The 72,089-nt window shown below is 34.0% G+C and overlaps 4 protein-coding genes across 4 annotated transcripts; 2 read left to right on the top strand and 2 right to left on the bottom strand.

Annotated features, from left to right (window-relative positions):
• The first annotated feature begins 8,442 nt into the window (after nt 1–8,442).
• LOC145611248 (9-cis-epoxycarotenoid dioxygenase NCED2, chloroplastic-like) lies at nt 8,443–10,898 on the top strand. Its single transcript, XM_081666558.1, has one exon. It carries the CDS (start codon nt 8,554–8,556, stop codon nt 10,348–10,350), a length of 1,797 nt encoding a protein of 598 aa, XP_081522684.1. The 5' UTR covers nt 8,443–8,553; the 3' UTR covers nt 10,351–10,898.
• Nucleotides 10,899–42,676: 31,778 nt separating this feature from the next.
• Nucleotides 42,677–44,372, top strand: LOC145610700 (protein FAR1-RELATED SEQUENCE 5-like). Its single transcript, XM_081665999.1, has 5 exons — nt 42,677–42,876; nt 43,027–43,387; nt 43,498–44,102; nt 44,191–44,221; nt 44,283–44,372. The coding sequence occupies exons 1-5, from the start codon at nt 42,677–42,679 to the stop codon at nt 44,370–44,372; spliced, it is 1,287 nt and encodes a 428-aa protein (XP_081522125.1).
• A 7,301-nt stretch (nt 44,373–51,673) lies between these two features.
• On the bottom strand, nt 51,674–55,854 carry LOC145612040 (gamma-glutamylcyclotransferase 2-3-like). Its single transcript, XM_081667418.1, has 8 exons — nt 55,595–55,854; nt 55,365–55,441; nt 53,320–53,373; nt 53,156–53,212; nt 52,994–53,034; nt 52,792–52,863; nt 52,211–52,290; nt 51,674–52,098 (listed from the first exon to the last, which is right to left on the bottom strand). Exons 1-8 carry the CDS (start codon nt 55,701–55,703, stop codon nt 51,995–51,997), a joined length of 594 nt encoding a protein of 197 aa, XP_081523544.1. The 5' UTR covers nt 55,704–55,854; the 3' UTR covers nt 51,674–51,994.
• Nucleotides 55,855–59,456: 3,602 nt separating this feature from the next.
• LOC145611274 (pyruvate dehydrogenase E1 component subunit beta-like) lies at nt 59,457–69,409 on the bottom strand. Its single transcript, XM_081666588.1, has 4 exons — nt 69,177–69,409; nt 68,827–68,929; nt 68,640–68,675; nt 59,457–60,661 (listed from the first exon to the last, which is right to left on the bottom strand). Exons 1-4 carry the CDS (start codon nt 69,253–69,255, stop codon nt 59,689–59,691), a joined length of 1,191 nt encoding a protein of 396 aa, XP_081522714.1. The 5' UTR covers nt 69,256–69,409; the 3' UTR covers nt 59,457–59,688.
• Nucleotides 69,410–72,089: the final 2,680 nt, after the last annotated feature.

Below are 72,089 nucleotides of genomic sequence, written 5' to 3'. Positions count from 1 at the left end.
AAACATATTTTTTTAGCTAACATAAATATATAACAAAATATATTTCCAAAAGATATCCAATATATCTCAATAACAGTTAATCACTACGATGCGACATGTGATCTTTTGCTACATTGTAAGATTTTTAACATCGAGATTAATTGATTAAATTTATTTTTGGTTATTTTCACAATAATAATAACACATATTATACTTCCTAATAATATTCTAGGAAATATTCAGTAATATATAAAAGTCAAAATAAGGCCCTGTTCTCTTCACCTTAATTTTGTTGAACTGAAATTATTTTTGTTGAACTTAAATTATTTTTAAAGAACTTAAATTAATTTTAGTGAACTGAAATTATTTTTGCTGAACTGAAATTATTTTTTATTGATTTTCTATTATAATTCTTCTTTAAGAAAACTAAATTTTACTGAACTGAAATTAATTTTACTAAGCTAAACTTATTTTTACTAAACTGAAATTATTTTTATTAATATTATTTTTTTAAGGTGAATAGAACAGGGCCTAACTAAGAAAAACCTCCCTTGGTTAAAAACTAAACTCAACATGTATTTATAGCAACAATATGAAAAGTAAAAGCAAGTTAGTCATTGGCCGGGCAATCGTTTTTTGCATGCTTACAATTTTTGTTTTTTGAAGATTGAACTTCTAAGAAAGTAATCCTACAATTTAAACTAAACTACCCGTAGCTTCCAATCATCTTGTGATAAAAAAACAAAGTAGTATGCGCAATAATGACTTTTATGTGCGAGAGATGATGAGTACCACATATTTGCTAGTGCAAGTTAAACATGCATGGTATCAACTTGATTATGTGGAAACTTCTATTACGTATTGTAGTAATCAGCTAGTCAATTGTATTACTACTTGACAATTAATATAACGTCCTTCCTTCAAATCGATATGACAAATCTCTCTTAAAAGATAATTAGAAACTCATCAACATGGACCACAGTCACCGCACTACTAGATAGGATCTTAATTATCGTATTAGATATCAATCAACGCTTAGAAATATTAATAATGAAATAGAATAAACTAGCCAACTTAATTTTTTGAGTTTTGCGCAAGAATGAGAGTTTCGTGTGATATTATCGAGAGTAAAACTTTGATACATGATTTTTCGATCAACTAACATGTGAGGGATTGAAATATGTATGTATGGTTTGTTAGGGCTAGAGCCAAGGTGGTTGGCTTGGTCCCACGACCTAATTGTTAAGCCCGCCCATTTGTTTTATTAATTCGTTAGCTCCTACAAAAAGTTTTGTCATAATATGTTTTCTAAATACTTACTAGTAATTAGTAGGCTTCAATTACACAACTAACTAATAATCAAGCTTGAGCGATGTCTCGAGTTAATGCAGTAATACATGATTCAAATCCTTATTTTGTTTTAATTTTGATAGAATGACATGTAATATGGTAATAGTTTAGTGGTTATTGAAACTTAATAAGATTGTGAATTCAAGTCTTGCATAATCCAAATTTCTTAAGTATATGAAATAAAATACTCAATTCAATGAGTAAACCGTCATGTGGCACACAAACTTTTTTATGAACGTCTTTTGATTAATAAACTTCCTCCGTTTTCTTTTACTTGCAACACACCTTTTAGGCACGCAGTTTTAGGAGATGATTAGTGAGGGTAAACAAGCGATTTTATCAATATAAATTTTACACGAAGATTAGAATAGGGTTGAGTATCATTTGTAAAAATTATAATGAATAATTTATCCGTTTACATACATTACGTAAACCCGACCTCAAAACACGTGCAACAAGATTGTGTTGCAAGTAAAAAGAAACGGAGAAAGTAATAAAATATAGATTTTGAGTTTAAGACTTGCACTATTGAAACTAAATAGCTTCTTTTTCTCATTATCTTGCCGTTACTTTCAATGATTATTAGCTTTTTTTTTTCTTTATTTACAATATCACTTATGAATTTTTTTGTCCTTTTTCATATCGTCATGCGGTTTAAGAATAATATTGCTTGTACAAATTGGAAAAATTTAATTAATTAATTAATTGAATTAGCAACACAACTAATACATTCTTGAGGTAATTTCGAAATCACTAAAATATTTCTACAGTTTTTAAATTAACCGTAGCAAATATAGCGTGGTAAAAGACAATTTTTCTACTAGTGTAATATATCTATATAAATAGCAAATACAAATTTTAAAAACATCATAATGTTTAATTTTAGTTTTTATTAGGATTTTTTAGATTTTAACACCACAAAAAGTCATAAAATGGATTTTAACACTACAAAAAAAAAACCCTTTTATTTTAATATTTTTTGACTTTTACCACCAAAAAAAATCAAGAAATTGTATTTTACCACCAAAACTTTTAAAAGTTATATTTTACCACCAAATAAAAAAATAAAAATTGTTTTTTACCACCTACCGTCAAAAATCTAACGGAATTTTTAAAATTTTTTTATTTTCGTGTCAAACAGAGGTTTTGGGAGGCATTTTGGGTCTTTAGGACCAATTTGAGGTTAGACTTGACAAAAAATGATCGTAAATGCCTCGTTTTGTGTGTTTAAATATACCTCGATTGCGGGAAATACGCAAAACAAGGCATTTTCGATCATCTTTTGTCAATTTTGACCTCAAATTAGACCCGAAGAACCAAAATGCCCCCCTAAACCTATGACGAACATGTTTTGCGCACGAAAATCGAAGATTTTTTTTTTAAACCGTTAGGTTTAACGATTTTCTTAACGGTAGGTGGTAAAAAAACCATTTTTAGAAATTTATTTGGTGATATAATAAAACTTTTAAAAGTTTTGGTGGTAAAAAACAATTTCTAGGTTTTTTTGGTGGTAAAAGTAAAAAATCCTTTATTTTAACACCACGAAATTTCTAAAAAACAAATGGCTTTTACCACCACCACTTAATTAAAGCCCTATTCTTTAGAGTAGCTCTGCTCTACTCGGCTCTGCTATTTCCTACTCTGCTGAAATCTACTCTGCTCTACTCTACTCTGCCCTGCTCTGCTCCGCAGTGTGTGGAAGCCTAGCTCTGATTTGCTCTGCATTGCACTGCTCTCCTGTGATGTGCTGAAATCTGCTCTGCTCTGCCCAGAAGCTCAAAAAATTGTAATGTTTATGGATGAAATATGTTAGTAGGATCCACATTGCTTACGTGTCATCATATTATTTAAAGAAAAAAATAAAAATAATAAAAACAAAAAACAAAAACCCTAAACTAACTAGCCACCCCATCTCCACCGCCGGCTAGGCGGCGCTAGCCACGGCCCCACCCAAACACCCCTGTTCCCAGCCAAATCCGCCAAATTGTATGCTCCCTCCCATTCCCCCTCATTAAAATCAACAACCTTGCCCCAACAGCCACAAAAAAAGGGTGGCCGTTTTTCAAAACCACCCAAAACCGCCACAAAAAACGGGTTCCAAGGGTCGAAAACGACCAGTTTATGGTCAAGATCAACCACTTAGGCCCTAAATTGGTCGTTTTCGACCGTTATATTAGTGGCTGTTGATGGTGGTCGATTTTGGGTGGTTTGAAAAACGGCCGCCCATTTTTAGCGGCAATTGGGAGGTTTTGTTAGTTTTGGGGAGGGCGAAAGGGAGGGGATGGAGTTTGCGGCGGCTAGGGTTGGGAACGGGAGTGTTTGTGTGGGGTAGTGGCCGGCGCTGTCGTGCCGGCGATGGGGATGGGGTTGACTTGGTTAGTTTAGGGTTTTGGTTTTTTTCGTTTTTTTTAATCTAATAATATGATGTCACATGGCACAATGAACCCTACTTAACGGATTTTTGGACAGCAACCATTTAGTGGTGGTTAAATCAATTGGTGTTAAAATAAAAGCTTTATTTTTTTCCCTTAGTGTTAAAAACCATTTTTTTCATTTTTATTTGTGGTGTTAAATCTAAAAAATCCTTTTTATTACTCGTAAAATCTTGACTTCACCCTTGCTCCTCATCCCTCCTCACATGCAATGACTTTAAATGAACAAGTTTGAAACTAACTAGTGTTAGGCCCGGGTGATGCCCCGAATTACTACTTTATTTCCATGATAAAAATCTTTATTAATATTTAAGTTTTATTGAATGACATGTAATATGGTAATAATTTAGTGGCTATCATGTTGAAGTTTAAACTTGAGGTCATGGGTTCAAATCTTGTAAGAACCATATTTTTAGACATGGAGTGAAAATCGGATCAAATGATACATTAAAAGAAATTAAAAAAATTAGCAAAAAATTAATTAAATAAATAAATGTTCAAAATCCGTTGGGTTGACCCGAATCCAAAACTTTAGACAAAGGTTGAACATTTTTTGTCTTGTAACCTAAAGTGATGCAATCCGAGATGACTCATAACCCGACCTTAATTGATAGGTCTACGTAGTAATAAAATTCTATTAGATTGTGAAGTATATATATTATTATTTTAACCGATTAATATATATTATAAATGGATGTTTACGCTTTGAACTAATTCCTTCGCTCTAAAAAATATTATGATATAAAAAATAAATTTATGTAATAATTTTCGAAATTAATAATTTAATAGTTTTTTTTAATAAAATCATAATACAATTTGTAAATCTAAAAATTACTATTTTATCGAAAATAAAATTCTAAACTAACAACTTTATCCATAAATTCTATCCAAATATAATCCTAAACTAACTTTTTTTATCTTATGAAGTCTATTTAAAATCTATCCAACGTGGCGCGACACCTGGCGAAAAGTTGGAACACCAAGTGCCGCTGCCTCGTGACCTGGCTAAAAGTTTAACTTTATACATTAACTAGTTTTGTGCCCGTGCAATGCCCGGGTTGTTTAATGAACTTAAAGATAAATTTTTAATCTATATGTCAAATTTTAAAATATGTATTATTGATACAAATTTAGTTATGAATTGATGTGCTTTTGTGACGATTTGCTATCTAATAGGCATGTAATGACTAATAATAATGTTGGTGGAAATGTTCGATTTAATACATTAAAAAAATAAGCAAAAAAGAAATTAAATATTCAAAGCCCGTTGGGTTGACCCAAACCTAAAACTTTGGGCAAAGGTTGAACATTTCTTGACTCGTAACCTTAAAGTGACTCAATTTGAAATGACTCATGACCCGACCCTAAGCTAATTGATAGGTCTGCGTAGTAATAAAATTTTATTAGAGTGTGAAGTATATTATTTTAACCGATCAGTATATACTTAAATTATAAATGAATGTTTTACGCTTAAACTACTTCCTTCGCACCAAAAATTGTTATGATATAAAAAATAAATTTATATGATAATTTTTGAGAATTATATTAATTTGTACATCTGAAATATTGGTATTTTATCGAAAATAAAACTCCACACTAACAATTTTATCCTAAAATTCTATCCAAATAGAATTTTAAATTAACTCTTTTTATCTTATGAAGTCTATTTAAATCTATCCAACGTGGTGCAACACTTGGTAAAAAGTTGGAACGCCAAGTGTCGCTGCCTCGTGACATGGCTAAAAGTTTAGCTTTATATATTAGTTATATGATTATATATGATATGATATGATGGGTGCATTGTGAGAGCCAAAATAAAAGTTATAGGACTTCCACGCTCCACAATTGTTTTTATTTAGATGTCAATCTCACTACCAATCTTGGCGGTTTGTCACTACTCACTACGGCTTCCAACCACAAAAATCAAAGTCACAATCAAACCCAATGTCTCACTTTCATTAGCTCTTTCGTCCCAATTACAATCATGCAACTTCATCCTGCTTAAAAGTTCAAATTGGGTAGCATGAAACATAAGGTTATTAGAAGGTCAAAAGATATTCTTAGACCCTAATTAGCTTTACTTTTTGCCAAACTTCACTAAACGTAGTTAGGCTCTATTTTTGGTACACGTGTGCGAAGCAGATAGATGGAGGAACGATTTATTCTCCATCTTGAAATTTCATTTCTTGTAGACTTTTTTTGTTAATCAACGATTGGTGGGGTTTATTATTTCATGACAAGAACCGCCAAAGCAGGGATTGGAAAAAAAAAATCAAAATCAATTGTTTTCAATTCAATCCGCGTGTCTGGGTCGGATTTAGGGCCTATTCTTATACTATTATTTTTATTTCAGTTCAGTTTAGTTCAGTTAAGTTAAGTTCGTTTCAATTTAGTTCAATTCAGCTCCTAATTTCCTTCTTTTATAAAATGTTCATTTCAGTTCAGCTCTAATAAGTTCAGTTCAATTCAGCTCTAATAAGTTAGTTGAGTTTAGTCAATGAGAACAGGCCTTTATTGCAATCAGATCAAATCGGGTCTATTTTAAATTGGAGTATTAGTCATGTTAAATTATTGTGTTTATATAAGTCGAAATCTAAATTTGAATTTTTTCTTTTTTCACGCAAGTCGGTTTCCGATCGGATTGGCCAGTCAATTTTTAACACCCCGATCTAAGGTTTTATTATTACCCAAAAATATATTTGTAGTCACACCCTAATTCGTTCTAATCCAAGATGATTAATTTTCATCGTTGCATCCAACTCAATTGGCACTTTGTCCTTCTCTTACATTAAATTACCCCAACATCATCTTTTCTTCTAAAAACACAATCACTAAATAAAATCCCATAAGAATATATGGTGTTTACCGCATTTATATGTCAAACTCCTAATATAGACAATATTCCTATGCTCATAAATAAGGCATCAGTGACTGCCAGTCTAGCTTTTCCCCAAAATTGATCTACATTATTTAACACTCGAGCATCCAAAATTACGCCTGGCCCATCTTATTTTTGCTTAACTTTAGTTATTTTTATTGAAATACATTTATTTTTTTTAGGGCTGTTCACATTTACTAAACTGAACTGAACTGGACTGATTGGAGCTAAATTGAACTGAATTGAACTGAGCTGAAATGAATATTTTATGAGAGAAGAAAATTAAGAGTTGAACTCATCTGTGGAACTGAACTAAACTGAACTGAAATTAAGCTGAAGTGAACAGGCCCTAACGTTCTATCATATCTATTCAATTACTAATGTTTACTCATTTAAAATTACTTTTACTTAGATGAACTTTTTATTGTACTAAACTTTTTATTACTGAATGTTATTTTTAAATAAATAACAATAATGTTAAAGGGTAAATAAAAACTAAAAATAAAAACACACACCTTGTGTAGTTGTGTCTAGTGACTAATGAGGCCAAAATCAATAAAACAATGAACAAGTGAATACTTAAATTAGGACCTGTTCTCATTGATTAAAGTGAGCTGAACTGAACTGAACTTATTAGAGCTGAACTAAACTAAACTGAATATTTTATAAGAGAAGGAAATTAAAAGCTGAACTGAACTGAAAATAATCGTATGAGAACAAGTCCTTAGATCATGTAATTCACACAGCGAAATTCCTTTTATACTCTTTACGTCAGTTACACACGTATAGCAAAAGGTTTTAAAAATGTTGTTTTCGCTAATTAATTACACATAGGGCATGTTCACATTTACTGAACTAAGCTGAACTGAACTGAACTGAATTGATTGGAGCTGAACTGAATTGATTGGAGATGAACTGATTGAAGCTGAACTGAACTGAACTGAATTGAGCTGAAATGAATATTTTATGTGAGAGAGAAATTAAGAGCTGAGCTGAACTGAACTGAACTGAACTGATTGGAGCTAAACTGAACTGAACTGAAATTAAGTAAATGTGAACAGGCCCATAGTTTCTAGAAGGGATTCAACAAGGTTAAGAATCGGGTTAAGACTACGCAATTAATTACCGAAAACAACATTTTTATGACATGCGGTAAACATGTATTGTCATTGTACCAATAAACAATTTTTTTTTTTACCTTGCAAAAATAATTGATTATACCCATATGCTTTTTGCAGCAAGCAATGCAATCGCAAAGTTAAAAAAACACACTTCAAAGAAAATCCAATTATTTGGAAACTTAACCGGCGGTTGATTTGGTATTAAAGAAACAACAAATGTGTGCATGTGCATGTATGCCTGTGCGCGTGTATTTCCCCCTCCGAATATTTTTTTTTATTGGTAAAGAGAAATGTCTTATTAAATCAGAATACAGATTTTTTTCAATTTAAATTAGTGAAATAGATACTTTAAGTGGGAGGAAGGGTAAGGAAATTCTCACCTTAAAATATCTCTAATAAAATTTGATCTCACCCGAAATTAACATTGATAACATTAGTTTTTGAATACATATTGAGAGTATGTATGTATACATCAATCGCTGCAAAATGTAAATGATTTTGTAATACATAAACATTTAATACCCCTTTATATGCGCTATCTCCCGCGTATCCCACCACGTGGTCTTCTACTCACTATCTGAGTTGGACCTTTTTTTCCATCACCTTCCCCTTCTTTTTTTATTTATACCCTTCATTACTCTTTCTCTCTCCTCAAATCTCTCTCTTTTTTCTTTCTCTCTCTAAAAACATAAACCCCATTTTCTCCCTCCTCTTTGCTTCCTTATAAAATTCAAAAGAATTCATAATTCACAATTTTATAAACTTGTAAAGATAGGCAAACAACAGAAATAACATGATGAATCCTACAGGAACAACTCCTTCTACTTCTAACTCTTGTTGGGCCTCTCAGGCCCAATTAGCCTTCAATTCCGGCCCATCAAGAAAACGGAGTAATAATGGTAAAATTCAGTGTGCTCTACAATCCACTGTTTCTCCTTCAATTCTTCATTTTCCAAACACAATACATGACAACAACAAAAGCAGCAAAAATAACACCATTTCTATTACTACTAAGCCTGAGCCTGCTCAGAAGTGGAATATCTTTCAGAAGGCGGCTGCGGCCGCCTTAGACATGGTTGAGACTGCTCTCGTATCCCGAGAGCGGTCCCAACCACTCCCGAAGACATCCGACCCTCAGGTGCAAATTGCCGGGAACTTCGCCCCTGTACCGGAGATGCCTGTTAAACAAGCTCTCCCTATACGCGGCGAAATCCCGGCTTGCATTGACGGTGTTTACGTACGAAACGGTGCTAACCCGTTGTTTGAACCAACCGCGGGTCATCACTTCTTTGATGGTGATGGGATGGTCCATGCAGTAACAATCCATGACGGTGTCGCTAGCTACGCCTGTCGGTTTACGGAAACCAGCAGGCTAGCGCAAGAGCGAGACCTCGGACGATCCGTGTTTCCGAAAGCCATTGGTGAGCTCCACGGACATTCGGGGATTGCTAGGCTTATGTTGTTTTACTCTCGAGGGCTTTTCGGTTTGTTGGATAATGAACATGGGATGGGAGTTGCGAACGCTGGTTTAGTCTATTTTAATGACCGGTTATTAGCCATGTCTGAGGATGATATTCCCTACCAAGTTAGGGTCACCCCGTCGGGTGACCTTAAGACGGTAGGGCGGTTCGATTTTGAGGGTCAGCTAACATCGACGATGATAGCTCACCCTAAACTCGACCCCGAGACAAAAGAGTTGTTTGCACTTAGCTACGACGTTTTAAAAGCGCCGTATCTTAAGTACTTCAAGTTCACGCAAGACGGCGAAAAATCACCCGATGTTGATATCCCATTAAATGAGCCTACAATGATGCATGACTTCGCTATTACGAAGAACTTTGTGGTTATTCCTGACCAACAAGTTGTGTTTAAGATGAAGGAGATGATAACGGGAGGATCACCCGTTGTGTACGACAAGAACAAAACGTCGCGTTTTGGTGTTATGCGTAAGGATGCTACTGATGCATCGGATATTACATGGGTTACTTCAGAAGATACATTTTGTTTTCACCTTTGGAATGCTTGGGAAGAGCCGGAAACGGAGGAGATTGTTGTGATTGGATCATGTATGACACCGCCCGACTCGATTTTCAACGAGTGTGACGAGTGTCTTAAGAGTGTGCTCTCCGAAATCCGGCTTAATCTACGGACGGGTGAGTCGACTCGCCGACCTATTATTGATTTAACACAGCATAGTCATATAAATCTTGAGGCTGGTATGGTGAACCGGAACTTACTAGGGCGAAAAACCCGGTTCGCTTACTTGGCGATCGCGGAGCCTTGGCCTAAGGTCTCCGGGTTCGCCAAGGTTGATTTGGTCACGGGTGAGGTAAAAAAGTTTATGTACGGTGGTGAAAAGTACGGGGGTGAACCCTTCTTTTTACCACGCGACAATACTATTTTGGAAGATACGGAAGATGATGGTTACGTCATGGGATTTGTTCATGACGAGGAGAAATGCACTTCAGAATTATTGATCGTGAATGCACAAAGTTTAGAGCTTGAAGCGTCCGTTAAATTGCCATCAAGAGTTCCTTATGGATTTCACGGTACCTTCGTAAGATCCGAGGATTTGAGTCATCAAGCTTAACGGATTTCATTTTTCCGTCAAAGCTAAGTCCGAATATCATTATGTTCTACCTCCATTCGGAACTATTTGTCACATACACTACATAATTCAATTATGTGACAATCATTTTCGAATAGGAAGAGTAGTTTTCACTCTTTTTTATTTTCTCCTTTTTTTTGGGTACGAAAAGACGAGTAAAAATTATACATGATGAGATGACGGATGAAATGAGGCGTCCCCGCCTCCCCGGTCCCGGTAATTTCCTAGACATCTACTTCAGCCAAATATGTTTTTACTTTGAGGAGTACATTTTTGGCTTAGATGGTATTTTTTGTTTTTTTTGTTAGAGGACCAACCACTTTAATTAGATCGATATTTGGACATTAGTAGAGGACTAGTTAGGAATTAGTGTTTTCCTTTTTTCTTTTTTTTTTTTTTTTTTTTTTTTTTTTTTTTTTTTTTTTTTTGATTGGTAGTGAAGTGTGAAATATCGCTTAATCACTAGTGTAGATGATTATTTGTGTTGCAATTTTTGCAGCTGAAATTTATGCTGCCTTGCTCATTTTATTGTTTAGGCATGCGATTGATCAATTATAACACCACTTTTCTATATCTCTCAATTCTTAGCAAATTTAATTAGCAGTTTAAGTTCCTCGAATAATTGGTTGTTTTTATTTGTAAGAGTTTTTTTTTTTTTTTTTTTTTAATTTTTTTTTGGTTAAATGATTATATCTTTGATAATAATGGACAATTTCTCGGATTTATTGATATTGACTAATATTGCATTAAATATCATTAAAATTCAAATTGTTTGTAATATCAACGTATTAGTATTTAAGATTTTGATTTGTTGGGATTTTACAATGACAAAAGTTGGAAACTTATATGATCGACTTCGTGAAGAAATATAAAGTGTGATAGTCTGATTTATAGAATAATACTCACTCCGTTTTATACTTCTATTATAAATTATTATGTACTTTTTTCACAACAATTTAATTAGCAAAAATAATTGGAAATTAATCGAGAAACGAATAATCAAAACATAAGTTGAGCTGAGTGGAGTGTTATAAGAAAATAAAATTAAAAAATAAGTTGGATAATGTAATATTTTAAGAACAAGAGTATTAGGTTAAGTAAAATGGGTGCTATTCAAAAAAAAAAAAAAAAGTTAAGTAAAATGGGTAAAGATGATGTAAGAATGAATTTATACATTTTAAGTAAAAAAAGGAAAAACGTACTGTATTTAATAATAAATACATCATTACATCAAACATCAAACACGTTCACGTGGGTTTTACACTGGAGGCATATGGAGCATGAGATGCTACTCGCCTACTCGGTTGAATTTTAGATAAGGGCCGGGGTACTTTGATTTGAATGAGGGAAAATAAATGATTCAAGAAAATGAAAGAATTGAAATTGAAATAAAATGCAGACACAAATTTTTCAAAAAGGTGGGTGTAAGTTAATTTATTATAATACGGGTTAACGTTATCTTAAAATTATTTAAAATAACCATTTATGCTACAAGAGTTATTATTTTTCTAATAATAAATTTTATCTTATAAAACTTATAATATATTAGGTTATTTATATTAGCCTTCATAGTATTAAATCATGAATATATAAGAAATTACACAATAAAATGAAATTCGAACCGATGACAAATTAAAAGTTAAATAAAAGTTAAAAATTAAAAAAAAAAAGTTAAAAGTTAACCTTTAAGGGGTTAAAGTTACTATAAAAATAGTTAAAGTTAGCCTCCTCAAACTGACCTATTACAATAAAATTGACTTACATCCGCCTTACACAAGACAAATTGAAATGCAAATATAATTAGTGAGATATGATTTGACTAACACTATATTGTAGTAGAATTTATGAAAAGAGTTATGTACTTATGTTATGTGTAGCTTTATAATATAATTTTTTTTTAAATGATACTACCTCCGTTAACATTTACTTGCAACTTTGGAATCTTTATGTCTCTCGAATAATGCCCCAAAGTTGCAAGTAAATGTTAACAGAGGTATTATAATTTTTTATTCTTAAAATAAAAAAAATGTATAGATTTGTGTAATGTTAATATTTAAGGTCTGTTTTTCTTATTTTTGCTTATAAATCATTATTCCTTTTTACCTTCTTATATTTGTAGTATGGCCTTAGTGCACATCAAACATCCTACATGATCATGTAATCAAGTGGGCTTTTATACTATACTAGGTTAGATCCTATTGAAGCTACTCAAAGGAAACGTGCTCAGTCAGCTCAATTAAGCCCTGCCAGCTCAGCTTAGAGTTGTAACAGATTTTCCTTGATTTCAGGAATTCTGTTATAGATGCTATTAAGTTAGTTATTGTTGATTGTAAGGCTTCTTGCAGAAGTCTCTAGATTATGTAATGATATATATCCTAAGCCTGCTGTAATATCATTATTCACTCAATAATAAACTTTTTCTTCCCAGATTTTCTCTCGTTTTTCCAGAATTAACATGGTATCAGAGCAGCGAAATTCTCTGATTCTGTGATTGATTCCTTCTTCCTTCTTCCAATATTCTTTGATTTCTGCTGAATCTATTTGTTTTCTGCTGAATTTTTGCTGAAATTCTTGCTGATTTCTACTGAATCTCTTTGATTTCTGCTGAATTTGCTCAGTTTTTAGTTGAATTTCTTTCTCTGAAACTTCTTCCTGAAATCATCAATGGCTTCTGAATCAAACACTTTGACTTTGCCTTTGAACCAGAATCCTGCAAGTATATACTACATACATCCTTCAGATGCTAATTCTGCTCAACTTGTTTCCTTCAAGTTCAATGGAGATGGCTTTACTAGCTAGAAACGCTCAATGTTGCTGACATTATCTGCTAAGAATAAGGCTGGCTTTGTCAATGGTACTTACACCAGACCAGCAGATGAGATGAGTGCTGAGTTTTTGGCTTGGCAAAGGTGCAATGATTTGGTATGTTCTTGGCTTCTTTTTAACCTTGATGAAAGCATTGCTAGTAGTGTTATGTTTTTGAGATCTGCTAGAGATATTTGGTTAGATTTGGAAGAGAGATTTGGTTTTACTTCTCTTGCTCAAATTTTTGCTCTAGAACAGAAATTATCTGAAGCTACTCAAGGATCTCAATCTGTTTCTGATTTTTTTACTTCAATCAAGTCTATTTGGGATTCGATTGATGAATCAGATCCATTGCCTTATTGTACTTGCAATAAGTGTACCTGTAATCTGACCAAAAGAGTTTTTGAAAGGCATCAGCAGAAAATGGTGATCCAATTCATGATGAAACTTACTGATCAGTTTTCTACAATCAGAGGAAACATTCTTATGATGCAGTCATTACCTAAAGCGACTGAGGTTTATAGAATGTTTGCTCAAGAAGAGAAGCACAAGGAGATTTCTCACATGAATTCTGGTGGAGAATCTCTAGCTTTTGCTGCAGACAGGAAGAGATTTCCACCTCCACATAACAAATTTGTCAAATCTCAGCATCCTAATCATTTCTCAAATAATTTCTCAAGTCAGCAGAACACACAGAACTCTCAGTTTTTCAAGCCTGGTGCTAATGTCTATTCTAGACAAAATTCTGGTGATCAGAAATTCTTTAGGCCTGGTTCTAAGTTCTATTGTACTCACTGTGAGAAACCTGGACACAGCATTGATAGATGCTTCAAGATCAATGGTTATCCACCTAATTTTCAAGGTTTCAAGGACAAGAGAATAGCAGTTGTAAGTATTACTGATAATTCTGATATGGAGATTGATGATTCTATCAAGACTGTTTCTGCAGCAGAATATGATCAGTTCATGGCTTATATGAACAATCAGCAGACCATTGATCATTCCAGTTCTTCTACTGCTCACAGCCATGCTATGATGGCATGTAATTTCTGCTTTCTGTCTTGTTCAAATACTAAGTGGTTGCTTGACAGTGGTGCTTCAGATCATATTTGTTCTGATATAAATTGTTTCTCTGAGTATAAATCTGCTATTGGTGATAAGTACATCACTATTCCTGATGGTAGTAGAGTCTTGATAACTCATATTGGAACAGTTCAGCTTGATAGTGGTCTAGAACTGCAGAATGTTCTTTATGTTCTAGCTTTCAAGTACAACCTCATTTCTGTGCATAAATTGTGCAAGGACATACAGTGTGAACTATTGTTTACTCATGACAAGTGTTTTGTTCACACACAGACAGGACAGTCGATTCTTCTTGGTAAAATGACCTCAAGATTGTATAAGGTACCAGAACAGCAGAACTGTGATGTCAAATCTCTGTCTAATTCTAGCAAGATTGTTTGTGTAGCAGTTTCTGAAGTAACAAACCTATGGCACTTGAGGATGGGGCATTTGCCTTTCAACAAATTGAAAATGGTCATGCCTGTTAGTGATCTGGATTCTTGTACAGACTGTGTAGTAGACACTATTTGTTTAGTCTGTCCTAAAGCTAAACTTAGTAAGCTTCCTTTTCCTAGTAGTAGTATCAAGTCTACAAGACCTTTTGATCTTTTACACATAGATGTTTGGGGCCCACATTCTGTGAAAACTCCAACTGGATGTAACCAGTTTCTCACCATTGTAGATGATTACAACAGGTTCACTTGGGTTCATTTGATGAAAAAATAAAACTGAGGCAGTTAGTATCATGTCTGATTTCATTTCTATGGTTTTTACTCAATTTGATACTAAAGTAAGAGCTATTAGATCTGATAATTCTCAAGAGCTTTGTGAAGGGAGCATGAAATCTTTGCTGGTTAGACATGGCATTTTACATCAGACTAGTTGCAGTGATACACCTGAGCAAAATGGTGTTGTTGAAAGGAAACACAGGCATATCTTGGAGACTGCTAGATCTCTTTATATACAAGCTAGGGTTCCTGATAAATTTTGAGGTGATAGTGTTTTGTGTGCTGTGTATCTGATAAACAGGATGCCCTTTCAGTCATTAATAATGACATTCCTTTTCAGAGGTTATATGGTTTTGTTCCCAATATTGATCATCTGAGAACATTTGGCTGTTTGTGTTTTGTTTACACATCTAAAGTTCATAGAACAAAGCTAGATGTCAGGGGTGATCCTTGCATTTTCTTGGGATATTCTGTCAGTCAAAAAGGATACAAGTTGTATGACCTTGCCACTCACAAAATTAAGGTTTCTAGAAATGTTCAATTCCATGAAAGACATTTCCCTTACCATCTTTTCTATAAAAAACACCATCTCAATTCCATTTTGTCTACTGCCATATATCTTCCTGCTGTAACAACTGCTCCTCAAATAGATGACCCTCTTCCTGATTTTTCTTCTACTTCTATTTTTCCCATTCATGACATTCATCTTCATCCTTCTTCTGATTCTTCTCAGCATGATTCTTTTTCTAGCCTTGATTCTTCTCAAAGTAACTCATATTCAGTTTCTTCTTCTAATTCTTCCCAACTACCTTATCCTATTCCTCCTGAGTCTTCTTCTACTTCTTCTTCTCCTATTCAACTTCCTGAGCTAAGAAGAACTGATAGACCACACAAATTTCCTTCAAAATATGACATATATCAATGTCATTCTGCTAGTACTGCTGTTTCACAGGATTTATGCAGTCTTATTGCATTCCATGATTATCCTGCTGATCACAAGTGTTTCTTAGCTAACTCTTGTGAAATACATGAGCCTTACAACTTTGCTGAAGCTTCCTTGGATCCCTTATGGGTTGAAGCCATGGATAAAGAAATAAATGCTTTGCTTAGCAATGACACTTGGGAACTAGTTAATCTACCTAAGGGTAAGAAACCCATAGGCTGTAAATGGGTGTATAAGGTCAAGCTCAAAGCAAATGGTGAATTGGAAAGGTGTAAAGCAAGGCTTATGGCTAAAGGGTTCACACAAAAATATGGTATAGATTATGAAGAAACCTTTAGCCCTGTTTCAAGATGAACACAGTCAGAAGTCTAATTGTTGTTGCTGCTTGTAAAAACTGGTCTCTTTATCAGTTGGATGTGAACAATGCCTTCTTACATGGTGATTTGAAGGAAGAGGTGTATATGAAGGTTCCTGAGGGTTTTCCTAACCCAGATAATAAAGTCTGTAAGCTGAAAAGGTCCATTTATGGCCTGAAACAGGCTTCCAGACAGTGGTTTGAAAAGTTGGTTCATACTCTTCTTCAACTGGGGTTTGAACAGTCTAAAAATGATTATAGTCTGTTCATAAAAGGTTCTGGCACTCAGATTTGTGTTGCTGCAGTCTATGTGGATGATATCATCTTGACTGGTACTGATGAATCTTCCATGACACTTCTCAAGACTACTCTTCATCAACAGTTCAGCATTAAAGACTTGGGGAAATTGAGTTATTTTTTGGGGATTGAGGTTGGTTATTCTGTAGAAGGAGTGATTCTAAGCCAGAAAAAGTTCACCAAGGAACTTTTACATGATTGTTCCTTTCCTCTCAGTTCTAGGACTGTCACTCCATTGCCTTTACATCTCAAACTTCAACTTTTGGATGGAGATTTGCTGCCTAATCCAGAGGTCTATAGATGTTTTGTTGGCAGGCTGAATTTTTTGACTCACACTAGACCTGACTTGTCTTTTGCAGTTCAGTGTCTCAGTCAATTTATACAGAAACCCAGGACAAGTCATTTTCAAGCTCTTATACATACCATTAGCTATGTTGCTAATACTGAGGGTCAGGGCATTCTTTTAAGGGCTGCTGATCAGCTTATTTTACAGGCTTTTACTGATTCTAATTGGGCTAGTTGTGCTGATACTAGAAGATCAGTGACTGGTTATGTGCTTTTGCTAGGCACTTCTCCTATTTCCTGGAAGTCTAAGAAGCAAAGTTTGGTTTCTAAATCCTCTGCTGAAGCTGAGTATCGTGCAATGGCATCTGCTGCTTCAGAAGTAACTTGGTTAGTAAGACTGTTAGAAGAACTGGGGGTGGTTAATCTGAAGCCTGTCACTTTGTTCTGTGACAATCAGTCTGCAATCCATATTGCCAAAAACCCTGTTTTTCATGAGAGGACTAAGCATATCGAAATTGACTGTCACTTCACTAGGGATAAAGTGCTGGAAGGATTGATTAAGCTTGCTTATTTGCCTACTGGTGAGCAGCATGCTGATTTGTTCACCAAGACTGTTCCTTCTTCTCATTTGCAGACTCTTTTATCCAAGCTGGGTGTGATTTCATCAGCTCCCACCTTGAGGGGGGGGGGGGGGTATTGAAGCTACTCAAAGGAAACGTGCTCAGTCAGCTCAATTAAGCCCTGCCAGCTCAGCTTAGAGTTGTAACAGATTTTCCTTGATTTCAGGAATTCTGTTATAGATGCTATTAAGTTAGTTATTGTTGATTGTAAGGCTTCTTGCAGAAGTCTCTAGATTATGTAATGATATATATCCTAAGCCTGCTGTAATATCATTATTCACTCAATAATAAACTTTTTCTTCCCAGATTTTCTCTCGTTTTTCCAGAATTAACAGATCCCGTGCCATACATGAAAATTTTTTAATAATTATTTTCAATTTGACACTATATAAGTAAATTTACATAAATATCATAATGAATTTATTATAAAATAGCTTATTTTTCAAACAGATATTTTTAAATACGCATTTACTATATAGTAATATGGAAGGACACATTAAATCTTTTATTTATGTTAATAAATTTTTTTTTCATACTTTAGTTTTTAGTTGGCAGTAAATTTATATAAGGCATATCAAATTTTTTATTTATGTTACAATTAATTTTACTGAACTGAACTTATTTTTAGTGAACTGAAATTATTTTTACTTAATATTTTTTTTTTTAAGGTGAAGTGAACATGGCCTAAGATTAAGCCAACCATGTCAAGTCATGTAATCATGACAACATTCAATTTAGTTAACTTCTATATTATTTGAAAAATAGAACTTCTATATACATATATAACATACATACATATATATATATATATATATATATATATATATATATATATATATATATATATATATATATATATATATATATATATATATATATATATATATATATATATATATATATATATATATATATGTATGTATACATATATGTGTATATAAAGAGAAGCTGAGGATTTAAAACTCTTAGCTTTCACAACGTAACTACCCCTTACATAACCCCAAATTAGGGGGAATCCTAATATGCAGTAATACAATACTTCAATTCTTTGATGATGCTGATCAATTTTAAAGCTAGTAATCATCTTTTAATAATGCTCCCCTTCTAATTAAGATGGATCTAAACCATCTATTATTCAACACAAAAAAAACTAAGAATTCAAAACAATTTTGATTTAAAAAAAAAGAAACATTTAAATTACTTGATTAGCATTGATTAAATGATTTTTGATTAGTTAATTAATATTTCACAATTTAAAATTGATTCCATTGATCGAAACTGATTCTTACTTATTAAAATTGATTTTAATTCATTTACATTGATTGGATATATTATTTTGTTGTTTAAATCAATAAGTGTTACTAATTACTCCATATACTTAATTTTATTAAATTTGACTAATATTTTACATGACAGATATGTGGTTATGTGATACTCATTCAATTTGATATCAACTTAGGGCCTGTTCACATTTACATAATTAATTTCAGCTCAGTTCAGTTCAGTTCAGCTCCAATTAGTTCAGTTCAGCTCCAATCAGTTCAGTTCAGTTCAGCACAGCTCCTAATTTCCCTCTCTCATTTAATATTCAGTTCAGCTCCAATCAGTTCAGTTCAGTTCCGCTCCAATCAGTTCAGTTCAGCTACATCAGTTCAGTTGAGTTCAGTTCAGCTCATTTCAGTAAATGTGAACAGGCCCTTAGTACCATCTCAGTTCACTCGAATTACCAAATATCCAAAGGTGTGAGTGTAGAGCAAATTTGACCTTCACAATAAACGTACTCTACAAATGACCCAACCCGAACCAAATTCAAATAAAATATCTTGCCGCTACTAATACATTGAAGGTTTCAACCAATTCATACCACACTTTATGGCACAAATAATGTACTAACGTTAGTTACAACTTACAACATACTGCTGGAAATGACTATACTGCTATACATAGAGTGAGCTCTATTTTTATGAACCAAGCCTTTTCTTATATTCTATCTCTTATTCCTAAGTTTCGGTATAAAATAAGGCTTATGTTTTTTATGTATGGCTTAGAACACATGCTCATAATTATAGGTACCTTGTCGAACCACATAATTTTTGTGCATTCATTTCATTCTCGTCGACTTATGTTGTTGTTATTTATATGTGAGTCTCAATGCAAACATGAATTGTTATATTCAAGATTTTAAAAAGAGCAGTACTTTCTATGACAACTCGTTAGAAACACACATTTTCAAAAATAGAGAAAATGATATTTAGCGTGGATTTTTTTATATACTCCGTTTTTTATTTTTATTTTTATTTATTTATTTTTTATTGTAGCTAGACATTTCTTAGCCATAATTACCATTTTTGTAAATGATACCCCCATTCGACCCAAATTTCCAAAATTTTATGTATGTACAAAAGTAAAGAAAGAAAAATGTGTGGGTGAGTGTGGGACTCAAATGAAAAGAAATTACATGAAAAAATTTCATAAAAAAAAACTACTCCTTCCGTGTTTTTTTTTAAGTGTTACAGTTTGAGCGGCATATAGTTTTAGATAATTTAATTGACTTAAATAAAATAAGAGGTAAGTGGGTTAGTTGAAGTATTAAAAAATTGTAAAAGAAAGATAGTAGGGATAATTGTTTATTGTAAAGTAATGAATGTGAGAGAAAAGATATAATAAAAAAAGTAGTAGTGGGTTTGGATGGAAATCATGAGAGGAGAGAGATATAATATTTTAATGTAGCTTTGTGCCAAAAAACGAAGTGTAACACTTATTAAAACACGGTCGGATTTGGTAAGTGTAAACCTTATTAAAACACAAAGGGAGTAGTATATTTGAATTGGACCCCAAATAACTAAAATAAGAAAATTGTGCGAATTTTAGGTCCCGTTCACTTTACCTTATTTATGTTGAATTGAAATTATTTTTACTGAACTGAATTATATTTGCTGAACTACTTAAATTATTTTTACTGAATTGAAATTTGTTTTACTGTACTAACATTAATTTTGCTGAACTGAAATTAATTTTACTGATACTCTATTATATTTTTTCTGTAGAGTTACTGATTTTTACTAAACTAAAATTACTTTTACTGAACTGAAATAATTTTACTAAACTGAACTTATTTTTACTAAATATTTTTTATTTAAGGTGAACTAAACATGGCCTAAATTGAGATAGAGGTAGACCGGTAATGTTTTTAAATGGGATTGTGTTTGGAGGAGTTGCATTATTAATTTATCATGTAGAATCACTGAGGATATATGTAATTTGTTTTGGATGTAAAACTTTTATCGGTTAAATTTTTAGAAGTTAATACTCACAATTTGATTGTGAATCTAATCTTAATTACATCATTGCTCTCCATAGCTCTGTATCAAGGGTTACAACGTAAGAAAAAAAAAAAGGGCATAGGAGCTTAAATGGGAGACTGGGAGAGGGTATCTACTTTGTAAACTACAAACCAAACCAGAGATATTTTAGCCATTTATTTGGTTTTACAACTTTTTATTATTTCTTTAAGGAATTTATAAGTTATGATTTTATACTATTCATTGCAACAATGACATACTCCTGATTTTTTCTTAATTCTAGCTAGTTTGTACACTTTCCTTTTTCATTACCTACTCAAAGTTCAATTTGAACTTGCATTTCAATATCTTAGAATGTTGACGGCTAATATCATGCCTACCACTCTTAAGCTAGGATAGATGTTTATGAAACAATTCTTTAACTTTGTCCAAAATAATATCCCTCTATAAGATATCAATTTTTACTTTTTTAGTATGTGACATAATATGTTAAAATTACAACACATGCAGTCAAAACGCGGATGAAATACTTAACGTATATTTAAAACAATATAATCAAATGTGGTTTAGATGCAAACACGATATGGCATAATATGATATGGTATGATTTCAACAGACGGAAAGACATACATTTGCAAAGTCGAAACATAATGATGAACATGAACATCACTATAGTCGTAAAACAAAACAAAATAAAACAAAGCTAGGCGGCCCTGTTGCTTGCCGGATGAAACACGGTGAAAGGGACATTCATATGGAACATATGTCACTGTTAATACTCTTTAATTTGCCGGAGACTCAATGCCGACCATAACTTTGCTAAGGCACTTGTGTACCCAACTGACAGTTACTTGTATAAGTGGTCACTCTTACATGTCGTATATTTTTTTTCACTATTCTGTGATTTTATTCATCTTCAAAAGTTGCTTTTGACTTTTTCATACATCCAAAAGTCATACTTATACCCCAAGTTACTCAATAGGCAATACATAAACTTTTGTCAATAAGGGCTTGAATTAGAGATATTAAGGTCATGTTCGATTGATCAATTCAATTCTAATCATGTTCAAATTAGACTTGTTTATATATCGATTTAAGTTCAGATCGTTTCGTTTTTCATTGTAGTGTTTGGCAATATGATTTTGTGGTGTCACACTTGATTTAAATTATTTCAGCTAGTTCTAAAATCAATTTGAATACCTTGAGAGTTCAGGTTATTAGTTAATCGGTTTGAGTTAATTTTTTCAGGTGAAACTTTAATATCTGATTTTTTTATACAAAAAAAAAAAAAAACTTTAATCACTCTTGTTTATAATAGTACTTGACATATTTATAGCATTTCTACCACATACAAATTATATACTGCCCTCTCTTATTATCGGAAGATATAATTGCTACTATTCCTTTTTATAGGTTACTTGAATGTGAAGCAATAATTTTCAACTCACAAGTGCAATAATTTTTTGACAAAATTAATTATAAAAAGTACGTGATTGGTTAGTTGAATAGACAAATTACACTTTGCAACAAGTTGTGACAATCTAAGAAAGTTTTATATCTTATAATGTGTAAGAATTACTTTGGTTGGAAATTGAATACAATGTAAAAATTTCATGGAAAGTTCAAATAATATAGTGGACAAGAGGAAGGAATGGTATGTAGGAAAGTTGATTCATTCATACAATTAGAAGAAGTTGGTTTCTAGATAGTTGGCCCTCCCTAAATCTTTGTCGTCCATACAATCAATTAACCTATATTAAAAGCAAATCCTTCCATGACACTTGTCATTACCTTGTGAAAAATTTTCCCGCCTTTTTCGCTTATCCTTTTTTTTTTTTTTTTTTTTGTGCAAAATCTTAAAGTAAACTATTTATACCTTGTATAGTTTCTTACCAGTTTGACAATCATATTCCATATATATACTCAAATGAAATATTTTTGAATATCTTTTATATACTTTATATTTTGTAATATATAATTGTCAAAATTATTTAACAACCGTGCATTGCACGGGATTTTAACCTAGTAATTCCACTTTTTTCCAATTTTTTACAATATTAATTTACCAAACATACATAAAATATTTCAATTATATCTAGCTATCAACCAATCAACTCTAAATTTTATATTCAATATATACATCAAATTAATTGTCACACCTTAATTTATTTATCTTGTCATATTTTACTTGCCATACTTCATTTTATGGACACGCTATTCACTGATAGATATTTTCTAATCTCTCTTTTCTAAACTTCAAATAATAATTTTTCACACCCTATCCCCCCTTATTTAAAAGTTCTCCCACTCTCTCACATTACATTTACTTTTTTCTATTAAAATACTGTAATAATTGATTAGAAAACAATAGCTTATCGCTTGAAATGAAGCTTTTTTTTTTTTTTTTTTTTTTGAAGAAGAAGAAGAAGAAGAAGAAATGGATGAAGAAAGATTCAATTAATTTATATACAATTATATGTTAATTTGTTGAAATTAAAAATGGCTGACTTCAAAAACGCATTGCACTTTTAATTAAAAAAAAAAAAAACGGAGTATTTAAAAGTACTAACATAAGTATCTTGAGCTCCCACAATTTTTCTTTATAATTATTCAAATATCAAGTGTTTTTTTTTTTTTTCAAATTAAATACTTCATAGTATTGAGCTATGTACATGTTTTTAGTTCACCTTACCTAGCATCTTTTACAAGCAATCGTTAGTTGTCAAAATGAAGCACTACTGTGGGGAGTAGGGAGTATATGTTTATATGTTATCAGCTAACATGCATACGTACGATATTCTTTTTTGAAGTATATAGAAATCTTGTACAAGTATATCTTAAAGTAACAAAGAGCCACAGAGAAAAACACAAAAACTAGTTATTTGTACAGCAAAATCTTGCACCTCATATTAAGGCACTCTCAGATAATTTCTGTTAAAATTGAAGTACTGTACCTTTTATACCATACCTTTGTTATATAATGTTCTAACATTTATTGTTTCCACAAAAATCAAGACAAAAAAGAGTTTTAAAAAAATAAGTGAGTGTAAAAGAAAGATTGGTTAATTAAGAGATAGAATGCTTGAAGGAGTGAAAATGTTTGCATTGTGAAATACATACTCCATAGTGATAGTGGTAATAGTGTATATCTTTGAAATACAAAAAATATATACGTTCCATATAGAAAATGTTATCTATGACATAAAAAATACTGCTTAAAATTCATTTATTACATTTTCTCTCTTTCGAATTACCTTTTCTCTCCTGTACGAGTCACAATGTGAAATAATGTAATATCATTTATGAAATAATATGGTTTGTCTCTACAACACAGAGTAAGTAAAAATTTTTGTGAAATAAATCAATAATGGATGTTTCTACTGTGGTCCACTTTATTTGGACTACCACTATACTTAATTATCATTGCTCGATTTTTTTTTTTAAGGCTTGGTCAAACCTTAATTTTAGTATTTTTCTTTTTTAATTCTTTTTTTATTTTCCAAAATATAATTACTGAATTTCTGAAAATTATTTTATAATTTTCGAAATTAATTTATTAAAATCAGTTTTAAATCAAATAAAAAAATAACATTAAATTTAAAAAATCAAAATCAAAAAATTGTTCATCAATGTTCTTCATTATTCATCATTGTTCTTCAAGAAGTTTGTTCATCTATGGATGAGATTAATTACCATTATGGTAATCTTTATCCCGTAAATACACTCGCACATCAATGAAAATTGAAAATATGCACCGATTTACATATTATATGTGAAAAGTTCATTCGAAAATTGGATTCATGTGTGAATCTGGGATTGTTTTTAATCCTAAAACAATGTTAATTGGATAATCGTAAACAAGGGATGTAAAATCGGTCATTATATGTATGCGAAAATTAAAAAAAAAATTAACAATTTTTTCGAAATCTAGATTTGTGAGCAAATTGGAGAAGACAACGATTTTTGTTTTGGAATACTTGTTTGATCCGAAAAAAAAAGATATAGTTTTCAATTCTGTTTGCATATAAGGCATTAACCCAAATGCTAATAGGACATTACCTATAAAAAGCAATATTATTGTTTATTTGGTCTACGACCATACGTTATTTTGGATATAGTTTTCAATCCTCATTCACTAGCCAAGTCACAATGTACATATACCAAGTTTGATATCAATGATCACTTATTTATCAGCTATTGTGGTTTGATTTTCGTATGCATATTCCTCAAAATTAAATTAACTCTTAATCAAACCACCTTTAGAGCTATTCTAATGGCAACCTAATTGTCAAATTAGATGATTATCTTCTTATCTATCGTGTGACTCAATGGTTGGATTACTTGGATACTAGTTTGTTATTAATTAAAATAATGAACCGTCTTTGATTATTATTATAATTTTACAATAATTAAGGAGATTAAGACCAATTCTAAATATATAAGTAATGTCATATCCTAATATTGGACGAATCCCATAAATAACCAAATGAAAAAACTGTGGAGGTGAGCAATTACATGGCAAACTTTTTTTTTTTTTTTTGAAAGAATACAATGACAAATTGTTAAATATAGTAAATATATTTTTGTATTTATAGATTAGGAAAGCTAATATTCAACCCCTTATATTTAGGCTAAATACATGCTACTACTGCTAGTTGTATTCCTTATAATTAGGACATATCATGCTTCTGTTTTGTATATTCACGTATTCTAGCTATACTAATGATAATCGAAAATATTATTTTTCCTATTAGTCAAAATAGCGTTACATGTTAAAGTTGATTTTTTGTATCTAGATTTTTACCCAATGGTTAGTACTACGACTCTACGAGTATCTTTTTTTGATTAGTTTTGTTTCATTTTTAATTTATAGTCTATATTTAATGTGCCACAAAAAATAACTGATAACAACACTATTGTATATCATTGATTTATTTCTTAAATAGTACGTTAGATATTATAATAGAATATTTGAAAAAGATTTGGACGACAATTTATATGGGATAACTGATTTATCAGTTAGTAACACTATATCCTAAAAATAAGCAATCAACAGCCATCATACAGGCAATATTCTTCAAATAGATCGTAAATCTAACACATTCCATTTGTTAATCTAAATTTCAATTTTGATTGGTTGCTTTAAATACATGTTTTTTTTTTACCTTATAGAAAGATGATTTAAATTTCAAATTACACAAACCAAAAAACAAAATTAATGTCCAAACCTATATAATGAGCAAATCAATCAAAGGAATAAGATGCAATTTTAGGATACAAAGCTATATAATGAGCAAATCGATTAGAGGAAGAAGATGCAATTTTATTTTTTTTTTAATTTTCTTCTTATAAACCATGTTTGATACGTAGAATACAAGTGTGAATTTTGTGATCTGTTTATAACTCAGGAATTAACTTATGTATACTTTGGTTATTACCTAAAAAAGAAAGTTTATTGAGTTTGACGAATGACGATATGTATTTTGGATATTGTAAAAATTCCAACTTTATGATTTTTTTGATGTGGATTTGAGGGAAACAAACATTTTGATTTTATTTTACGATATGCATGTCAATTTTTTTTTTGAAAATCTGATCTTATTTTAGACGTAAAGTATTTCCTTAAAAATATAAGATAGATTTTAAATCATAATAAACCTTAATTAAATTATGGTATATTCCTAATTTTATATTTTTTTTAGGGAAAGTTCGCAAGTTATTATCCTAAGATTTTGTTAATATTCTATTAACCAAATTGCGTGAAGAAATAACAAAATCTTAGAAAAATCTAAAATTTGAGGGAAACTAAATCAGCTATTATCCTAAGATTTATTAATATTCTATTTACCAAATTTTATCCTTTTTTTAAATTCATTTTACACGATTGTTTATCAAACATTTCATGTTTATTGCATTATTAAAGATATATATTACCATAATTCTAGGCGTGATAAAAATCAATAATTTTACAAAATCATAGGATATGTCGACAAAATTAGTAACATATATAATCTAATATTTAGAAAATATTAGAATATAATCTTTTGAAATTTGAAAATTATACTGATTTTAAAATCTTCCATACAATAATAATAAGATAAGAAATTAGGAAACTATCCTTATTATAATTGGTGATTGAAATGTTTTTTAAATAATATTTCTAATGTTAAAAGATATTGATTCCATAATATTTTTTTTTATAGTATATGCATACATAAAGCAAACCACAATAGTAAATAAATACTTCCTCCGTTTTCTTTTAGATGCAACACTCTCTTTAGCGCGGTAATTAAGAAATGTGTGGTTTATATGATATAATAAACTTTAAAATAGGATAAGTGGTTGTTAGGAGCGTAATTTAGTGGGCCATGTGCTTTAAATAAGGGAAATAATATAGTTTTTTTTCCTAAAGTAACTTTCCTTTTATAGTGTGTTGCAAGTATTGTGACATTTTCTTTTTAGAGAAGTGTTGCAAGTAAAAGAAAACGGAGGAAGTATTAGTTACCATTTATACCAAACCTGGTTAATATGATATTGTGATTGTCCAGTGAAGACCACATTCATATTTACTACTCCGTACCAATAAAGAACATAACAAAATATTAGTGAATTATAAATCAATAATGATAATGTCCAAAAGAACCTAATGTCATATGTTGTTAATAATTACAATTTTCATACTAGGTGATGTCCTATCCTTTTTTGGGGTAAAACATTTTACACAAACAAGTTTTAAATTCGTTTTCCGTGTTTTTTGGATCAAACAAGGTTTCGACCAAAAAATGATGCGGTTCATTTTTCAGATGTTCATGACAAACCCCGATTATCGTAAAACTTAAAAATTGTGATTTCGATTACATAAAATCATCGTTTTTGCAAACTTTGACTAATATTGTACAATCCAAACCTATTATTTTGGGATTTCAATCGCTGCCCAAATTCGCAAAGATCCCAAATTTTTTGTATATTAAAATTTCGCATTTGTTTTTAAATCGAGCCATATTGTAAATCGCTTTCGATGCGAGAGTGAATTTAATGGACATAGATCATGTGTTCGTGTTTAATCTCATCCATGGATGAAAAAACTTGAAGAACATTGATGAACTATGAAGAACATGATGAACAATTTTTTTATTTTGATTTTTTTTAATTTAAACGTTTTTTGATTTAATTGTTTTTTTTATTTAATTAAAATCTGATTTTAATAAATATATTTTGAAAATGTAATTAAAATAATTTTTATAAATTCAGTAATTAAATTTTGGAAAATAAAAAATGAATTAAAAAAGAAAAATACCAAAATTAAGGTTTGACCAAGGTAAAAAAAATACATAAATAATCGACCAATGATAATTAAGTATAGTGGTGGTCCAAATAAAGGGGACCATAGTAGAATTTCCTGAAATAATGAATTATGTTTGTAAATCATTTGTTAATTTTTCACTCTCCTATATACGACCCATCATTACATAGAGCATTCATTAGACCATCATCGCTCATGGTATAAAAATTTATACCATCCCCCCCTCTCTCTACCACTTTCTCACTCTTCTACATCATCTATACTACAATACAATATATACTTTCTCCAAAAATCATCCCACCCATGGTATAAAAAAAGTTTACCACCACACTTTCTCTCTCCTATTTGTATTAATAATACACTTAATTTAATTATATTTGTATTTCATTTTATTACTGAAAATAATTAATTAGTGTTTGTAAAGCTAATTAAATAAAATAAGCAATTTACGTAGTAAAAAGCGAATTCAAAAAAATATATAAAACTATATCAATATGGTCAATGTGTAGGTCTTAAAAAATTATGAACAATGGTAATTTTTTCATAATTTTTAACTTTATAATTTTTTCTTAAAATGAAATTGAAATAAAATAAATACAAGATACATGATAACCAGGCCACATGGCGTGACCTGGTTGGTTCATGTTTCACAGGGATCGAAGCAAATATTTACCATGGGATGGTATATACCATCAAATGGTATACTTTTGTACCACCAATGTAGTGAAAAATTGCAAGTTTTTGATGAGTTTTTACCGTGGTATAAAATTATACCACGAGTGTTGATGCTCTTATAAAATTTTAAAATCTTCACCTACTTTACGTCACCTTCAGTTTAACTTTTTAATATCTCTGTCTACCTTTTTCATATTTTTTTTAAAAAAATGAATTTGAAATGTTGATTGTGAACTTACCATGGTAGCTAGAATTCATTTCAGGTTTATTAAGTCCAGTTCAGTTTAATTTAGCTCCAATCAGTTCAGCTCAGTTCAGTTCAGTAAATGTGAACAGGCCCTAAGAATGATGAGGTAAAGTAATAAAAGAAATGTGCTAAAATGAAATCAAATAGATATATATTTTACAGACAGTATTAAATGAATAAAAATGGAATTTACTAACTAAAATAATATTAGTTTTTACCTCCATTTTTTACAACTATCGACACAATTTCACCAGTCACACATCATGTCAATGCATTAGCTTGACCATTATTAATATATACGAATATACAATAACAAATACTACCTCCGTTTCTTATTACTTGCAACAAATGAATATTTTATATCTCACAAATAATACCCATTTATTACGAGTAATAAGAAACGGAGGTAGTATATAACAAATATTATAAAGGTTGATATTATGAAGATTATGTTAATGTTAATTTTACAACAATTTACATGATGACATATGCATTTCATCACTTTAATTAAATGTAACATCAAAAATTATGTTAAGAAACTAAAGTAACATTACGTTTAGGGAAAAGGCTAATTGTATTACAGCAAATTAATTTTGGACTTGTTCTCTTCAGCTTATTTTCTGTTCAGTTTATTTCCAATAAGTTCAGTTCATTTGAGTTCAGTTCTTATCTTAATTTACTTCTCTTATAAAAATTCAGTTCAGTTCAGCTCCAATAAATTCAGTTCAGTTCAGTCAGTCAGAACATGCCGTTAGTCCACCAAACCTAAAAATTGTTAGTTAGATATATATTCCTCGAACCAATAATAATCTTATTTTAGATCACAACTTTATTCTTAGTCAAAAGAGGTCGGATAATCATCTAGACAAGCATGTCCCATTGCATATATTAACTACTTTTAGATTATAAATTTGAAAAAAAAATCCAATAAAAATCATACAATTTTTACTTTTCCCATTACAAATCACAAAAGTATATTCTCTTTTTGTATTATTTCCATATTCCATGCACCAAAAAATGTCACTGGCCTGCATGCACCGACTATTTGGAAGAAGCTTCGATTACAATTATTCTTTGTGCACAAAATGTCAAAACATTATTCATACATTAAGCTAGATTTGGACACGTTATCAAATTTCGTGTTGTTTTAGGAAATCTTGGTTATATTTGTTTGCTTTAGACTTTTCTTTCGTACCAGAAAAATAAAATTAAACAAATGTATTGCTCTTTGCACCCAACTTCCACTACTTAATTAAGCTAAATCTATATCTACTTAAGCTTATTAGTCAACAATGTTGTATATGCGCTGGTCTGAACCTAAATGTTGTCACCATAGTGACGATTGAATGATCAACATATAAAGTGTACATACTTTTGATTCACGGATGCCTCGTGTTTTGTCGTTTAATTATAATATTTGTGATAATTCTGATCTAATATGATATGATATGATATTATTTAATACATGTAACTTTGGATTTTTAAGGATACCTCTAAAGGGCTTAATCAATAAACAAAAATGGCTCAAAAAGATCAAATGTAAACACACATAATTTTTAAAAATACAAAATTCGACTTTCAATACTTTAGCCTTAGCATTAATATAGTAGTGTAACTAGTCTTGATTCCCACTAATGTATTAGAATCTACTCGTTTAATACAATATATCCTCCAATTACAACTTAATGATGCATGTCATGATCATCCATTCATCTTTTCATTTGTAAATTTTCATCCTAATTAATTATCTCAATGTCTTTTGTGAATGTGAAATCCCTCCTATTGTTCATTCTTATGATCTGAGTAGCATTGGTTGCATTTTTGTATGTCAGATTAACATGTGACAATAATAAAAGACTAATTTAATACAAGTAAATCCTAAGCTAAGGGATCGGAGTGTCCCAACAACACAATTTATACCCCAATCGTTGGGGTATCATTGCCCTGTTTGTTATAATAACATTAATAAATATCGGGTGATTACAGTGAGGATAAATTTTAAAAGCATCTTTTCCTTGTTATCACTTATTTCAGGTGTAATAAGTTTATAAATTCAATTAAGTTTAGATAAGTTTAATTTAGGAAAAATAAGTTGTGATAAGCATTATCCAATTATAGTTAAAATAAATTTTAATAAGTTCTAACTAATAAGTTTAGAAAATATAAGATTTATTCAAATAAGTGAAAATCAGGTGAGTAGAACACACCCAGAATATAACAAAACTTTTTTTTTTTTTTTTTTTTTTGAGGAAATATAACAAAACTTCTTAAACTAACCTTATAATGGCTTGGTAATCTTACAAGGAATAAAATAAATCCAAATTATGAAAAGAATATTAAGGATAACCCCCTTGAATCTTCATTCCAATTGCCTCCACCATCTTAGGAAAGCAATTATATTCTTAACTAATCTTAACATATACAAGTACTTACGTAAGATGGGCCTTTGCGGTCTTAGATTTTAGTTTGATAGATGAGTCATATTCCATGAATTTTCACTTAATTAACAAGAAGAATTTTCTCAAAAATTAAAAAGATCTAGGGTTGATCCAGTCCACCATGAACGTTACCATCATTAAAAACATATTTTCTGTCAATAGTTAATTAGTTATTCAATTTCTTAAATAAAATAAGTTAATCTCAGTCGGACACGTACTAGTGCTTACAGAAATCCAATATTGCTCTCGCACTCAACTTGATTATTGATTATGATCCCTCAATTCTCACACATTATTAGCATGCATATTTAATTCACGATATTTGCACTAATCAACCTAGAATTCTATACCTAAGCACTTTGATCAACCCAACATTATTAGAGCTAAACCAATAAGTCATACAAGAACAAAGCGAAACTCCAATCTTATGTTGACTGACTGACAACTTTTAAAACCATTTTTTTGTATACTCCGATCCCTTCGTGTTTTAATAAGTGTCACTAGGACTGGCATATAGTTGTAGGCAATTTAATTGACTTAAATACAATAAGAGGGTTGGGTTAATAAGCTATGTTAGATTGAGGAGGAAGATTTATGTCAATGACTACACGGAATAATTAAATTTGGTTCATATTAGCTGACCTCCCTTATAGGATTAAGGCTTTGATTGATTGATTGAATGCAAATTTTTCAATATTAGTTATTTGCTTACTTATAAATAGTTTTTTTTTTTTTAAATTTTTTTTTTAACAATCTTAGTATCAAGTCATGACTCATGAGGGTAATGATTAAATATTTTAACGGATATCACCACCTTCCCTTTCACTTATATAGTAAATGTTGTACATTTTTTTATCATAAAAACAAACATCTATATACTCTATATTGCCTTAAACTATTAACCCCGATCACTATCTTTCTTTTATAATTTAACTCCATCATAATGACTCGGGCATTGTCCGAGCCCAAATACTAGCTTAACTTTTGAAAAAGGATAAAATAGGCAATAAACATTAACCACCTATTTGGATTCTCATCTCCCCTTTCACTTTTTTTCCCCCAAACCACCAATAATTGTTCGTCAATTTTGATTTGGAGGAGTGAATTGAAGTGTTTTTGATTGTTTGGGGAAAAAAAAGTGAGAGGGGGGATGAGAATCGAGTTAAGAATGAGAAATGTGAAGGAAATAGGGAGGAAAGGGAAAGAATGAGCCCAAAATGATGTCATGTGGTAGTTTTTTTTTTGAACGAACGTCATGTGGTAGTTGGGAGGCAAGAAGGTGGTAGCTTTTGATGTCACTACTAGAAAATCCGTCTTTTATGGACGCTTTTTAGGCTTTTTTTCGACGCTAAAAAGCGTCGAAAATTTATTTCTCGACGCTGTAAAAAAGCGTCGAGAAATAGTGAGTTGAGAAAATTCGGTGTCACAAAAAAGCGTCGCAAATCTCGACGCAATAATTTGTCCAAATTTTTATACGAAGCGTCAAAATTACAATAGTTGGCGCACTTTCTCAAATTTAGTGACGCTTTTTTATGTCTAGAATCTTATTATTGGCGACGCTTTTTTGTGTCCAGAATTTCATATAATCTATGTTTAGTAATTTGGCGACGCTTTTTTCTGTCTATATTTTTTTGGCTGAGAGGTTCTTCTCTTCTCCATATTCTTTATAAAAAGATCTAGAGTATATCAACCAAAAGAAATATTTCATATTGAAACTTGTATTACCAATCTATACACAGCACAGTCAGGCCAATTTTTTTTTTCTTATTCCATATTAATATATTATAGTACTTGTACAATATCTCATAGTCATGAGTTCTCGATTACAAAAGATTTGATTCCAACTTATATATACTTCATTCGTGACTAGTTGTAGTGGAACAAATTTACTCATTTCTTCACAAAAAAACTTCATTAAATCTCCAACTTTGCTGCTCCTTAATCTACTTGCATTGCAAGGAAAGTTCACATTGTGACCAATTGTTGGCCTTGAATTCACAACACATCCTTTGATGATTCTGGATCATTAGCAGGAGCAAATATAGCAAGGTGGAGCGACAGCAGATTTGGCGAAATTAAACTATGGTTGCGGTATTCCTCTCGTTCGCAATCTGCAAGAAACTCAGCATCATTGATAGTAGATTATGTAGAAGCATATAAACCGTTTGAATAAATCAGAATCACAACACATAAAAACTGCAACGAGCAAATGCAAATGATACAATTCTGAGTGAGGGAAGCTAGGGGGATAACAGAGGAAAAGTAGTATTTTCAGTTTTTCACACCTGAAACTTCAGTAGGGTCAGAACCATGTTTGAGTTAACAAAGTTTTTGATAAACCTGTATAAAGTAGACAAGAAAACACCCAACTCAATAGGAAATGGTAGTTAAAATATAATATATTTCACTAGCTTCAGAGCAACCATAGGGGCAAGTAGCACTTAAACCCCTCTTACACGGAAAATCAATTCAAGGCATATTATTTGTCGAATCTTCTTACTTAAACATGTCATATATAACATATAATGGACATGGGATTGCATCAACCAAATCATATAGTTCAATATTCAGTCCAATTCATTTTTTGAAATCGAATTCCAGCCATCAACTAAATCCAAAGTCAAATATAACTAGACACAATTCCAAACTTATGCTTGTCGTAGACGTAAATCTTCCATCTAAAAATTCAACCCAAGTCTTATAAGATTTGAGTAGTATTACAACAGAAATTCAAATCGTGACAATATTGCAGGGAATAAAGGTTGAAACTTACTCCTGCTTGATTATAGTATGTTACGGAGTAATGCCAAGATCTTCATTTCACTTTCTTGTGCAATATGTAGTATGGAAATTGTCTTGCGTCTAATTCAAATCTTCTAAACTATTTCATTGATGGAGCTCACTGAAAATCCATTGGGAAAATTAATAAAGACATCATAGTTAATACGAAGTACATATTATCTTTTAATGACACATAACTCAAAGAAGACAAAGTATAGACCTAGTTGTCTATACGCGAAGGAGAACCTGCACAAGGAAATTACTGATTAGAAATAGGCCAGCATTGCCAGAGTGATTATAGAAGTAAACTAACTCAATTCGGTAATAAAATTTCTTAGTCAAAGCTTTAGCCCAATTTGTTAAGTCGCCAAATTAAATTTATAGTCTAAATAATAACAATGGCCTTTTGATCACACTCTTGTCTAATAGTATAATGCAATAAAATCGGCCTTAACGTCAACATTACTAAGCAGAAACTAAATCCTAGGCAAACTGATCACAAAATCTTCACTCCAAAATAAAAAAATTTGCCTTCATGAACCTGAGAAATTAAACTGGTAGCAGATGGATGTCTAGCTAGAAAATATAGGTCCTGAGCACACTTATTCCTTGGAACCCCTATTTTGTTCTCATGATGGACAATCAACTGACCACAAAATCATTAACTAAACACACCCCAAAACATAATACTATGTAATAACAAAGAGTGATCAAATACTCTTCAAAAAAAAAAAAAAAAAAAAAAAAAGAGTGATCAAATAAAACTCCAATAAAAAAAAATCCTAAACATACTTTATAGCACAATTTATATTCGTATATAAATCCTAACAAGGATAAAAACATGCCAAACACATGACTATTGAACTGGAGCTATTACTACTTATTAGTTGTAGAAATTCAAATCTGGTTTAATTCTAAAGAATCTATCTTGTATGTAGCAAATTATTAGAAATTAATCCAAAAAATAAAAAAATTAGACAAGATGGAGGAAAGAATTGATAATTAAGATTGACAAATTTAACACTTACATAAAGTTTCGAATGGATAAGTTGATTTAGCAGGCCCCTTGATACTCTGCATCACATACAAAGATACTAATTATTATAAATTATAACACCAATCATTATCTAGCATAAGTGAATCACAATTTGAAAAATAAAAAAAGTAGTAGTATAATAAAATACTCTACATTACATACAAAGAGTCAAAGATACTAGTTCTACAATCTGATAGAAGTGGGAACGCTATTCTTTTCGGTGTGAGATTCGAACTAGGTAGCTATCTCATCTCAATCTCTTATGATTCAAGAGCTTACATTCCTTTATAATAAGACTAATATTTTTATGAATCTAAACAATTGAAGAAAATAAAAATAACCAAATCACTATCTTTTCCCACTACAAAACGCAACCCAGAAAAATTAACACTCTAAATCTATAATCAAAGAGAGTCACAAAAATAAAAATAAACCCGAATCGTGCTTCAAACATATGATGATCAATGGTTTCGAAATTGAATTAAAAAGCAGCAAATAATTTAACATAACAATATGTATACACATACAAACAATCCCTAAAATTATGCTCTTCATGAATCTAACCCATATCTGAGTGATCTGACCAATATTTTGAGATATTATTGAAAAATTATCAACATCGGAAAACAATCTATAAGATACAATTCGAAAATTAGACAAACCTCAATAATATCAACGTAGAGAAGGATGAAATTGATTACTCCGTACAATTGAGGACGAGTAGTGAAACTTCAAAAAGCAGAATTATGAGAGACGAAAGGATAAAGAAAATTTGTGAACGAAATCTAGGCCATGACTCCATGAATCCCTTTGTAGAATTCAGATCGAATAAAGGAAAAGGAATACAGAATAGTTAGGGTTAAGATTTAAGAATATGAGTTGAAGCCTTGAAGGTCTGTGATGTTGAATTGGGCGGTTTTATTTATTTATTTTTATCAATTCCGTGGGTTCAACGAATCGGGTCCACGTGCAAGGCACATGTTAACATTCTCGACGCTTTTTGATGTCGAAATTTACTTTCGACATTAAAAAGCGTCGAGAAAACACGGATATCATTATTTACAGTTGACCCTCTTGCCTCAGTGTCGAGGCCATAGCGTCGAGAAAATGCTCTTTTTGTAGTAGTGTGTTTTTGAAAATAAAAGGTGGTAATTTTTTTTTAAAAAAAAAAATAGAAGGTGGTAATTGCTAAAATGAACATAAAAGAAGGTGGTAATTGTTAAAATTTCCTAAACATTAATTAGTTACTGCTACATGCAACCCTAGCCTAGGGTTACATTATTTTATTTATTTAACATTAATTAGTTACTTCTACATGTAAGTATGTAACTCTGGCCTAGGGTTGCTTATAAGCATGCAATTCACTTTTAAAATAGTATTCCGTATATGGAGTTGTAGAATTTATGACAATAAATATGCAAAAATTGGGATACTTTAGTTATTTTAGACATTTCTTAATTTTTTAGATTCTTAAATGCACCACTAAGAGGCTTAGGGCTACATATACCATTTTTCTTATATTAATTACCTCTACTAAAAACTATCACATTATCAAGTGCATGTGTGTTAGATACGACCGAGTAAGTGCATGTGTGTTAGATACGATCGAGTAATTATTTCTAATATTGTACATTTTTTATATGTCAGCTTTTGTAAAGGGGATTAGCTTAATAATTAACTTTGTTTTGTGTGAAATTTAACATATATGTAAGAAAAGTAAATTTAATACTCTTTTAATAAATATAATAGGTATACATAATATGCTCATGCAAAATATTGTTTGATTCTTGTGTCATTTCACAATATCATCTATTTATAATTTTTTAAGATTGATACACATTTCATTTATGCAACGCATGTTAAACATGGCTAATATATAGAAATGGATAGAGTAGAGTAGTAGACCGATATGAAATAATAACAATTACTCCGTACTATATTTGAAAAGATTAGAGCTTTGGACCAAAAAAAAAAAAATTGACTCATGATGACCACCATTTGAAGGGATAATATAAATATTAAATATCTATATGTTGAAAAAAAATGAAAACTATGAATAAAATCCATATCCAAATAAATATTTTAGAAGGGAAAAAATCAGATTCCTTTTGATCGAAGATTTTGTGACAAGGCAACATTAAAACCTAGTACGTCAGAATATATTACGAGATAATTCTAGCCAAAGAGTGGTGACAACACTCTTGACCTTTTGGAGTAACAAAAGAGTCGAGCAAATAAAACTAAGTTAGCTTCATCTTATATATATATCCTACAATGACATATACTTATGTAATTCATTTGGAGATTTATTTATTTATTTATTTATTTATTTTTTATTTTTTATTTTTTTATTTTTGTGTATGTGAGAGTTATATATAAAATAAGAAAGACATTATATGAGAATTTCGGCCCTTTGGTCTCCATTTCTATACAAACCAACATAAAGGGGAAGAGTGAGTCATTCATATTGGACACGAGTACACGGCCACATCGGATAGAGAGAGGGCTTTTTATGTCATCAATTGTGTGACGAAACTAATAAGCTATGTTAGGGGAGTGTATATAGCAAGGACATCATGTGAAGGTATTGTGGCAAGATTTCGTTTAAAAAAATGGAATAAAACAAAAAAAACGCAAGAAGTCAAAGGAAAATTATCAAAGGAACAGATAAAAAAAAATTAAAAATACATGAAAGTTAAATATGATATCTAATTTGTAACCTGGAAATTTGAATCCAAAATGTGGACAAATAAACTACGTAAAATTTTAGGTTTAAGGGTGATCTAAATAGGTACAACATGAATTGGTTAATTAATGAAATAATTTTTGTTGTTGTTGTTGTTGTTGTTGTTGTTGTGAGAGCCACATAGCCAGGTGATAATAATCGATTCCATAATCTTTTGGAATCGATTCCAGGATCTTCTAGAATCGATCCCATGATCTTCTGGAATCGAGAGGAAAGCTCTAACAACTTGAGTCCTTGAGCTATCCCTCACTCTCAACGAAATAAATTACTAACTGTTAACCGAATTTGGTTTAATAACAATGTGACAGCATTTTACACTATGAGATGCTATCACACCAGCTAATATTAGCCGACTTGGATTTACAATCACATGTAAACGATGAAATGAAGGAACATTAAACATCTGGATTGAAAAACAAGGATAAATTTTGTGGTGTTCAAATAAAATTCTTTGGACGTGGCATAATAACGATCAAAAGAAATCATGTTTCCTTAGATTTAGGATTTTCTCATAATAATAAAGATGACATTACAATAACCTTAGTATGTCATGAATATTCTAATCCAACCCAACTCCAACATATATCTAAACGGTCTCGACCTTTTGGAGCAACATAAGAGTCAAGCAACTTTTTTTTTTTTTTATTTATTTTTTTTAAAAGAAGTTGCTTTATTATATTTTCATGGGAAAAGAAATAAAAATGGAAAATAGCTTAGAATAAATGACATTTAATTATATAATTTCTACAACTCCAAGGCATTTGGAGGATTATTCTCGAGATTTATCCACGTTCAATTTAAGAGGATTTTTGGGATTTCAAATTTGAGTCTACTTTGTGATGAGCATATTTATTTGTTTGGTATAGTAAGGATTCTAATGTAATTTTATACATGTATAATACTTTTCAAATAATGTCATGTTATACTTAGAAATATATACGTAGTACATCAATTTTTTAAAAAAAATTCGCTTGGATACATCGTTACATGCATGCATGCAATAGTATCAAATTTATTTGGCTTTTCGCAATAATGAAATATGAAGTAGTTAAGAACAAAATGATTTAGGCTATGTTCTTTTGGACTTTTGTAAAGTTATTTCAGTCATCTTAATTTAATTTAGGTCGTTTAAGTTCAGTTCAGTTTAGTTTGTTTACATTAAGTTCATGTCTTGTTTTCAAAAAAAAAACATTAAGTTCATGTCTTTAATTACTTTAGGTTGTTGTTGTTGTATTAATTAATTAATTAGTATTAATTAATTAATAGATTTTTTGACTTTTACCACCAAAAAAAATCAAAAAAATGTTTTTTACCACCAAAACTTCTAAAACTTTTATTTTACCACCAAATAAAAAATTAAAAGTTGTTTTTTACCACTTGTCGTCAAAAACCTAACGGAATTTTTTAAATTCTTCGATTTTCGTGTCAAACACATGCTCTTTAGGGGTTTTGGGGGGCACTTTGGCCCTATAGATCCAATTTCAGGTCAGAATTGACAAAAAATGACCGAAAATGCCTCGTTTTGCGTGTTTAAAAAAATCTCGATTTGCGTGAACACGCAAAGCGAGGCATTTCCAATCATTTTTTGCCAATTTTGACCTCAAATTGGTCCCGTAGATCCAAAGTGCCCCCCTAAACCTATGAAAAACATATTTTGCGCACGAAATTCAAAGGAAATTTTTTTGACCCGTTAGATTTAACGGTTTTCTTGACGTTTGGTGGTAAAAAACAATTTTTAGAAATTTTTTTGGTGGTAAAATAAAAGTTTTAGAAGTTTTGGTGGTAAAAAATAATTTTTTGATTTTTTTTGGTGGTAAAAGTCAAAATTTCCTAATTAATATTAAGAATTTTTTGACTTTTATGAGGCACCAAAAAAAATCACAAAATTATTTCTTACTACCAAAAATTTTAAAAGCTTTATTCTACCAAAAAAAAAATTTAACCACGCCGTCAAAAATCTAATGGAATTTTTTAAATTCTTCTATTTTCGTACCAAACACATGGTTTTTAGGTTTTGGGGGGCAATTGGACCTTTGGAAACAATTTGAAGTCAAAATTGACCAAAAATGACTGGAAATTCTTTCTTTGCGTGTTTAAAAATACCTCGATTTGCGTGAAATATGCAAAACGAGGCATTTTCGGCCATTTTTTGTCAATTCTGACCTCAAATTAGATCCTAAGGACCAAAATGCCCCCTTAAACATATGAACAACATGTTTTGCGCACGAAAATTGAAGAATTTTTTTAAACCGTTAATTTATCGGTTTTTTTACAGTAGGTGATAAAGCAATAATTTTTAGAAATTTTTTTGGTGGTAAAATAAAACTTTTAAAAATTTTTGGTAGTAAAAAACAATTTTGTGATTTTTTTTGTTGGTAAAAGTAAAAAATCCTAATAATAATAATTAGTAAATTTTGCATAAACCACCTTTTCAATCTCGTTTCTTTCAATTAACCACCTTATAAAAAACATGTTGCAAAAGGCAGCCACTTTTTAAAATAATGTTTCAACTTAACACTTAATGCCGGAAAGTGACCATTTGACCAACTACTCCAACGTTACCCATTACTCCGACATTGACCTGGTCATGTGACCTTGATCACCCTCCATTGTTCTCTCTTCTCCCACAAGTACAACTACTCACTGGACGGAATAAATGGAGGGCGACCAAAACTGCCTTCCTTACAAGCACCACTGGCGTCGACCATTGGCTACCCACCACCGCGCTGCCTCAAGCTAGCCGACCCTTATCACCACCTCCTCCAACAACAAAAACGATTACAAATGTTCTGGCTCTACAACCAGTGCCAAATAATCGAAACTACCAACAATTTCAATAACCATTCACTCGCATTAGCCCGCATTAAGAAAATCATCAAGGCCGACAAAGACAACCGAGTTGAATACCTATCCTCTTCGCCATTACAACCCATGAGATGAGTAAAGTAAATTGGGGAAGAAGAATAATGAGAGGTAACATTTTCTAGAACGATGATCTTTTTTAGACTGAGAAATGGTGGCCTTTAAATTTGGGATCCATGTATCTATCAAATATTGTAATTCTGTTAGCATATTGATTTGCATCTTCTTCTTTGATTAATTCACTAAGTGGGTATTTGATTTTGTGAATGGAATGAAAATAAATAAATAAATAAATTTGAAGCTATGATGGAACCCTAGAAATGGCAGAAATTGGGGGAAAGAGAGGAGATCGAGAAATAAAAAAAGAATCTAAGGTTGCTTTGGAAGGATTACAGATGTGTGATGGCAGTGGTGGGTAGCCAATGGTTGATGACTTGATGCCGGTGGTGGACTGGTGGTTGTGAAGGCAGTGATTATTGTTGTTTTCCCTCCATTTATATAGGTGAGTATAGTTGTGACTTACGAGGAGAGAGAGAAATAGAGAGGGTCATTTAAGATCACGTGTATAGCACGTGATCGGGGTCAACATCGGAGTAATAGGTCAACTCTTTGTTTCCAGCAATAGGTGGTAACTTGCAACATTTTTTTTTTGTAAATAGGTGGTTAATTACCACATTTTTTTTAAAAGGTGGTTTTTTGCAAAAAAAACAAGATTTAAAAGGTAGTTTTATGTAAAATTTCCTTATTATTATTATGAATAACTAATTAATTAATTATTAATTACTAATTAATTAATTAATACAATAGCTAATGAACGCCCCGGGGGCATTGGATAAGACATTTAAAAGTAGAATTATTAAATTATAATGAACATTAATTACACCGATCGACGCGTGATTTTACCATGCATTTCCAAATAATACCACTTAAGAAAGTATTTTAAATGCTTATACAACTCCCCGAGGGTGTTTGAAAGCAAAATTCTTAGAAAAAAAATTACAAGAACCTACAAATTTTAACCAAATTGTTATTATTATTATTGTTATTATTATTAGAGAAGGCCCAGGTTACACACGGTGAGAAGCAAGATTGTTTCTCACGAACATGTGGCATGCCATTTGGCAACTAGTTGGCAACACTTCAGTTAAAAAATTACACGTCACACAGCTTGTCCATTATTCGTTAAGTCACGCTGTTAGTCTCCCGAGTTTCAATTAAAGAAGCTCCCATCTTCATCTTCACACCTTCAATTGTGAACCTGCAATTGTTGCTCTGTATTGGCCGTGTCGCTTGGTGGTGTCGGTGGTCGTAGGTGGCAAGCTCAATTTAAGGTAATTTAAGCTCAATTTAAGCTCCCATCTTTCGTGTTGTTGTTGTTTCTTTCGCCGCTATTCATGGAGTTATATCATGAATTTCTGTGGTTTAATGTTTAATTTTGGTTAATTTGTGTGACCTGTTGTTGAATTAGGGCATTGGTGAAAGTTTGTTATGTAAATTACCTTTGCGGTTGCTTAAATTTGTCAATTTGCGGTTATATCATGAATTTTTGTGGTTTAACGTGTAATTTTCGTAAAATTACGCAATTTGGTGTACTTGCATTTGTGATTTTGCTATGAATCTGCTACTGCTGTCATTTTGCTATACTTGGGTATGTATTTTGTTAATTTCTGTTTAGTATTTGATATTAGATGGTATTTGTAGGTGGACCATGGATGTTAATTTGGTAGGTGGATGGGTGTGCTGAGGTGGGTAATTTGATGGAAATTGGTGTAGAATATAGTCAACACGAAGGTTGTGTTTTAAATTCAGAGAACGTAAGTTCAATGGGAGGTGGTCGTGATGATGGGGTGGGTAATTTGATTGAAATTGGTGTAGATGGGAGTGACAGTGAACATGAGGGGTGTGAAGTTTTGAGTGCACAGATCTTAAGTTCAATGGGAGGTGGGTGTGATGAAGTGGGCAACTTGATTGAAATTGGTCTTGACGGCAAAGAACAAGAAGGGTGTCAAGACGCGAATACACAGTCCTTGGAGAACATCACCCTTACACAGACCATTGAAAACACTTCACCTTTGCCCACTTGAAATGGTACGACTAATAGTCCAGTGCAGAACTGCTCCCCAAATGAGACAATTCAAACCATTGAGACTACTGTGTCAACGAATGAATTCAGTGTGATAACCACTATTGACCCTCAAAAAATCGGTATGGTTTTTAAGTCCTGGCAGGACATTGAGCTGTATTACAAAACATATGCAGAGCAGTGTGGATTTGGGGTTAGCAGAGCGCAAGCTGCTTCTAACAGTTCCAAATTGATTAGTAGGATCACATGGAGGTGTGAATGTTGGGGTCCGCCAGATATGAGGGCCAGGCGGGAGGCAAGGAAAAGGGCCAAGTTAATGGATGTTGGTGGCTCTGCTGGTAATGTGAATGGTGACATTGGTGAGGATGAGCTTGCACGTGGCAAAAGGAAATCCAAAAAATGTTTCTGCTTGGCTAGGATATATGCCAGTTTTTCAAGTGATGGCCTATGGGTTTTGAAAACCGTCCACCTAAGCTAGAACATACTCATATTCTTTCACTAAGCATGGCTAATTTGGTGAAAGAGTATCGTATGAAGAAAATGACCTCAACTGTATGAAAGAGGTTAGTTAATTTTTATGGGGAGGGTGTTAGTGTGTCGCAAATTCGTGGGTGTTTAGGCACGGAGAATAAGAATTTGCCGAATGTGAAGGATATGCAGCACGAGGTTTACAAGCATAGGCGCTTGAAGATGGCCGGGGGAGATGCACAAGCAATGATGGATTACCTTGATTATATGCAGGCTGATAATCAAAACTTTTACCATGTCCATAGGTTGGATCAGAAGGGTCGTCTAAAGGATGTGCTGTGGGTTGATGCAAGGAGTCGGGTGGCTTATGAGGAATTTGGAGACGTGGTGTGTTTTGATTCCACATATCTAACAAACAAGTACGAGCTACTATTTGCCAATTTCATGGGAGTAAATCACCATGGCCAGTCCATTTTATTAGGTTGTGCTCTTGTTTCACACGAAGACTCTGACACCTTTCGTTGGATATTCCAACAATGGTTAGCTTGCATGGGGAACAGAGCGTCCGTTGCTATTCTCACTAACCAAGCAGCTGCAATGAAGAAGCCTTTAGATGAAATTATGCCCAATACACGCCATCGTTGGTGTATATGGCATATACTTAGGAAATTCCCTAAGAGACTTGGAAACTGTGCCTTGTAAGTAGTCTACTGTAAGCTTCGTTTTATACTCATTTAAAACCTGCTGTTCCATACAACTTATTTTTATTTTTGTTTTGTATCATAGGTATAAGCAGTTCAAGAACCCTTTAAAGGAAGTAATATATGAAAGTTTCACTGTTTGAAGAATTTGTGACTCATTGGTGTGATGCAATGAAGTTGTACAAGCTTGAGGATAATGAATGGCTACAAGAGTTGTTCATTGAGAGGCACATGTGGATACCGACTTACATGAAAGAGTACTTTTAGGCTGGTATGAAGACAACACAGAGAGTAGAGAGTATTAACAAGTTTTTTGATGGATTTGTTACGCGCAAAACTAAGCTTTGTGAGTTTCCTGAAAAATATTGCAAAGCAATGAAGAAGAGGACCACCGATGAGATAGATGCTGACGCAAGGGATTCTAAATACATAAGGAGGCTTGTCAGTGGATTCAGAGCAGAGAAGATTTTCCAAAAAATCTACACAGATTCCAAGTTTCAAGAAGTGCAAAAGGAATGTTCAAGGATGCTCTATGTCGTTCCTAAGGATGAGAGAGTTGTTAGTGAAATAGAAATCCACTATCTTCAAGAAGATAGAGTTTGGATCGTTCCTGAAGGAGCAAGTGAAGAAATCATTACTGAACGCCGGAGGTTTAACTCGCTTGTTTTCAATCCTATTACGAAAGACACTACCTGCGACTGTCGCAAGTTTGAGAAGGATGGTATTCTTTGTAAGCACATCATTAGAGTTTTGGATGATAACAAGGTCAAAGACATTCCATCAAAGTATATACTTGATCGTTGGCGGAAGGATATTCCCAGGAGGCACACACAAGTCAAGGTGGCTTATCATGATCCCAGTGAAACCAAAGAATGTAAACAACAACTTGATTCATGATCTCGAGGCTTTGTGCGACGAAGCATCAGCGGTGGATGATGATACAGTTGAGGTAGTTTGCACAGCAGTGTCAAAGATTCGAGCGGAAATAAGGGTACGCCATGCTAAACACTTGGCATCCAATGCTCCAACTGAGTGTTCAGCATTCCCTTGTTCTGAAATTAGATCATCTAATCCCCAGCCAGGGCCAGGTAGTACACCAAAGTCAGTGTCCAAGGCATCGATACCTGAAAGTGGGACTAATCACAAACCTTCAGCATTTGTGATTAGTTATCCTTTATGTCAAAAACGTCGTCGTGGCTGTCCAAAGGGCTCTAAAAATAATAGTCCGGCTGTATTAGGCAGCACACCGATGCCTGTTGACGAGCCACATCAACCACCAAGGCCAGACACCGGAACTCATTAAAACCATACCCATGGTGAAGGAACTGACAACTCTGTATTTGTAATTCATGAACCCGTATGCCAAGAAAGGCGCCGTGGGCGTCCGAAGGGCTCTAAAAATAAGAGCCTGGCCGAATTAGGTAGCACACCGATGACTAAGCCTGTGACTGAGTCACCACAACAAGTACTAAGGCCAGACAGCGGAACTGACAATTCTGCATTTGTAATACATGATCTCGTGACTGCAAAAAGGCCTAGGGGGCGTCTAAAGGGATCTAGACACAAGACCCTGGCTGAATTAGGCTACAATCACAGTAAGTCGAAAGCTGCAAAGGTAGCAACCTCAACTACCTTCCTCACTTGTCCTATCGCGTCTTCATTTGCAGTTACCAATCTCTTAATTACCTGTTTTGTTCCGTGTCCATTTCAAAATTACGCATCAAAACCCGAAGATGTCACAGGACCAAAATCCAGAGATGTCACTGGACAAGCTTCAAAGTTACCGGTAATTTGCTGTTATAACAATTTCAGATTATTTACTATTAATGCAAAAGTCACCTAACTATACTTTGTATAACAACAGAGGAAGCGTAAAACAAGACAGAACCCATACGCTGAATTCAACATTGTCACTCTTGATGCTGAACGTGATGAATTCGACCCATGGGGTGCCACAGAGCACGGTCTCACAGAGCACTGGTACGAGTCTCCTTACGTTTGATCACTAAGTAACATGACGTGGGGTAATGGTTTTAAGTATCCAATGATGATACTCACTCTAAGTTTTGAATCAAGACAATATTTGTTTCACTTTGAAGTGATGATTTTGTGTGTCTGAAACATTTTCAACAAGAGATTAGTTGTAACCAAAACTTAATTAAGGGGATGCAAAGACCACCATGTGTTATTTGTAATGGAAGTACTAATTTCGCTCACTTGACTAGTTTGGATAACTCATTTTGTTACTTGTTATCTGTAATCATAGTATTGATTTGTCTCACTTTGTAGTTCTGCATCTAAGATTTTGATCAAAATTTTTGCAATTATTTTTATTTTTTTTTTGAAAAAAAAAACGATATGGGCCAATAAGTTATGAGCAAATTAGGTGCCTATACAAAAATACTCCGTAGTATTAAAATAATAGAATACAATTTATGAACCATCCAAATTTGTTTGAATTTTATTTTGTTATTTATTAGAAGAAAAAAAATTGTATTAAATAGTTAATTAAAGTATTAAAGGGTGGTACACAAAGATAATGATCAAATCATAGATATTGACACAAAAAATTGTATTAAATAGTTAATTAAAGTATACTTAACGTAATTTCATATCTTTTTTTTTCATTTGATGAGTTTGAATGTTTGATAGATATGAGTTTAATCAATGCCACTATATTATATAACGTGGTGATCGTCAATTAGTCAATAGACCAATTTGTGGCTTTTAAATTGTTATTAATTGCAAAATAGATGGAAAAGCCCTTAAGACCGAATTATCGGCAAATTATAAGATGCACCATGGTGCATACAGTTCTATGTGAACCACCAATAAAAATATACTCTCTCTCCTCTTTCCTCCTCCACTTTCCTAATTTTTTATTTTTCTCTCTTTTATTTTATTTCTCCTCTACTTTCTCTCTCCTCTATTTTTCTCTCTATTTTATTTTTCTTTCTCTTGAATTCGTTCATCATCCTTTTAATTGAATTCCTTCATATTACAATAGATTAAATTCAAATTTTGTTTTCTTCAACCTTCGATTTGAAGTTTTGTTAATGGAGTTTTTACAATGAAGTAGTGAAACTAAAAATGGCGTCGTTGTCGAAGAGAATGTGGTTAAGACAATGGTATGATTATTTTCCGATTTGAGTTTCGGAATATGTAGGTTTCATATTCTTTTGATTTTTTTAGTGGTAATTGTGTATTTTGTTATGAACAGTTGTGTATTTGATTATATTTTAGTATTTTGAACATTTTAAGTTAAAAATATGAACATATGATGCATTTTCTGTAAATACATAACATGTATTTTTGAAATCACGAACATCTTTATTATAATTCTGAACATCCGATACATTACTTATGAACTTATTTTTGTAATTTTATTAAAAAAATTTGGCATTTTCTACTTTATAGTTTATAATTCTGAACATTTGACATTTTGAATAGTGTCTTCAAGTGCAGAAGTTTTTGAAGGGTGTTCAGTGGTTTGTGGTAAGGGTTCAGAAATTTTTGTAGGGGGTTAAGAGGATTTTTTAAGGTGTTCAGCGGTTTGTGGTTGGGGTTTAAAAGTTTTTGTAGGGGGTACATAGGTTTTTATAGGGTGTTCAGTGACTTATGATTGGGGTTCAGAGGTTTTTGTAAGGGTTCAGAAGTTTTTGAAGGGTGTTCAGTGGTTGTGGTTGGGGTTCAGAAGTTTTGTAGGGGATTCAGAGATTTTTGTAGGGTGTTCAGTGGTTTGTGGTTGGGGTTCAGAAGTTTTTGGAGGTTTAGAGGTTTTGAAGGGTGTTCAGTGGTTTATGGTTGGGGTTCAGAAGTTTTTGTAGGAGGTTCAAAGGCTTCTATACTGGTGTTCAGTGGTTTGTGGTTGTGGTTCAAAAGTTTTTTTAGGGGGTACAGAGGTTTTTGTAGGGGGTTTAAAGGTTTTTGTAGGGTGTTCAGTGGTTTGTGGTTGTAGTTCAGAATTTTTTGTAGAGGGTTCATAGGTTTTTGTAGGGTGTACAGTAGTTTATGGTTGTGGTTCAGAGGTTTTTGTAGGTGTTCAGAAGTTTTTAAAGGGTGTTCAGTGTTTTGTGGTTGGGGTTCAAAGGTTTTGTAAGGTGTTCAGTGGTTTGTAATTGGGGTTCAGAAGTTTTTAACAATTGGTTTTTTCTTAAATGCATCATCTAATTTCTTCTTTTTTTGGTGTTTTGACGTTGAACATTTGACTAATTGTACTGTTCAAAATATTTAAGGTTCAAGTTAGTATTCAATTCTAAAAATTAACAATTTAAATTCAAATTGCAAATTTAAACAATAAATTACTTACACATCTTCATCCTCTTAAGTAGTAGCAGATAATTTTGATTTTCTACAAAAAAAAAAAAAAAAAAAAAAAAAACAAAAAAAAAACAAAAAAACAAAAAAAAAAACAAAAAAAAAAAAAAAAAAAGTCAAAAAGACAATTATATAGTAGAATATAGTTTCAATTTTACAATTTGTTGAATTATATTAGCAAATTTAACATAAATGTAGGAAAATCAAAGAAGTTTAAGTGATGTTTATCTTTTTGAAGGTGTTTTTGTGTGTTTTTTTGTCTTTTACCATGGTAGATTGCAATTTTAAAGAGAGAAAAATGGTGAACTAAGAGAGAAAATACAAAAGAATTAATTAAGGAAGGTTTTTAACTTATGAGAGGAGAGAGAAAATTTTTAAAATGAAATAAAAAAAATAGATATGACAGTTTTTTTTTTTTTTTTTTGAACTTAAATAATATGACGGTTGGAAAGAGGAGAAATTATTATTCTAAAAATAAAAAAATAAAAAAAACTAACTAAATTTTGAGGGTATCTTTCATCTGGGCTTTCTCTGTTGGGCACGAATTGGGCCAGGTGCACCTATTTTTAGGTGCACCATGGTGCACATAATACTAATTACGAATTATCCACCTCAATGTATAGATAAACTAGATGAAGCTCGTGCGATGCACGATTTGTTTGATTTTTTTAAAATAATTTTTTTTGTATTTATGTGCTAAAATTTGTTATACATTTAGATAAAATTCCTAATATTAAAAGATAATATATAATATTTAATTAATGTAAACTTAAAAATTCATTTGTCAATTTTTCTTACGTGGCATTTGAATTATTTAATTCTAAAAGAAATTAATAATCTCTTATTTAATTGGCTACAACAAAAATTTATAATGCTACATGGCGCGCTAAGAAAATTAAATCCTATGTGACTCTTTTAAACCTCGGGAAAAAACTCAGCTTTAAATATATACTAGATTAGAACCCGTGCGATGCACGTTTTATATAAAACCTATTTTTAATTTGTACATTTTAAAAATAAATCGTTATTATACATGAATATAAATAAAAATTACGAACATTTTGTAATATAAATTCTTTTATTTTCATCAAAATTATGATAAAGTATTTGTTCAACGCCGTCTAATTCATAATTCAATGTAGGAGGTCATTTATTAGTGTGTCATTTAAAATTATTTCAATTTCCTACGATTAATTGATAGGTTTTAGTTGTAACTTGTAAGGTAGAAGGAGTAATATTTAAATTTCAAAAATGTTAGATTGCTCTACCAAAAAAAAAAAAGATGACATCATCATTGGATTTAGGGGGAAATTTTTTATTAAGAGAGCGACACGTAGGCAATGTTGACTTCAACATCTTCTGTTTTAGTAATAGTTAATAGATATTAGATTCTTTTGAACACTTTATTATGATATGGTACGTGTTTGCGTATATAATGTTCCACAAGCCCAATAAGCTACAAAGGCCTCAAGCCCAAAAGTCTTCAAAGGACCCTTTCCATGCCTAAAGCCTAGTCATCTGTTAATCCTATTTGGCAACCCATTTGCTACGTGTAGTCTGAGTCAGCCCATTATTAAGGTCCAAGTCCACTAAATTAAGGTATAATACCCTAATTCTACAGTTTTTAAGGTATCAACAAATATTTCTACATTTACTGCAAGCACTGATTTCTCTCTTTTAATTCTCAATCTCATGTGCTAACTTAAGCATCAGAGGCATTTCCTCGAACACACCCTCGAGGCTAGTTAATGTGCTCTTCTATGCAGGTGATTTGTGTGGTTGATGGCATTTGAAGTTTAATTAAGTTCAATAACACAAACGTCCCGGAGGCATTAGAGAAGGTAATTTAAAATAGAAACATTAAATTAAAATGAACATTAATTACACCGATTGACGCGTGATTTTGGCATGCATTTCCAAATTAATATATACTACTTAAGAAAATATTTTAATTGCTTATCTAAGGAGGAGAGCATTTGTTAGCAAGATTCAAAGAAGCAAGTTTTTAACAAGCTTTAATATATAAGGGGCAATTATGAGTCAAGAAAAAACTTGATGAAAGAGCATACATATACCCTTCCCATTCATGGGGCTCCCCATGATTTCTAAGAACTTTAATATCTAAGAGCATCAACATTCATGGGGCTCCCTATAATTTATCTCTTCTTTTCTCATCTCATTAGTCCACATCACTTTTCACTACCTTTATCACATACCTACATTCATTATTAACTCCTCATTTTACAATTCCATACCTACATTCATTCACCCAAAATCGACGTATAATTTCTAAACAATTGACTTGTAGGGTCAACGAAAAAGAAACTTTATTTGTTTTTATGCATCATTTTTTGATGGAGAGTCAACGAAAAGGGAACTTCATGTGTAACCCACATAGTAACAACTTTGTTGATTTGACCCCAGCACCTTTTAAGAGCTTTAATGGTTCTTTGGTGTAAGACATTCGGTTTTTTAGGAACCGTAGCGTCATAGAACTTTTTAAATTCAGCCCATAACGCTCCCTTTTGTTGATCTGTTGCTTCCTCCGGATCACCAAAACAATTAATTAAGGTAAGCGGAAACCAAGTGTTATCTTCTTCTGCAACCCACCTCTCCTTTTACCTCCCTTTATTACCAGTAATTACCTCGATTTCTTGAACTTCATCTTCATCATCAGAGAGTGATTGTATTGGATATTGGTAATCAAACGACATTCTAGTGCTACTCCCGTCTCTTCCGGGAGTTGTGGGATGTGGCTCTACTTGTGGAGATGTTGGATGAAGTGTGCCTGGTGAGGAACTTTGTAAAGCATTCTAGTTTATAAAGGCTTGGAATATACTATATAGCAAGGAATTAAGGATTACTTATTAACATGTTTGGATCAAACAAATTATTTGAATTTTGTTGAGAATTTGGATTTGGTGGATTATTCGAATTTGATTAGTAATTTGGATTTTTTTGAGAACTCGAATTTCATTGGTAACTTTGAGGATTAGGAACCTTGTCAAAGGAAGATGACTATAAAGGGCTTTGTATTCTGCATATCAGAAGACGATATTATTGTTGTGCATTTGTTGTAATTTTTCAATATATTTATAGAAGATTTTGTCATTTACATTAAAGATTTGGTACAAAAGGGTAATCTGCCAAGGGCCAAGTTAAGATATGCTTCGGCTTTGAGATTTCTACATCAAATTTATTGGTCACACAGGCTGGTATAGATGCCTTGAAGCTAGTTTATTCTGCAGATGTAATAGCAAACCACAGTTTCGACTTTCGACATTATGATATCTAGCAACACAATATCCGGTAGTTTATAGGTACAAATAGTCTAAACGTTTCCTAGCTTCAAGAAAGTCTAGTGTGCTATTACTTAAGTTCATGCTATTGTTGACTAAAAAGAAAGCTCCAATCCTCAATAGTGAAAATTGGAACAAATAGGTGTTTTTAACAAATATCATGTCTAAATGGCTTCCTAGGCGAAGGCCTGGGGAGAATAATGTTTCAAATATTTGAAGCAATAATATTTCGTTTTGAGGGGCTTGCCAGAAGGTAATCAAGGCAACAATGTTTCATTTTAATTCACAGAGATCGCCATCCTCTGAGCTCTTCACCTCCTTTGAGAGAATGCATCTCACTTCCCTGGCAAGATCCATTACATGTGTATCCTCGCATCCTGGCCGATTGGCAACAAAAAGAGACAAGAAAAATAATTGAAGTTATATACAAAAACAAGATAAAACATGAGCATAGTAAATTTCAAATACAAATGTCCAGAGTAAGCATACCAAGTTCAATTAGTGCTTTCTCAAGGTGAAACAGATAGTCTCTGTTTGGCCCTGAGGGGCCTTCTGCACGCACAATTTGCCTGTATTACAGGAAATTATAATAAGCAAGCAATCACTTAAAGCGAGTCAACTACAGCTTTCTATCCATGTTTTGTTTAGGTTAGAGAGTGCAGACAATGGGAGAAACATCAGATTTTCTAAAGTATACAGAACTTTTAGAGGGGCAAGAAAGAATGTACAAAGTTGCTTGTTTGGACCTTATGAAAAATCAAGTCCAGGTATGATATATAAAGGCTATAAACATGGAAGCATTGCATAGGGAAGAAGAACAACTATGGAAGCCTTCTTGGAAGATGTTAGATAATTTGAATAATGTCTATGCGAAGAAACGAACATTAAAAGCTTTTATCATTCTTTTTCCATCTCACTGCCAAAAACATTGATTGCCATCCTCAATACAAGTTGCCACAATTGCCAGAAAAAAGAAAGAAAAAAATTGAACAGAAAAATTGCGACATTTGCAAGAGTAAGAGAGAGAGAAAAAAAAAAAAAAAAAAAACCAAGGTAAGATATAAACATACTTGGCTAACTCCTCTAATGGTGCAGGACCCAGGTAGTTTTGATTGAGCTTCTTATCTGAAGAGGCTACATATCTGAAATTTTTTAAAAATATCACTACATCAGTCAAACAGTCTAATTTAAACAGATTTCCAACTGACACACTTAACAACAAAAAGTCAAAAACTCAATGTGATCAAGAAGCATGCCGGTTTGGCCACTTACACCAACACATTGCTCACAGCTGGTATTGAATTGTTTGATTCCTAAATTGTGGTTTCAAAACAGTACATCAACCAATGGTGCATGAGATGCAGAGTATTAGACTTGTAGAGATCAAGATGAATAAAGAGAGATAAATTTAGCATTTAGTCTTTCACTACTAACCGTATAAAAATCCAAACAAACTTTTTGGTCATATTGCTTCTCTCTCACCTCCAAATACTGTGTGCCATTACACCAAAGAAGGGATTCTGTTAAAATGGTGAAATCGATCATGAACTCTAGGGAAAGAGGAAATATGGTGGTTGCATTAGCTTGTAAAAGCTTACCGAGATTGCAGTTTCAATATCCTCCTTTTCGGAAACCTTGTAAGCAACTCCATACTAACATGAACACAAAGAATTGAATAAATTACCAAGTAATAACATTTGTACATTGCATTAGAATAGGAAAATTCCAAATCATCAGTACATAAGATATGAGAAATAGCACTTTATATTTTATTCAAAAAAAAAAAAAAAAAAAGAAATAGCACTTTATACAAGGATTACAAGCAAAAAGCCAAGAGTCAGAATGTCGGCTACTATAAATTGTTAGAAATACACTTCAAGCTCAAGAAATCCTCCAAGTCAAAAGTTAAGGTCATTGTGAACGAGAACGGCCTAATCTAGCACTAAACAAGATCAATGTCTCTCATGATCATCATCAATAATTGATTTAGTGTTTCAGACTAGAACATCTTCTCAGTGCTGGAAACCATGCATTCCTCCTGGGCTAGGCTCTTGCGGTTTTAAAGGTTTTCTAAAACTGAATTACTACTCCATATTAGATTAACCCTCAAAGGTTTTCTAAAACTGAATTGCTACTGTATATTAGATCAACCTTCAAAGGTTTTCTAAAACTTATTGCTACTCTATATAAAGTTTACCCTTAGTTTCATTGGTGGCTATAGAATTGCAATCAGCAGCAAGATTTCATAACTGTTGAATTCTGTGTCCTCGATTTGGTAAGTTATAGTGTAATACCCAGATGAACAGGTGGGAAATCATACTTAATGTACAGCAGAACCTTAAACTTTTAACTGATTTGATTGTGATTATACTATATGGTGTACAAATTAATAATGTAGAGTAAATAATGTACTCCGTAGTATATTCATAGAATACTATAACAAAATATACGTAGTATGTAAAAGGCCGCCAAGGCGGCTAAGGCACTAATTATGTAATCTTGTAATGTACAGCTAACCGAGCAAAGTGAGTCAATTACAACATATAGAAACACAAGTCATGGGATAATGTTACAACTGAAACAAGTCAAAATTATGAAGAGATTGTTGTGAAGGAAATCAGCCCACGATATGCATACCAAGAATAATATATGCTAAATCTAGCCTAAACTAAAACAAAACAGAAGAACAAGGTAAAGTGACACTATCAATCCAGCCAACATTAACAAAATTCTAAGCTTAAATCGAATTCAATGTTCGTTTATTTCTATCCCCAGATTAATAATAAAACAAAGTAGTTTAGTACAAAATTTTCCAGTAAAAATAACAATTCCAAGTAAGTTCATTAACACAAGTTGATCGTATCCATCAAATTTCGATGACAACAATTACAACAATACCAAATCCTTAATCACAAACGGAATTATACCTCAGCTCAACAACAATAACAATAGCACCAATTCCTTAATCCCAAACAAAAACGAAATTATACCTCGGCTCCACAACAATAACAATAATACCAAATCCTTAACCACAAACGGAATTATACCTCAGCTCAACAACAATAACAATAGCACCAATTCCTTAATCCCAAACAAAAACGAAATTATATCTCGGCTCCACAACAATAACAATAATACCAAATCCTTAATCACAAACGGAATTATACCTCAGCTCAACAACAATAACAATAGCACCAATTCCTTAATCCGAAACAAAAACGAAATTATATCTCGGCTCCACAACAATAACAATAATACCAAATCCTTAATCCCAAACGGAATTATCCACTCAATGATCATGCTCGTGGATGTGATAATATTTTACGCAATGAGAGTATTTTTTTTTTTTTCAAAAAAAGCACCCATTGGTGGTATTTTCAATATTCTTTTCCACAACCATAAAAACTAAAGCCAACAATTAGTAAGTAAATTACCCACTTTAATCACTGATTAAAGTGATTGCTTTAATCTAAAATCAAGAATATGATTGCTCATTCTATATACTAGTAGCAAAAATAATAAAATAGTAATTGCATATTTAACACAATAATCAAAATCTAATCAATTCATCCAACTACCCAATCATATTAAATTTACAAAAATAAAGGGGAAATTAAAATTGTTATTTTTATTGGGAACTTACACAAATTTCTTGAGGAGCAGGCTCTAATGTGACAGTTCTTCCTGGGTAATCAGGTGTTCCTCTGTGATCAGTGCTTCCTACATTAATCAATTCATCAAAAAAAATATCAGAAATTATATCAAAAGTATATCAGAAATTACATTTAAAAAAAAAAAAAAAAAAAAAAAAAAAAAAAAACCCAGAAAAATGTGAAATAAAATCCAAAAGAAAAAAAATAATAAGAAAGATGCCTTGGTAGAAAACACGGCGATAGCCCTTAATATACCCAGAAAGACGTTCATCGTAATTGAACCCTGCTTTCCATATCAATGACCCGTATCCAAAAACCCATAACACCATTTTTTTTGTATCTAACCAATTAGATTATATTCAGAAATCTGAACTTCAGTGTACACTTGTAAAATGCTTCTTTGTACTCGTTAAGCTTAAAGGGAGAGAGATTGTGATTGAAAAGGTGAAGAATTGAACGAGTATTTGAATTGTTTTGTTTTTTTTTAAAAGCGTGCTCGTTATTTTTATTTTTCTTTTAAGAAAAATAGAAGGGTTTTTCTATATATTAACCCTGTTTTTTTTCACTTTTCTACGTTGTACCTCAACATATATGACTTTCTACACTGTAACCTCAATATATTTTTGTTTCCATAGGGTAACCTTGCCGTTATCCTGCCGTTAAAAAATTCCGTTAGTGGGGCCCACTCTCCATTTATTAATATTTTTTTTATCGAATTGTTATTCCGTCAAAGGTTTCGGAGGCTATTTTGGCCCTTAGAGGTCCAAATTGAGCCTAGATTTGGCAAAAAAAAAATAACGTAAATGCCTCGTTTTGCTTATTAAGAAATGTCTCGATTTACGTATTGACATTTTAACACACAAAACGAGACATTTACGTTATTTTTTTGTCAAATCTGAACTCAATTTGGTTCCCTAAGACCCAAAATAACCCCCGAAACCTTTGACGGAATAACAAATCGATAAAAGAAATATTAATAAATGGAGAGTGGGCCCCACTAACGGAATTTTTTAACGGCAGGATAACGGCAAGGTTACCATATGGAAACAAAAAGTATATTGGGGTTACAGGGTAGAAAGTCATATACGTTGGAGCACAACGTAGAAAAGTGAAAAAAAACAGGGTTATTATATAAAAAAACCCAAAATAGAAATTATTTAAGTTTTAATTTGAACTTGGACAGCTATTAAAATCTTTATCTAATTTAATTAAACTTTTTAGACTAGAAATAACAGAAAACAAGGTTGTAACGAGGTCCGGGAATACCCTTGCTCATCTTCTTCTTTTTCCGATTTTTCTATGTGTTATGTTAAAAGGTCGGGGAATACCCTTGCTCATCTCGTAGCGAGGTGAGATTCTAAAGGTTGTAACGAATTTGTTTGTTTGAATCCCTTTCATCAAAGCCTACAAACTTTGGTGGAACTTGACCTCCATCAATTTATTCCCGTTCCGTATTTTCTTAAAAAAAAAATTAAAAAATAAATAAAAAATAATTGGAGGTTGAATTAAAAAAAAAAAAAAAAAAAAAAAAAAAGGTAAAACAAGCCTTTAGGCTTATTCTTCAAATTATTTTGTTGGAGTGAAATTGGTTTTTTTATTGATACGAAATTATTGAAATGAAAATTGAATGTTGTGCAAAGCATAATTTATAAAAATGAAAAAATGGTGACCCTTGATGGAAAAATTGATGTTCTAAGCTTCTAACCATTAGGCTGCGTGTAATCTTGGATATAATTATGTACTTTATACTGTACTCCTCCGATCTTTTTTACTTGATCCAAATTGACTTTTACATTATTTAACGCCTCTCCTTTGACCCTTGGAGGAGTGGGCGCACATGAAGTCAGTAAGAATGGGCACTCGTACTGTTCTGAATCCCGATTTTGACGGATTTTACAATGTAATTTTTGGGGTGTATAAATACAACCCTTGGCTACAAATTTAGAGGGCTTCTTTTCCTGGAGCGCCCGCTCCTCGTTGTAGCAAGCTGGGCAGAATGGAGAAGAATAGGGAGGAGCGCCTTCATGTGCGCCCGCTCCTCCAAGGGTGCACGGCCGATCCACTAAGACTAGTCTCAAGGAAGTTTATAGCACTTGGGCTAGGAGCGGCCTCTCCTAACAAGGTGCACGCCTGCTCCTGTTGGGTGCATGCTTTCTCAATAATGCCTTCATGTTAATGCTACATAACCAATTTCTCATTGCATCTACAAACATGAACACACACATAAAAAAGGAATGGGTAAGCCAAAAGCTACAAACAATTGTGCACAAAAGGAGCTAGAAAAAAGGGATGGAAGAGGGGAAAAAGACTACAAAATTGTGGTAAAAATACCATGATAAGTGGACAAATAAAACACCTATCAATATTCTTCTCTCGAAAATACTCCTTCGGATTTTGAGCAAGTATCATGAGTTGTAGTTGGGCTTATGAGTGCACAGAAACTCCGACGCCATGTTTATTCTAGAGGGCGACAACTTTATGTCTATTGCACCGAAATAGTGTGGAATCGTCTTTTAGGATAATGGTTCACCACGACACGACAATCTTCAATTTTACACCAACGCAAGATTTAAAAAAGAAAAAAAAAACACATTGAGATAAGTATTTTATTATTTTATATGCCTATATACTACAGAGTAATACAAATTAGACATGGCTCCTTGGTGAACAAAAGAGACAAAGTTCCCGGATCCACTCAATGTATCACATTTAAGATGTGGTTAAATTTGTTAAAAAAAAATGTGGTTAACTTTCTCCATTGATAATCCGCCATCAAAAGAGCAAACGGAGAGATATAACTAGAGCTGTCAAAAGCTGATCCGACCCGAAATACCGAACCGAACCCGATTATTACCCGACCCGTCTGAACCCGAAAAAAAGGTGACCCGAACCCGACCTGACCCGACTTGAAACCAACCCTAGACGCGAGTTGACCTGAATATTTGAGACCCAAACCCGAACATGAACCGACCTGGAGATGACCCAACCCGAATGAAACCCGTAAATTATTGACCTGAACCGAACCCGACCTAAACTGAAATTGACCCAAACTCGTTTTAACCCGTCAAAACCCGAATTTAACCCAACTTGTTACTAACCTGACTCGAATTTCAACCCGACCTATTACAAATCCGACCTGAAATCAACCCGACTTGTTATTGACCCGACCCAAATTCAACCCGACTTTTTATTGACCCAACCCGAATTTTTGGAGATAGGAGTTTGGGGTCAAGGGGGAGGATGAAAGAAATTAATTGAGAAGTTTATTTTGGGAGAGCACCTTCCTCCCGAGCAAATTATTGATTTGCTGACCTGAACCCGAGAATGACCCGACTTGATTATAACCCACAAATTATTAACCGAACCCGACTTAAACCCGAGAATGACCTGACTTGGAAATGACCCGACCTGATAATAACCCGCAAATTATTAACTTGAACCGAACCCGACTCGAACCCGAAAATGACCCGACTTAAGAATTATTGACTAGAACCAAACCCGACTTGAACCCGAGAATGACCCGACCTGATTATAACCCGTAAATAATTGCCTTGAACCGAACCTGACTCGATCCGAGAACGACCCTAACTCGTTTAAACCCTTAAAAACCCGAATTTAATCTGACCTACTTTTCACCCGACCCGAATGTAACCTGATCTTTTATTGACCCGATCTAAACCCGACCCAAACCCGATAAGATGTTTGGCCCAACTCAAGCATGACACAACCCGAACCCGACCCGCATATATTAGGACATTAACCCGTATTGACCCGACCCACACTAACCCAACACACACTAACCCGACCCGTTACCCAAATTGACAGCTCTAGATATAACAATGTCTCAGGATTATAGAACTATTGTATCCATCAATGAGGTATATATGAAGAAAATTTTTGAAATATACTTTTCGAAAGGAGTAGCTTTGAATTAGCTGAAACATGATAAAAACAAACCAAATCTGTCCCCTTGTAGACAATAAATTCCTACAAATTTAATCTTTAAGCTAAGAACGATTTCCTATTCAAAAAAAAAAAAAAAAAAAAAAAAAGCTAAGAATGATTTCAACTATTACGAAAACTCCAAAAATTCCAACAACGAACGCTGTAAGAATAAGTTCTTCATTGGCAAACAACAAAGTTGCTAAGGAAATCTAGGAGCAACAGAGCTCAACTAACTTATATTAGCAATATACAAAGACAAGAATTCGCTAACTACTAAAATACATAAGAATCCAATTAGCTTAAAATGAAAAATAGATATGAGGAGGGGAGGGGGTTAATAAAGAATAGAAAGCTCCACTGAATGATTCCCTACCTGCACAGCTGCTCAACTGCAGTAACAATTTGAGCAGGTTGAACCACAGTCCATTCTTCCAAAGTCCCAGCATAGGGAGTAGGTACATCTTGAGATGATAAACATACGACCGGGGCATCCAAATAGTCATTGAAGTTTTCGTTAATAGCAGCTGTCAGACTAGCACCAATACCACCTGTTCTCATGCACTCTTCGACAATCAGCACTCTGTGGGTCTTCTTAATGGAGTTTCCAATTGTGTGCAAATCAAAGGGCTTTAATGAGCGGATATCGATCACCTCAGGGTCATACCCTTTGTTGATCAGTGTCTTGGCCACCTGCATCACATGGTATCTCATTCGAGAATAGGTCAAGATTGTTATATGTTCCCCAGGTCTTACCATCTCCGCTTCTTCCAATGATAGAACATATTCTTCATCAGGAATCCTCTCCTTAAGGTTGTAAAGCAGAACATGCTCAAAAAGAATAACAGGGTTCTCACTCCTTATTGCGGCTTTCATCAGTCCTTTAGCATTGTAAGGGGTGGAGCATGCAACCATTTGGATACCAGGAATTGATAGGAAGTAAGACTCAAGACGTTGTGAATGCTCAGCCCCAAGCTGCCATCCAACACCACCAGGGCCACGAATGACCACAGGAATGGTAAATTGACCGCCAGAAGTGTAATGCAGCATGCCACAGTTGTTCGAGATTTGGTTGAATGCCAATAAAAGGAATCCCATATTCATTCCCTCAATAACAGGCCTTAAGCCAGTCATAGCAGCTCCAATGCCCATTCCCGTGAAGGAATTTTCAGCGATTGGGGTGTCAAGAACTCTAAGATCTCCATATTTTGGGGCCAGTCCTTTAGTAACCTTGTAAGATCCACCATAGTGACCCACATCTTCACCCATGACACATACGCGAGCATCCCTTTCCATTTCCTCATCAAGACCTTCACGAAGTGCTTCGAAGAGCAAGACCTCATGCCTGACAATCCAAGAAAATTTAGACAATCGAAATAGCAAAACCAGTTGCAAAATATTTGTCAATGTGAAATCAGCTTAACCATAGCATACATAATATGAACGTTAATGCTAGAATTTCGTATGAAAACAGAGTATGATTCAAGCAATCAAAGAAGATATTAGCTACCCAGATATTTTGTATTGCAATTCCAGAAAAGAATACAACACAAATGCCCTCTTTCGAGAGGAAGGCTCTCTCCCAAACAACTCAACAATATTTTCTAGATACTTCCCCCCAATCCCTTAACCATATTTATAATCAAAATTAGCCTAACAAACTCAATTATTACAGCTAACACAGGGAATCAAAATAACAAACTATAATCTGAATTACTCTTCTGCCCTCCAGCATAACTAACTAACTCTGTCGAGCTCAGCTTCACACATCAGTAGCACTATTATTCTTGGCTCTTCTCTTAGCATAAGTAAAACGGACCTCAGGCCTAGAATTATCTCTTGCAATACGTCCCACCCAAAGATTCACCTTGTCCTCAAGGTGGAAGGAAGGGAACCTTAAATTAACTTCATCAAAGAATTCCCAAGTAGCTTCGAATTCTGGCAGGCCCTTCCATTGTATAAGCACTTCCATGGCAGTCTGAGAATTTCTCACCCCGAGCACAGCCTCAGGTTCTACCTCCAAGATCATGTCAGGAAGCTGGGATGGAGTTTGATGTGGTCCAAGGGCCCTCCTCTTTAACTGAGAAATGTGAAAGACAGGATGTATCTTGGCATGAGGAGGCAGCTGTAACTTGTAAGCCACACTCCCAATACGCTGAACCACAGGAAATGGCCCATAAAACCTGGGAGATAGCTTGTCATTCGACCTGCGCACCAAGGAGTTCTGTCTATAAGGCTGAAGCTTTAAATAGACTAAGTCCCCAACAAGAAAAGAGCCCTCCCTTCTGTCCTTATTCTCATGAAACCTCATATAAACCTGAGCTTGTACCAGGTGGTACTTGAGATCATCAAGCATGGCATCTCTCTCTTGCAGCTGCTCTTCAATAGAAGAAACAGAGGTACTCCCAGCAGAGAACCTAACCAAGTGAGGGGGATCACGTCAATAGAGTGCCTTGAAAGGAGAGCAATTGGTGGCGGTGTGAAAGGACGTGTTGTACCAATATTCTGCCCACGGAAGCCACTTTGCCCAACTGTGGGGCTTGCCATTGACAAAGCACCTCAGATAGGCTTCCACACCCTTATTAACCACTTCAGTTTGCCCGTCTGTCTGCGGGTGATAAGCCGTGCTGCGCAAGAGCTGAGTGCCTTGCAATCGAAAGATTTCCTTCCAAAAAATACTCAAGAAAACTTTGTCCCTGTCCGAGACAATAGAGCTAGGAATGCCATGAAGTTTGACCACCTCCTTGACAAAGGTTTCAGCCACGCTCTGAGTAGTGAAAGGATGCTTGAGTGGAATAAAGTGCCCGTACTTAATCAACCTATCCACCACGACTAGTATGGTGTCCCATACCAACGACTTGGGAAGACCTTCAACGAAATCCATGGATATATCCTCCCACACTCTCTCCGGGATAGGCAAAGGTTGAAGGAGACCCAAGGGAGTGAGCGTTGAGGTTTTGTTCTGCTGACACACATGACAATGTTGCACATAAACTCGGACATCCTTCCTCATACCAAACCAAAACCACTCCCCAGCAAGTCTGTGGTAAGTCTTTAAGTCACCCGCGTGTCCCCCAACTACTGAATCATGGTATTCTCGAAGCAATTTGCTGGTAAGTTCACAATGCTTAGGGATCACCAACCTGCCTTTATATTTCAAGACCCCGTTATCCAAAGAAAACCATTTGGGAACCGACTCTCCAGCCTGAATTTGAGAGATTAATCTCTGGACCACATCTTTCTGAATAAAACCTTGCACATATTCCCATCGAAGGCCACACGAAGTCACCAAAGCCAAGCACCCCAGGTGAAAATTGACGAGACAAAGCATCTGCCAATTTATTTGTAGGGCCTGGCTTATAGTGAATTTCAAATGAGTAACCCAAGAGTTTGCTAACCCATTTCTGATATGCCTGACCCACTTCTCTTTGTTCCAGAATAAATTTGAGGCTCTTTTGGTCAGTCCTCACCACAAAGTGGCGACCAAGCAAGTAATGCCTCCACTTTTCAATGGCAAGGACAATCACCATCAACTCCTTTTCATATATGGGCTTGTTCCTGCTACGTACACCTATAATCTTGCTGAAATAAGCTATCGGAAGGAGCACTGCACCCAAAACCGTGTCCTGATGCATCAGATTCTAACACAAAAGGGAGCGAAAAGTCCGGGGCAGCAAGGATAGGTGCGTTGACCATAGCTTCCTTGAGAGAGTTGAAGGCTATAGTAGCTTCTTCTGTCCACCCGAAACTATCCTTGCAAAGTTGGTCACTGAGAGGCCGAGCTATAAGGGCATAACCTTGGATAAATTTCCAATAATAGCCCGTGAGACCAAGAAAACCCCTAAGCTCTCTCAGATTCGAGGGAGGAGGCCAATCCACCATAGCTTGAATTTTGGTGGCATCCACCTCTACCCCTGCTGCAGAAATCACATGCCCAAGATATGCCACCCGTGTTTTGCCAATCTCACACTTCTTGTAATTAGCATATAGTTGATGTGTGGCCAAGGTGTCCAGCACTTGTCTAAGATGGTCCAAGTAGGATTCTTCACAAGGGTTGTACACTAAGATGTCATCGAAGAAAACGAGGACAAATTTGCGAAGGAACGGCCTGAATATTTCGTTCATAAGTGACTGGAACGTAGCTGGAGCGTTGGTTAGCCCAAAGGGCATAACCAAAAACTCGTAATGGCCATCATGCGTGCGGAAAGCAGTCTTATGCACGTCTTCTGCCTTAACTCGTATCTGGTGATAACCAGATTTCACGTCAAGTTTTGTAAAAATGGCCGCTCCACCCAATTTATCCAGTAATTCATCGATTACGGGAATTGGAAATTTATCTGGTATTGTCTCCTTATTCAGAGCTTTGTAATCAACACAGAACCTCCATGAACCGTCCTTTTTTTTTCACCAAAAGCACAGGACTCGAATAAGCACTTGTTGAAGATTGAATAATTCCAGCACTCAGCATATCAGACACCAAATTTTCAATTCATCTTTCTGTGATTGAGGGTATTTATAGGGTCTAACGCTGATGGGGTCAGCACCACTGCGGAGAACAATAGCATGTTCAATTTGTCGTTGCGGGGGTAAACCTTGTGGCATATTGAACACTTGCTGGAACTCCTTCACCAAGGGCTGAAACACTGCTGGTAGTGAAGGTTCAGTATCATTCTCGACTCGTTCCATTCGATTGAACTCAAGTAAAAACCCCTGCCCTTCTTTCTGTAAATTCTTGAGCATGGCCTTTAGTGAAATCCCCGTTCTCCCAAGCTGAGGTTCCCCCTTCAAGGTCACTGTATTACCACCCAATTGGAACTTAAGAGTCTGAGTTTTCCAATTAGTGGTGGTGTTTCCTAATTTTTCCAACCACTGAATTCCCAAAATAATGTCGAAATTCCCTGGAGGCAACACGAGAAAATCCTCCACTATTGTCACCCCCTGGAGGTCCAGCACAACACCTTTACACTCTCCTTCCCCCTAAACAGCCTCCCCTATTCCCAAGGTTACCCCAAAATTCTTAGCATAAATCGGTTTAATCTGCAAGTGCGTCGCGGCGGTAGAGGATATGAAATTATGCGTTGCTCTGGGGTCAATCATCACCACCACGGAGCAACCATTAACAGTTCTGGCCAACCTCATGGTTTTCGGGCTGGTTAACCCCATCACCGAACTCAAGGTGACACGCGTTTCAGAACTCGGCGGTGGTTTCGAGAGAAGAGGTGGTGTTATAGACTCATCAAGAAGAGTTTCGGCCATAGAAAACTCACCGGAGTCCTCGCCGTCGTCGTCCTCCACCGTCAATAGCACACTCAAACCGCGGCGTGGGCAGCGGTGGTTTAGATCCCACTTGCCATCGCAGCGGAAACAAAGCCCTTGTTCCCGCTTATGTTGTAGCTCCTTCTCAGTAAGCCGGCGCATCTCTTCGATGGGTCTTGGCGTGGGGTTGCGGTTGGGATAGGGTTGGATGGTGGCGATGGGATGTGGGTTCGTGTTTAGGCTAGTGTTTTGGTTCGTGGTGGGTGATGTGTTTGGGTTGGTTCGTGTGTTTGGGAATTGGGTTCTCCACGTGTTTGAGGTCGGGTTTTGGACTCTGGGTTTTGGGCTTAATTTTAATTTCTCTTCGATCCGCATGGAGAGATCCATGGTTAGATCCAACGTGGGTGGGCTTTGGATCCGAACTTCTACCCGGATCTCCTCCTTAAGTCCATTGATATATTGCCCTTTAGCAATCTCTTCTGGAACTCCATCAATGGGAGCAGGCAACTCGATGAAACGGCGACAATACTCGGCCACCGAGCCGGTTTGCTGATGTGCGAGCCACTGCTCATGAAGTGACCCCGTGGCGGTGGATCTGAAGCGGCGAAGGAGGAGTTTCTTCAAGGTGTCCCAGCTTGACACGGTGTGCCTCCGGTGCTCCCATTGGTACCAAAGCAGAGCATCGCCATCCAGAGCGACGATCGCCGCCTCCAGCTGATCCTCCTCCGTCAAGCGGTAGAAATGGAAAAAAAGAATCCACCCATCAGGATTTACACCATCAAAAATTGGTAAGTCAAGTTTCCTCAGCTTCCAATTAGATTGACCCGCCTGAAAACCTCCATCTCCTTGATCTCCACGAGGTTGCGAAGAGAATGGGTTTTCCCAGTGATAACTGAGAGGTTCCCCAGAATTCGGTGCATTGGTCACGGTGGCGCGCACCTCCGATCGGATTTTCTCCTGACCAACAGCAATCTGATCAGCAATCTTCGATTCAAAAGCCGCCATGGCTGTGGAAATTTCACGAGCAACGCGCGAGGGCAGCGATTAAGGCGAGCCATTATCAGCGATTACTGCTCTGATACCAAATTTGCTAGAATTTCGTATGAAAACAGAGTATGATTCAAGCAATCAAAGAAGATATTAGCTACCCAGATATTTTGTATTGCAATTCCAGAAAAGAATACAACACAAATGCCCTCTTTCGAGAGGAAGGCTCTCTCCCAAACAACTCAACAATATTTTCTAGATACTTCCCCCCAATCCCTTAACCATATTTATAATCAAAATTAGCCTAACAAACTCAATTATTACAGCTAACACAGGAAATCAAAATAGCAAACTATAATCTGAATTACTCTTCTGCCCTCCAGCATAACTAACTCTGTCGAGCTCAGCTTCACACATCAGTAGCACTATTATTCTTGGCTCTTCTCCTAGCATAAGTAAAACGGACCTCAGGCCTAAGATTATTTCTTGCAAAAAACCTCGAAGTTCAAGAAGAAGAATACAATACGGTCTAATACAGTGAAGAAAGACAATGAGTCCTTTAAGTAATATGAAACATATATAACACCAAAAAAGGCTCAACTTGGTTTGTAGATTACTTGTTATACATCAATGACCTTCCACAAAACTAACACCCTTCTTAATTAAGAAAATCTAAGCATAAAATCAACTCAAACTTCATAGAACACAATCCGGTCTTAGACGGTTGTAACGGTAGTCGATGGCGGGGCCGAAAACGAGTGGTGGGGGAGGGGGTTGGGGGAAGAAGAGAGGTAGCAGTGGTGGGTCAAGTAGTGGGCCAAAAAGATGGATGGATGGAAGGTGGAGGAATTAGATGTTTCAATGGAGGAGAGAGAAAGTGAATGTTTGTTAATGGTAGAAAAGTTGAGCCTTGAGAACAAAAAAGAAGGTAAGAGTGAGCAAAAGGTCAAACATAGTTAGCTACAAGTAGATTTTTAACAGAATGTTAACGGAAAATCATAATTAAGATCACGTTTGATGCGGTTCCAAAGCATCAATATTGTTATTATAATTATTTTTATTGTTATTTTTTATTTTATTATTTGGTGACCGAATTTATTAGGATATTTTGTTAGTTTAATCCGGTTAATAGAAGATAAGCTTAACTTTAAAGATCATATTTGCAAAATATTCTCTTTACAAGTTAGGGTTAGTTTCCTAGTTAGATTAGAATTTGTTTTACACAATTTTTAGGCTAATTATATAGCTTATAAATACGTGATGGTGTTTAACGAAAAGTATGATTGATTGATTTGAAATTTATAAAGTTTTACGTAAGCTTGTGCTAGTGTATTCTTGGCCTAGTTTAGGTTTTAAGCTAGTGTTGTTTAGCATTTCTTAACCGAGGCTCAAGATTCCAAACCTTTCAACTGCGATTGAAGGTTATATCCATTAAAATCCATATTTAAGGGGCCCACAACAACGGCTAGTTGGGTGTAGCCACCGTTCAACCACCTTGCAGCCACCCCTCCACTTCATTGCCACCCGTCCCCTCAAGGCCTCAACTGCCACCCCCTACCCCCTCCCCCCCGCCAGCGCCGGCGCGACCCCACCACATCCCCCCTGCCGGCGCGACCCCACTCCCTCCCTTTCCCCCACCTATGTAGACAATCCCCCTCCCTTTTCCCGTTGTTGCTGCTCCGACCTCCACCTCGTACCGTGAACCACTCCCTTTCCCTTTCCCCCACCGGAAATCGCCCCCTTCCCTATTCCCCACACCGAAATCGACCCCTCCCCCTTCCCTTTCGGCCATCCCAAACCCTAAACCACTAGCCCCAAACCACCCTAAACGAATTTTAGGGTTTCGCTTGTGGTGGTTTTGGGGTGGTGGTTTAGGGTTTGGGATGGCCAAAAAGGGTAAGGGAAGGGGAGGGGGTCGATTTTGGTGGAGCAATTACAGGGAAAGTTCTAGTGGAGAGAGGGGAAAAAAGGTGGTTTCGGTGGGGATCGGGGCAGGGGAAAAAGGTGGTTTCCGGTGGAGGTTGTCTGCGTAGGGTGGGGGAAAGGAAGGGGGTGGGTTCGCGCCGCCCGAAGCTCTGGCCGCCGGCCGCCGGCAGGGGGCGGCAGTCAAGGTGGCTGCCTGGCTGGGTTACTTTGTTTTATTTTTTTATTTTTGGAATAAACTTAACGAAATCTTAACGGATTCCGTTAAGTGGTAGTGAAATTATAATTATGTGATTTTAGGTGGTAATAAAATAAAATTTTTTTTTAACGGGTAGCAAATGTGACATAGGGTGCTTTCGCTGGTAGTAAATGTCAATTTTTCCAAAAAAAAAAAAAAAAAAAAAGAAAAAGGTGGCTACTAATGAAAAAAGTCAAAAGTGTTGGGCTACTAATGAGAATATCCCAAAATTTATAGTTTGCCAAGACTCCATCATGTAATGAAAAAAGAGCTAGAACTCTCATCATTTATTATTTAGTAATCCAAAATGTTTGAACTTAGAATAAGCCAAGGAAACTAGAAGAAAGAACAAGTTACACACTATCACATAGAAATCCCTTAAGTACCCAAAAAAGTGGTTATGCTTTCTGAATAATGTTGGCCTTTATCATAGACTAAAGCAATGAACAGATTGAGAGTATATCCTTACCACATGAACTTTGAAAAAGATTATTTACTTAAAGTAAGTTTTCCAACCAAAAGCATAGTTCGAAGAGTACATTCCAGATCATAGGTTTGTGAGTATGGAAGAGAGGTTCAAAAGAATTGCCAAAGGATGCAATTATGTTAGTTGTCTTACATAATTAAGAGTGATTTATATTCTTCAGTGAATTCAAATGTAAACGAAGCTTATATGCAACCAGCACATCCACAGCAGAGACAGAGAAATATATGTACTTTGTTTGGATATGAAATGCACTAATTACTAAAAACTCTAACAACCAATAATACCAACATATTAGAGAAATCTATGTACTATGTTTTGATGTATAAAGAACAAGGCAACAAGCCAAAATGGCAAAATCTCGAAGTTCCAAAATAATCACTTGAGAAAATGGCATAAAAGGCCTTCATATAGGCAATATAGCATAGTGCATACCCGGTTTTTGAAGGCGTGGTAGGAGTTGCTGGTAACAAGTTCAAGTTCCTGATTTCAGAAATGCATAATGCATGATTAGATTATTTTTTTCTAAAAAAAAAAAGTAGCTTAATACAAGTAATAATATAAGAAAAATTCCTTATGATTTAGGATACATGATTAGATAATTGGATAGAAATTACTCACAGCAACAACTTGAGAAACCAATTTCCCAGTCCGGCAACGGCCCGGCATCAAACCACGTTTCGCATTGAGGTCAGATCTTACCACCACAAACCCAACTTTCCTTCCTAAATAGCATAAAATTAATTAATAACAATTTTATAAAACTAATCAACAAATCAATCAAAACCCCACTAATCATCAAGAAATATCTCATAGAAATTACAAAATATATCATTGTGATTGTGTATTATTGCAAACTTGGAATCTACTAGCATCAGATGAATCAAACCAATGTAAATCCTAACACAAACAATATTGAATGAATCTCCGAAAACCCAATTCAAATCTAAAATACTGAAATCAAAATTTTACCATTAAATTTCTTGGAATCGATTGAATTGACAGCAGAGGAAGATGAAGGAGCAACTAAAGACTGAATGGTAGCAGCCATTGGAAATTGGTACTGGTAGAAAGATGGAGAAGAGAGAAAAGTTGGGTGATTGATGAATTTTTATAGGAAGAAGAAAATTGGGCGGAGAAATTAAGGGAAGATGGTAGTGTAGGAGTGTTTACAGGTTTGAAGCAGCAACAACAAATGCTTTCTTCTTTACTTGGGTTTTATTTTGTCACCAGAAGTTTATGGGTTTTGTTGTTAGAGTGTACTTCGATTGCATCGCCTACTTTTCTCTTGTGCTGTTAAAAGTTAGTTTGCCAACCAATAAACAGGTGGTTGATGTCAACAATAGAATTTGAGGGAGGATTGTGATTTGTGACCTTTTTTTTTTTTTAGGTTTTTCTATGGGAGTTACTATTTGATGAAATAAAAATACTCTGGGCGATATTATAAATGACCTACATACCCTTATATTTAATCGCTTCCCCCTGATTCAATCTACCTCATACACCACATCTCCTTCACACTGCTCACTAAGCCATCACCACCCATAACACCATCACAACCTAAACGACAACAACCTCATTACGACAGCAGCAGCCCACCACGCAACACGGTCGATCTCTGTTGACCAGGGAGAGCGCGAGATAGACACCACCACCGTCATGCCTCGTCAAGGGAAGCAAATACAGGGGGGAAACACCAGTAAGTTTTTTTTTTAGTTGGTTACGAACGTTTGTTGGAGATGTCCTCAACGTGGTGGAGACATCTCCTTCAAATGTGTCCACCACATGGGGGACATCTGTTATAGATGTTCTTCCATTGGTAGACTTTTATGGAACTGTTAATAAATTAAGATTTCACTAATTGAGAAAGAACATTTAGTAGTAGATGTGAGAATTGAATTTAATCCTTTTCAAATTATTCCCATGATAGAGATATATCCTTCATATGTCCACTGTTTTTTTTTAAAAAAAAATATTTAGAAAATAATTAGTCAATTAAACAATTTTAATGTTTTGCATCTATTTCGATTTTTCATAATTATTCAAAATTACTAAGTTTGCATCTAATATGTGTGGGAAATGTCCCTCCCACGGATAGGACATTTATAGGAGACGTCCTTACAGTGGTTAGGACATCTCCTACAGACGTTTATAATATTTATCGTCATAAACTAATACTATTTTCGACAACTATTTAACTAACATCTGGCGGTGTGATGGTGGTGGTGGTGGTGGTGCTGACGGTGACCGAGGGATTAGTGCTGGTGGCAATGTAGGTATTGTGGTGTGGTGGATGTAATAACATTTGAAAGTAAGGGTAACAGTACAATGTCATTAATAATGTCAGCTTGAGTATTTTTATGTCATCAAATAGCAATTCAGTTTTCTACGTAGTAATCTTGTTGTATTCACTTTTCCAAGTTGTGTCCCATCCTTTTCAAACTTCCACGTTGTAACCTCAAGGTACACTAAGTGATTATGTTGTAACCTTGCCATTATCCTACCGTTAATGGTCACCGTTAGTGGGACCCGCTTTGCACTTTTTATTATTTTTAACTCGATTTGTGTGCTGAAAAATATCTCGTTAAACATTTTAAGCTTGAATTTGACAAAAAAAATTGTAAAAGCCCCGTTTTGTGAATTCTAATTTTAACTGCTGACATCCGGGGCTACTATATATATATTTTTTTTTTTTTTTTGCCAAATCCGAGCTCAATTTAGATCCTTAATGATAAAATGACCCCTAAAATCTCTTCAGAAACATTTTTTAGCACGCAAATCGAGAAAAAAATTAATAGGTGTAAAGTGGGCCCCACTTACGACAACAGCTAACGGAGAGTCAATACCAAGGTTACAACGTTATCACTTAATGTACCATGAGGTTATAGCGTGGAAGTTTGGGAGGGGGCACGTCATGGAAAAGTGAATACCACAGGGTTACTACGTAGAAAAAAAAAAATTTTAAAAAAAAAAAGAAAAAAGTTAAAGGATATTGTTAACGAGTGTCATAGGGCGTTAAATACTTAATTAAAGGGCTGTTTAGTTGGGAGTATTCATTAAAGGGAACGAGAATCAACTGTCCTCATTTCCTTTGCTGATGTTTGTTATGCCTTTTACCTTTACCATCTCCATTCCCTCAAATCCTTCCAAGTTGATTCCCCACCCTCTAGGTATTTCCATTTCCATTTCTTAGCCACCATACCACCACCCTCCTACCTGCCCACACCACAGGAAAATCTAGCCACCGCACTGCTGTCCTCCCCCCACCCTTCGTCGTACCTCCCCTCCCCAAGCAAAGCTCTCCTTACCCCGCAAAACCCTAGAAACCCTTCCCCCTCGACGGTTTTACGGGGAGGAGGAAGGGTTTTGCGAGGCTAGGGGAGAGCTTTGCTAGGGGCGGGGGAAGTGCGGCAAAGGGGTAGCGAGTGGAGGGGTGGCTGGAAAAAGTGGGAAGTGAAGGAAAAATTTTGTTGTGTGGTGGTGGTGTGGTGGCATTGTCTCCCTTCGTTTTTGTAAAACCAACAACATAGAAAATGTAAGAGATTTTCATTGCATTATCTAATTTAAGTTTAATAAAATTAATTTAAGTTCAGCGAAAACAATTAAGTTAAGTAAATAAAATTTAATTTTAAATTATTTATATTAAAAAAAAATGAATAAAACAGGGCCTAACATAACATAATAGTTTATTCATTAAGTAAATTAGCGGAATAATGAGTGGGGTAATACACTAATCTAGATGATTTGTTTTATTAATAAGAATTTTGTAGCAAAGCAAAGTACGTAGTAGTAGGTTTTATTTTTGATGAAGCTTAGGGGCAAGCCCCAATACAAAGGAAAGCTAGACTTAAATAAAATAACAAAACAAAACAAAACAAGAATGGA

This window comes from Chenopodium album, chromosome 24, assembly GCF_948465745.1.
Source record: "Chenopodium album chromosome 24, dcCheAlbu1.1, whole genome shotgun sequence".
Classification (NCBI taxonomy): Eukaryota; Viridiplantae; Streptophyta; class Magnoliopsida; order Caryophyllales; family Amaranthaceae; genus Chenopodium; species Chenopodium album.
This window is presented reverse-complemented; position numbering and strand designations above follow the sequence as displayed.

Bases quoted from the DNA above. Each gene is read 5' to 3' on its own strand.
- LOC145611248 (XM_081666558.1), top strand. From the start codon at position 8,554: ATGATGAATCCTACAGGAACAACTCCTTCTACTTCTAACTCTTGTTGG.
- LOC145610700 (XM_081665999.1), top strand. From the start codon at position 42,677: ATGGGAGGTGGTCGTGATGATGGGGTGGGTAATTTGATTGAAATTGGT. The intron at 43,388-43,497 runs GTTTTGAAAACC...ACTGTATGAAAG, and splicing joins TTTCAAGTGATGGCCTATGG to AGGTTAGTTAATTTTTATGG. The intron at 44,222-44,282 runs GTAATATATGAA...GATGCAATGAAG, and splicing joins TCAAGAACCCTTTAAAGGAA to TTGTACAAGCTTGAGGATAA.
- LOC145612040 (XM_081667418.1), bottom strand. From the start codon at position 55,703: ATGGTGTTATGGGTTTTTGGATACGGGTCATTGATATGGAAAGCAGGG. The intron at 53,213-53,319 runs GTAAGCTTTTAC...AATGGCACACAG, and splicing joins ATATTGAAACTGCAATCTCG to TATTTGGAGGTGAGAGAGAA. The intron at 52,864-52,993 runs GTAAGTGGCCAA...AAAAAATTTCAG, and splicing joins GCTGTGAGCAATGTGTTGGT to ATATGTAGCCTCTTCAGATA.
- LOC145611274 (XM_081666588.1), bottom strand. From the start codon at position 69,255: ATGGCTGCTACCATTCAGTCTTTAGTTGCTCCTTCATCTTCCTCTGCT. The intron at 68,676-68,826 runs TGTGAGTAATTT...GAACTTGAACTT, and splicing joins TTGGTTTCTCAAGTTGTTGC to GTTACCAGCAACTCCTACCA. The intron at 60,662-68,639 runs GTATGCACTATG...TTGGATTGTCAG, and splicing joins ACCACGCCTTCAAAAACCGG to GCATGAGGTCTTGCTCTTCG.